Source organism: Rhinolophus hipposideros, assembly GCF_964194185.1.
Source record: "Rhinolophus hipposideros genome assembly, chromosome: 1".
Classification (NCBI taxonomy): domain Eukaryota; kingdom Metazoa; phylum Chordata; class Mammalia; order Chiroptera; family Rhinolophidae; genus Rhinolophus; species Rhinolophus hipposideros.
In genome coordinates, this window is record NC_138047.1 from 34235646 (window position 1) to 34307734 (window position 72089).

Sequence of the window (72089 nt, forward strand, 5' to 3'; positions counted from 1 at the left end):
TAGTAAAATATTGTTAAAAAACAAAATTAAGCGGAGTAAATCTAAAGAGTCACTGATTCATGAATCGGGAACATCACATGTAGTAAACAGGAAAGAGCTCTGCTGAGGTGTAAATTAAAAAAAAAGTGTTCATAGATGAGAAAAGGGCTGAAAAAGGAAATTCTTAGCAAAGAATGCATTGTTTCAGGCAAAGTCCCCCTCCTCAACGAGATGGAAGGGGTTTTTCTAGTGGATTACCTCACTAATGCTGAACAGATAATTCCAGGAGACTGAGTAAAGGCTATGGGTACATTCCAGGGAGAGGCTGAAGCTATAATTAGGGTGGGTATTAACTCTTGATTTGCTGACATGGGGCTTAGCATAAGTGATTCTATTTCAGACCTGTTGTCCCCTTCCTAACAATTTAACAATTGTATCTTTCCATATATATATATGTTTCTATCTCTATCTTTAAAAGAACTAGAAGTGAAAATACAGATAAAAGGATATACACAATTTTACACTTTACTATTTACTTCCAATTTGCCTTTAAGAAAAATGTGTGTACTGGTTTAAATTCCTTTTAATAGCTAACTTGTTTTTTTTTGAGAAACCAATTATTTGTTTTATAATACACTGATCAGTTATTCCAGCCACTCTTGATAAAATAGTATACTAGACACAATCCCTGCCTATAAACCAAGTGTACTAGACAGCTGATGATATTCTCTAAGGTAAGTAAAGCACGGAGGTGGGCAATTTTGTGATAAATGTGCTGGAGCTGGGGCTGTAGGTTGCCAGGGGGCAGGGATTTATAGGTAGAAGAAGCTGATAAATTCATCTTGAACAAATGAACTCAGAATTGCCTCTAGGAATTAAAATAGAATTACTTAGTGGGTAATTGGGTCTGTTGTTCATGGAGTCAAGTCTCAGATATAAATTTGGAAGTTAAGGATTCCTGACACAAATTTTCATCTGTTCAGTCAATTCATTTGTATTTTTAAATTTCTGGTATATAATTATAAATAATACTCATAAAAGGATATACATGTTTATTCCTAACATCTAAGTAATTTGTTTTTCTCGTTTTTATTTCAATATTAAAATTCAAGAAAATAATTATAGTGTATGGATCTTTGGTAATATTAAATAGTTTTTAGAGTTATCTATTATCTATAATTTATTATTTATTTATTTATCTATAGATAATATATTTTATATATATGTTATATATATATTATATATATTATATATAGATAATATAATACAATTCATTATTTATTTATCTATAGATAATAGAGTTATTATTTATTTGTCTATAGATAATAGTTATCTATTATCTATAATTTATTATTATCTATAATTTATCTATTATTTATTAGTTTCTGCTTTTAATTTTATCTATTATTTCCTTTCTCAAGTTTCCTTTATGTATTTTGTTTTTTTCTCCTGTCTTATTTTGATTCCTTAGTCTATTTATATTTATTACCTATTATATCTTAAAATAATGTTACCAACCTTGCTTGTGTGACCATATGCTTGATAGCTATGTTCCTGTGAATTTATTCATTATTTAGCATTCTACAACACTTTGTTTTAGGTTAACCTTGTATTCAGTATAAAATTAGATTTTATTTGTTAACCCATTGTGATATTTTAGCATATTTGAATGTTTTTTTCTAAGTTGATGTATTCAGGCTTACTTCTGTCATTTTCTTTTATGCTTCCTGTTTTCTTGCCAACATGTTTTATATTTGTGCAACATGTTTCATATTTTCTTATTCCATTAGAACTACATACTATTGTGATAATGGACATGATAAAGCTCGAGAATACCAGACCTTCTACTGATTGGCTTCTCCATTTTAATTTCTAGTCACTCTGCCCTTTACCATTTAGAATCAACAATCTGCTTTTGTTTGCTCTACCATGCTCTTTCTTGCCTCTCTCTCTATTTTTTCTATTGTATATTTTACCTTTCAGAAAAGAGATCCCCTTACTCTGTTCCTTACTGACGTTGGCTTGGCTAATGTTTACTTTGTCAATGATTCTTCAATTCCATTTACTGCAATCTCAATTCCCTGACCATCCTCAAACAAGGCTTTATGCTCTTGTGTTCCCCAGTATGCTGTGTGTATTTATACCCTGCTTTATAAGTAAGTGTTTATGTCAGTTTTCCTCACTGAATTGTGATAGTCTCAAGTGCATAATATTTATGTTGGTCTTTCTAGCAACTGGACATTATTAGGCATTTACTAAAAACATAATAAATATGCATTAGCATTGGTTGATTGAATAGATTAATGGACAATTTTATCAATTTAATTACAGGTTATTTTTAAGATTTCCAAAGTATTTTTCAAACTATATTTTCCTGAAAATTAGCAAGGATCCAAATCAGGCAACTTGCATTTTCTCCCACTTCTACATTCTGGGCTTTGATACCATATACTTTGTAACTATGAAAATGTCTTACATATAAATGCATGTTCAAAATAGCCTATAATTTCTGGCCATGCATTCACATATTATGACCTTAGCTTAGTTTTCTTTTTTTGGCACTCTTGATTGCTTCTTTACATACCTTTTCCAAGAAAGTTACATAGGTGTCAGCTGTATCATACCTGAATGTTCTTGAAATGGCCTTTGCACATGAAGTACAGACCTGGCTACTTATAAAATTCTTAAGTCAAACCTTCATTTTTTTCCTTCATAATTATGCAGTCGCTGCTCTATCGTATTCCGACATCTAGTATTACAAAGAAATTTTATGCCATCTTGATGCTTACCTTGAAGACAATTTTATTTCTCCCTATTTAGTTCAAAAGCATTTATAGAAAACTCATAGATATATTAAATGAATAAATAATTTTAAAGTGAGAAAAACCTTTCCTTTGCATATTTTAGTTCAAAATATTTTGTAGAAACTTTAGCATTATTTTTCTTGTTCTGAGTTGTGACTTTCTGTTTAGGTGCATGTCTATACTTCTTAGATGAGATTGACACTTTTCTTTCTTCTCTTTTCCAGTTAGCCAGATAAAAATTGGGGTTTATAATACTATAGAAGAATAGAACAACAGATACTAGGGGGAAAACTATTAATAGCACTCCTTGTCTCACCTTCCAAATATAGGAAGAAAATAAATGTACTACAGAAAACTTTATCAATCCAACCAGATGTGGGAAAAGGGAAAACAAATAGGCAAATAAATAGCATATTTAAAAAGCACACGTTACTAGGTATGAATTACTCTTCATACATTAGTAGCACATGCAGTTTGTGTCTTCTAAAAAGCTGATGCCAAGATAACATTAGACACACGAGGTTTACTGATGGATTGCTTGCGAAGAATAAAGAGATTTGCACAGTCTGAAGACCATGGGAAAGGACAGAGGAAAGGGGGGAGTGGGTTAGAAGAGAGACAGACTGTAGCTCACTTCTGAGAAAGTCTTGGCTAGGCCCCTGGTGACACCTCAAGCAAGAGTTGTCCATTGGAGGAGTCCTGTGCTGGGTGTGGATGCCCCACTCACATGCCAATGCAGTCATTGGCTGGGAACAGTCCAGGGGAGAATGAGTGACCTTGAAGTAACTCGCATGGTAGATACTGATGCGCGGCACTTTGAAACTGTCAGTCAGCTGTGTTGCTCACAGCAACTTTTCCTCTACTAAGTCCACACAGTGACTGCTGTGACTGCCACACACACAGTCAACATAAGCAGAATAAAATAATCAATTAAAAAGCACAGGTTATAAATTAGGCTGAATAAGTCTACTTACTTACAAGTTCGGACAATCAAATTTGCAAACTCATCCTACAAAAAATGCTACATACCTTATTGCTGAATCACTAGGGTCACCTTCGAAGTACTCCGTTTAGGAAGCTATGCACTGATGCCAGTGCCTAGTTCACCCTTCAAGCAGTTTTGGAACTCTTTTTCTGGAATGGCCATTAGAGTTGTCATAGTATTACCCTTGAGGTCCTGAATGTCATCAAAATGTCTTCCTTTTAATATTTCCTTTATCTTCGGGTAAAGAAAGAAGTCGCTGGGGGCCAGATCAAGTGAGTAGAGAGGGTGTTCCAATACAGCTATTTGTTTATTGGCTAAAAACTCCCTCACAGACAGTGCCCTGTGAGCTGGTGCATTGTCATGAGACAAGAGCCATGAATTGTTGGCGACAAGTTCAGGTCATCTAACTTTTTCATGTAGCCTTTTCAGCACTTCCAAATAGTAAACTTGGTTAACTGTTTGTCCAGTTGGTACAAATTCATAATGAATAATCCCTCTGATATCAAAAAAGATTAGCAACATCGTTGCAACAAGTTCACCAACGTAATTGTCAGATCTCATGTGTACTATTAAAATAGGTAGACCTAATAAATGACATTAAATTATTCACATAAAGGGTTTTAAGTACACCATGTAAACTCAGTAAATAAGATAAGTTAGGAATGAAATATTATGTAACATATAATGAGCATAAATATACGTAAAAAGAGTACATAGCAATAAAAAGATACATGAGGAAATGGTATTTATAAATAAATATTCTGCATGCATTTTTTACAAAGCTTCAAAATTTTAAAATATATAGAAGCATGAAGTGACAGAATGACATATGCGATGAAGAATACCATATAATGAGATATTTTAACACATTCTTATCAGAAATGTATGTTTCATGTCATGTAGCAAACACTAGCAAAACTATAAACTAGGTATATAGGAATATATATCTATATGTGTATGTATAAATATATAAATACATACATACCTTACCAACACATAGAGACTATATACATGATGTTCAAGTAGAAACAGATTCTTTAAAAACAGATTAAAATTCAATAAATTTTAAGTAATTTCGTCATACTGCTGCGTTTTTCTGACTATAGTACAATTAAATTAAAAAAGTCATAAAAGTATATTTTTAATTATATATAACATAAACATTAAATGTTCTTAAATATATATTTTATCATAATGGAAAAATTACACTTTAAAATGACTATAGGGTTTGAGGAAATAACTACAAAAATGCAAAATATTTTGAAGTAAAATATAATGGAAGTATTACTGATCAAAACTCGTTGAGTGCAGCTATATTAGTAAATAGAGATAAATTTTGATGGCAAATGCATTTAAAAAAGCAAGTGGATAGCACATTAAAATGAAAAATATATAAAAACAGTAGCAAATTACACCTAAAGGAAATTGAAGGATATATATATATATATATATATATATATATATATATATATATATATAAAGATGGGTGGAAATTAATGAAATGGCCAACAAAAGAAATATTTATAAGGGATCCACAAAACATAAAATAAGATGTTTCTATTTGTTTTATAAAATTTTGACTTCATGAAGAGTTTTATAAAATGATGTAAGTCTGAAGTATAGATCATTTTTTTAAATTTTTAAGAAATATTTTTTTATTCCACTTACTTGTAATGCAGCTGAGTAGAGCAATTAAGAATAATCACCTGATTGATGTAGATGTCTGATCACTGCACTGTACACCTGAAGCTGAACAATAATGAATGCCAACTATAATTTTACATATGTATATATATATATATGTATGTATATGTATATGCTTACAAGAAGCGGACTACAGCATTAGGAATAGAGACAGTGGAAATGTAATGGCTCTGTGCTATGTCAGAGGGATAGTGGATGGGGGAGGGGGGTTCACACAGTGTGAGGGATATAAATGATAAATGTCTAAGTATTACTTTGTCTTGTGCACCTGAATCTAATAAAAAAAAGAATAATCACCTGATTATCTATGCAATTATTTAGTTAGCACATGTTGCATTATATCATCTTATATTATATTTGTTAGTTTCTATTAGTGAGCATTGGAAAAATTTTCATTACTTTGTAGATTTTTGTGCTTGTGTTTATTTTTTTCTTTTAAATTTTCCAAATTATGTATTATATGAATGCTATGTTAGGTACTTAAGAAAACAGTCATCGGGTTTTTGCTTTAGAAGATTTACCCTATGAAAGCTTTATCAGGAAACAATTATATTCATGAACAGGTACAGACTATAGATACCTGGAAACTGGATTGCTTGGGTCTTTTGGGATAATCATTTCTTACTTTACTAAATTGCCCATTTTCTCCAAAGTAGTTGTAAAATTTTATACTTTAATTTAGAACGATTTCGTATGAAATATCTTCAAACATTATTAAATTTCAAATATGGATTGATATTTTGCTAAATAGGAGCCATAAAGAAAATAATTCTGTGGCTAATTTAAGTATCTTATAATTCCACAATCTGCCTATGAATGTCTAGATTCTGCTTTAATTTAGACCTGTCCTTTGAAATTGTCTCAGAGTTTCTAGGCTTATAACAAAGGAATCATGGCGACAATAATAATAATGTTAATTTAGAGTTTCTATTCTTTATGTAAAGCAAAATTTTAGTGTTTCAGGTATTGACTGTGTCATGATAGGCCATGTACACTGTACTCAAAAACATCTCCAAAATCTTGGTGGCTTATCACAAGAATGATTTATCACTCATGTTGTATACATATCCTTTGCAGACCAACAAGGAGACCATTTTTACTATGTTAGAGACCAAAAATAATGGAGCAGCCATCATTTCAAATATTGTCAAGTTTCTATGCTGGAAATAGAATTTGAAACACTCAGAGTTTAGTAGAACTAGTCAAATGGCTTACAAAATCATTAAGAGGGCTAAGAAATTGTCCAAACTTGTGACTACAAGAGGAGAGAGCAAGGAATATTTGGTGAACAGCACTGATAATTACCAAACATGCATTATCTCATTTAATTCTCATACAATCCCATGGGGCAGGTATTAATTTCACTATTTAAAAGATGAAGATACTAAGCAGAGAAAGGTTAAGTAACCTGCTTAATGTCACAAGGACAGTAAGTAATGAGGCAAGGACCAAACCCCTGCCAGTCACACTATAGCTTTTTAAAACATTACTCTGTGGTACCTGACAATGGTGAGAGAAAGAGAGAAAAGTGCCTGAAATTCTATTACATTAAAAACAAAGTAGCGAGTATGCTACTATTGCAGACTTGCTTCTTTTTACTCATTACTTCTCTAATCTCTTTTTATAACTATTCCAAGAAGTAATCTCTAGAAACCTTTTTGACCTTAGCCCTGCTAAAACTGCTTCCAAAATGTTTAGTTTATGCCTTGTGCTTTCTGATTATTGTTAATGAGTCGAAAGTGAGTGTTAAGAGATACTTGCTTAGGAATCACACTCTTCCAAGTAATCATCATTTGTACTCTTGTATCTCATCATGAAAAAGAGCTTTTATTACTATGAAGTTGATGTGTTTAGCTCAAATAAAAGAGCTTCATAGGCACTAATCTTTATTTGATTTCCTTTCTAGTATGTCTTTGAATTAGATATTTAAAGAAACTAGAGTGGCTTAAATCAGGAAAGGATACTTATTATGCTAAACAAAAATATTTATAAAATATGGAAACTGAACCAGAAGGGTGAAACAAATTAGGATAATAAAATATATCAAACATTTATGTGGAAAGCATAGAAACAGAATAGACATAGAAGAGCATAGACTGTAATACAAACTTCATGAGACAAAAATTTACTGAGTACTGAAAAGAAATTTAAATGAAGCTCAAGTATAATTATCTAACTAACAAAATATCTGTGAACTACTAAATTGCTACTAAATTTGCCTGAACAAAGTGTATCCGGTAGCTTCAGAAACTTTAAATTTTTATTCTTCCTATGTATTTTTAAAGGTTTTATTTTTTTCTATGTAAAATGTCATCAAAATTAAGGCTCACAGCTTTCGTATTTAGCTGTCCAACTGAATCAAGGCATTCAAGGGTCTTCATGCCAAGTTTCTTGAGGTGTTCAATAAATCTGTCATAAAGAAGATGATCTAAAACTTGCAGCAGATACATTGATCTAATCAGTTGCAGGAAAATGCCCCATTTAGTGTCATAAACCTTTCAATATTCCAAAGTATTGGCATTTAGTAGACCAGAAAGCTGACTCTTAGGAATATTCTTTTAATGTAGCAGAAACAGCAAACAATAATCAACTTTCAGTATATAGCAGTTACTGTGGACATGGTGTAAATTATTTCCTACTGAAGACATAAGTATTGCACAAATAAAATTAGATGCTAAGCTCTCAGATAAGGAGCCAATCTTCTATATAGTAGCATTAGAAAACATCACATTACAGAATAATCATATTGGAAGGTAACTAAAAATAACAGTCTTATGGTTTCAGATAAATCCAGAATCACTATTTTAAAAAAACTTATAATGACTGTATGGTTGAATGGAAATCAGAAAACCAGGGCTCTGTTTATAACTCCAGCACTACTTACTTGGGGGATCTTAAACACCACACTTCAAAGCCAGCAAAAGTAGTGAGCTGGGCTCATCTTCTGTATGGTTCTTCTCATTTTTAATTCTTTCTGATAGGAACACTTAATGTTTGTCAATAAACTATTGTAGTATTAACAAGAGGGAACAAAACCATGCACAAAAGTCTATCAAAATGACAAGGTGGAATTGAGGTAAATCAAAGACTATTCTAAAATAAAAAATAGGTAAGGCACAGGCAATAAAAGAAAAAAAAGGACCTCTGCCCATTTTTCAATTGTATTGTTGTCTGTTGTTGTTGATTTGTATGAGTTTTTAATATATTTTTTGATATCAGCCCTTATCGGAAGTGTTGTTTGCAAAAATCTTCTCCAGTTCAGTTGGTTGCCTCTTTGTTTTGTTGATCGTGCAGAAGCTGTGCACTATCTTTTCTTTTTTTTTTTATAAAGAAAAGAAGCTTTTGCTGTGCAGAAGCTTTTCAGTTTGATATAGTCCCATTCATTTATTTTTGCTTTTACTTCCCTTGCCTTTGAGGTGAAATTCTGAAACCCTCTCCACAGCAAGGTCCATAAGTTTAGTACATATATTTTCATCTATACATTTTATTGTTTCAGGTCTTATATTTAGGTCTTTGTCCATTTTGAGTTAATTTCTGTGTATGGTGACAAATAGCAGTCTGGTTTCATTCTTTTGCACATGGCTTTCCAGTTTCCCAACACCATTTATTGAAGAGGTTTTCTTTCCTGCATTGTATGTTTTTGGCCCCCTTGTCAAAAATTATTTGCCTATGTATAAGTGGGTTTATTTCTGGGTTCTCAATTCTATTCCATTCGTCTGTGTGTGTGTTTTTCTGCCAATGCAATGCTGTTTTGATTATTGACATTTTGTAGTATAATTTGAAGTCAGAGAGTGTGATAACTCCAGCCTTGTTCTTCTTGTCAGGATTATTTTGGCTATGTGATGTCTTTTGTGGTTCCATACAAATATGATAATTTTTTGTTCTATAAACAGTGGGATTTCGATGGGGATTATGTATATTGCTTTCGGTAATATGACCATTTTAACTACATTGATTTTTATAAACCATGAACATGGACAATCTTTCCATTTCTTTGTGTCTTCTTCAATTTCCTTTAATAATGTGGTGTAGTTTTCATTGCATACATCTTTCACATCCTTTGATGTGTTTATTCATAGATTTTTTTTTTCTTTTTGTTGCAATTGCAAAAGGAATTTTTTGGTTTCATTTATTTTTCTGAAAACATGCTCAACTTTACTAACTATTAGGGAAATGCAAATCAAACCACAATGAGATATGATCTCACCCCTGTTAGAATGGCTATTATCAACAAGACAAATACTAACAAGTGCTGGAGAGGCTGTAGAGTAAAAGGAACCCTCATACACTGCTGGTGGGAATGCAGATTGGTACAGCCACTATAAGAACACTATGGAGGTTTCTTAAAAAACTAAGAATATAATTACTGTGTGATCTAGCATTGCCTCTTCTGGGTATCTACCCAAAATATTTACCATATCTGTAAAGATATATGTACCCCTATGTTAAATGCAGCATTATTCATGGTGGCCAAGACATGGAAATAAATGAAGTGTCCTTAGATAAATGAATAGATAAAGATGTGGTACATATACACAATGGAATATTACTCAGACATAAAAAAATTGAAATACTGCCATTTGCTATAATATGGATGAATCTTGAGAATATTGTGGTAAGCGAAGTAAGTCAGATGAGAAAATGTCAAGAACCACATGATTTCACTCATATGTTGAATATAAAACATAAATCAACAAATGAACAAAACATATAACAAACAAAAACACATAGACACAGACAACAGTTTTGTGGTTAACAGAGGGGGATGCATACAAAAGGAAAGAGGGTCAAATATATGGTGAGAAAAGAGATTTGACTTTGAGTGGTGAACACAATGCAACATACAGCCGATGTATTATGGAATTGTACACTTACACTTAAAACTCACATAGTTTTATTAACCAATGTCAAGCCAATAAATTTAATAAAAATATAAATTAAATTAAATTAAATAAATAAAAACTTATTCAAGGAAAAGAAAAAGGAAACAACAAACTATGTAATCAATTTCAAAAAATACACAGAAGGCAGGTAGACAAGACAAAGATGCTACATTAAGTGCTACATTAAAATATCTACCAACAATCTAAAATTCTATAACATGGTAAACTTTATTCTATAATGAGTGTCAAATCAAACAGGTACACATAAACAAAAATTAAGAAACTTTACTACCAATTCATTACACTAAAGTGTGTATTTGAAGAAGAAACATAACTACAAAAGGAAAAATAATCATAACATAAAGTGAATGTTTTCAGTGTTAAGCATACTAGTGAATGTAAACAAACATTGATCATATAGAAATAATGACAATATGTGATTATAAACAAAAAATACAAACAAAAAATTAAATCATGGCTACCTAACATTTATGAGGTAGAAGTGATTTGAGGAAAAGTATTTTAAGAATCTTTATTATTTTGAAAGAGAGTAAAAATTTTAACCAATTTTACAGTTTAATTTGAAAATACACATTAAAATGTTGAGTGTAAATGATGAAACCAATACAAAGTTTGAAAACCAGTAGAGGAAAAAAAATAGAATGAACATAAGATTCATATAAAAGAGTCAAGAAAAGGGTAGGAAGTGGGGAGGAAACATAGGCACCTGGCCAAAGAAAATGCACAGTCCCCTGAAGAGGTGCACATTCATCTAGGACTTAGCAACCACTAAAAGTAATATCCTTACATATATAATGTCTTCATAGACCATTCTCTATATATCTGGGCTTAACTCGGATCCCTCAATTAGATCCTGCTCTTTCTCTTCAGCATCCAAACTGAGAAATTACATCATTTTTTTCAGAGATTTCTAAGCTCTCTAGGGTCACAGTGCCTTTAGTGCCTCAGTAAATTTTTTCACAATACTCCTAAGCCAGAAGAGATACCTAAACATTGTATCCCAGAATGATATATCAGCAATTTTAGTGGAGAGGTTTCAGGGGGAAAGTGTCAGTAAAAGATGTGGTCAGTGAAGAGTTGGATTTAGATCAAAGGACAGAAGAAAGTTCTGAACAGATAACTTCCAAGATATGTAAAGTTTTTGGGATGGCTTGGGACTTTCTAAAATGAATTTGCCCCTGCATTACCTCACTGGAGATCCTCTTTCTCAGGATACCAACAGCCAATTAGATTGATTCTTTCTTGAGGGAATCTGAGAAAGACTCTGCTAGGAACAGGATTAGTTGGTTCCCATGATCATCACCAGACTGGGGAGAATGTTATGTCTTCAGTCTCTCTGGAACAGCTTAATTGTGTTTTGAAAACAGTCCCTTTCCAGATAAATGAACTCTAGATAATGTATATCTAGAGGGGAAAAATTCTCCCACCAAATAGTATAAGAAGAAAAATACAATTTCATTATCTGTTAGAAGTTTACTCAACATTAAATAGCACCTCGTCCCATTTTAACATTTTTTTCCAGAAATCTACTTTTAAATCATTTACATTTAAATTACTAAATCGTTTAAATTATTTGTGCAGTCAGTATGATTCAGTGACCACAATTCTGAAGATGGGTGTAATTTTACAAAGCTCTGATGAATGGTTACTCAGCCTACATTGTAAGAATGGAGATAAATTTTGATAGGCAAATTAAGACATAATCACTAATGCTGCTCCTTATTTAAAAATGTAAGTGAAACTCCCCCTAGATTTATTCTAGATATCACTGTTTAAATTATGAAATTATAATAATAAATGGCTTTAACTAGAGAGAATTCTTTTTGATTTTTAAAAATAGCACTGGAGAATTGGCCTGTCAGAAAACAATTTTCACAGTACATATTTTCTATGCATTAACTCTTGGCAAAATTATCATCAAACTTAATATGTATGTCTCTTAATTATATGAAGCATAATACATATTTTGTGTATATAAAATTCAGAAGACTGTCATTTTTTTTCAGTATGAGTCATATGCAGACAGTTTATTAGGATTTTTATATTAAGGGGACAGATTTGCCTTGCCAAGAATCCACATCATGCTTGAAGAGGAATATGTTGTCTTTACATGTATCAAATAATTCAGAGATTAATACATCCATTCATTTATTGATTGACTTGCTTATTTATTTGGCAAATAATTCAAAATAATGGATTCTCATAAGCCATTGTAAGGAGACTGGACTTTATTCTTTACACTGAGTCACTGAAAGAGCCCAAACTAGACAATGGCATGGTCAGATTCTTATTTTATGAAATTTGTCTTACATTTGGATAGATTACAAGACAGAGAGAGAAGACCAGAATCATGGAAACCACTTACAAACATATTTCAAAGTCTGAATGTGAGATGTGAAGGTCTAACACTGAGCTGGGACTGAGGTCCCAAAAAATATGGAGGAAGAAATCTCTCTAGAAAATATTCAGTTGGTAAAATCCACAGGAATTGATGATTGTTTGAATGTAGAGGGGATAGGGTGAGGTAGAGGAAATACACATAAGTGTTTAGAACTTATTGGAGGTGGCCAATGGGTAGAGTTTATTGGAGGTAGCTAATGAAATGGAGAACACAAAAAAATAAGTTATAGAATAAATATTCCTTAAATCCAACTACTTCTCTCTATTCTCCTTGCTACTCAGTCTTCCTTTTTAAAAACATTTTTATGCTTTTTCTAATTACAAGGTAATACTAAAACCAAGTGTTACAAAAATAATTCAAAATGTTAACAATAATGTAGAAAGCTCAAATTAATGTTTCTCCCATAAGTTCTACCAACTGCTTGGAGCAGATTTTTGTAGATTTCCTCCTTCCAAAATGTACATAACTTGTGGGATAAGGAAAATGCAACTCTATTTTTCCCCAGTGTTCCTTTTAAAATGTATAATGGAGAAAGTTTTTCCTCTGATATCAGATAAATCCCAGTAGGACCTATAAATTTATTAGTGATGCTGAAGGAAAAGAAAATCCTACGGTCACTCACAATTTTAAAATATAGTCTAAATTAACTCTTTCACTGAGTTAATTGATTTCAAGCTTTTTTCCCAAAAAATGTGTCAGAAATCAACAAAAATCAAAAAGTTGATATTTTGACTGTTTTATACATTTAATAATAACAATTTGAGCTGCTTTGTATATAAAGTACATTATATTTATGTATAAAAATTTGAGTTATATTAATTCAGACATATCCGACCATCATGGCAAAGGGTTAAGATATTAGAGTATCTACTTTCCATCTCAATTCAAAAGTAAGGATCCTTTTTACTACGCTTCTTGGGCCCAACTGTGGCCTACAGGAGACATGTAGTGCTTTTAGGGATGGAACTGTGTCTGATTTCTTCTCTGTCTCACTTTTCTCTTTTTCCACTCACCAGCTGTAGTTACTAACCACTCCCAGGGTGCACTGTGGAAAGTGAAAAAAAGATTGAGTAGCAGAAAGTTCAAACTTGACAAGAATGATAAGAAGCTGGCTTCATGTTTTTTGAGTCTGACTGAGGACAAAATCTGCCTCTTTCTCTCATGAGAGGCTTGCATGGTTTCTCCAAGGGCTCCCTTGCTGGCCCTTCTGACTATAACTCCTAGGAGCAAAGTGGTGTTTCCTTTCCGTTGACTGCTACTCTTCTTTGTTTGCCAATAGTCAACTTCATTCAGATATATTTTTCACCCATTGCCCAACCAAGTAGTTTGCACAAGCAGAAATCAAATCACCCCAGCTGGCAATCTTCCTTCATATCTGAGATGAAGAAAAAAATATATGCATCCTTTCCCAAAAAAATTCCAGGTAGTCTTATTGAAGATGCCATCAGTAGATTTGAAGTGAGGAGAGAAGCACCCACCCCCCAATTTTCCTTGATTGTGTGTATGAAACTCACAGAAGAACTGCAATTATTTGTGCAAAAACAAACAAACAAACAAAAACATAGAAACCCTCTCTCATTCACCCTTCTTAAAATTGTTCTAACTCTTTTCAAAGCTTTACACCTTCTGATGCAGTCTGGCAGAAGCATCAACTGAAGTTTGGGTTCCATTGTCCTTATTTCCATCAGCTATTTAAACACAGGATAGAGAATTATCTGCCTGGTTCATCAAAAACTTAGAACAAGAGTCTTTAGAAATATTTTGTTAACCATTTTGGCTTTTAGTTATAGTTAATATATTATGTGGTATAACTAGAGAGAAAAAGGACAATTCAGAATGAATCTATATATACATATACAGGAAATATATATATATATATATATATATATATATATATATATATACAGGAAATATATATTCACAGGAAATATATATACATATACATATATATATATATTTCCTGTGAATATATATATATATGTATATATATGTATATATATATATATATATATATATATATATATATATATATATATTTCCTGTGAATATTAGGTTGGAGATTACATAAAAATGAGATAATAATATTTTCAATTCTATAATATCTTATTTGAAATATTCTATCTTAAGTTTTCAGTGTTTGGGAAATTTTAGCATATTCATAGTATATTAAAAATCAATTTTGAATTTAATGAAATTGAACTGGAAAATAACAGAGAATTAAGGCTTTTGTACTCAGAGAAAGCATTACATGCAAATTAGTTATTGTAGAATCACTGGGCACTGGAGGTTGCTAAGTTACAGCTTTAATAGAAGCACAACTTCAGCTTTACAAATGTAAAGCCACACTGTTGAAAGATAAGACCTAAGAGTTGTAGCAAAATTTTTCATAGATTAAAAAGCAAATAAAAGAGTTAATCCAACACTTAAAAGTTTATTTTTTTCCCTTGAAAAAGAACTTTCTAGTCATGAGATTTTAGTTGCATTCTCATTTTTAAGAGTAGATTTAAACTATATTCTTAATACAATATGAATAGGAAGAGAGACAATGTTGCCTTTGACAAAATGTCATTCTTATTTACTCATTAATCAAATATTGTTTGAGTCCTACCATATGTGGGGCAACATGGATATGGATGTGATAGATTGGAATGGGGCAAGGCTGTGGTATCAATAGGAATCTATAACAACTGACTAGGAAAGCAGTTATGATGGAAATAGAGATGATCTGTGGGAAGAAGAAAAGGATGGTGGAAATATTTTTAGACGGTCATTTTCATGAGGAAATCTATTGTACTCTCTGCTTTAAATATCAGCTCTTATTTCACAGAATACAACAAGGACAATATAAGTAAAATTTCAAAAGATACATCCTGAGTCAGCCTTTGACCAAACTACACCATAAACTGATGTCTTCTTTCAATTTGCCAATTTATTGAGCTTTAATGACTTTCTGAATGTTTTTTATTCTCTTGACTATGCAGCTTATTTTTCTTTATCTTATTTTTCTTTAATTGCCATCCTAAACGTGAACTTTTTCTTGGCACTGGGGCTCCTTCCTTTGAATTATACTTCCCTGGGTTATCTGGCTGAGTACAGCTATCACCAAATGTCTCCATTGTTCTATAAGATCTCATCCAATCAAATCTCTGAGTACTCAAAATGAGTGGAATGGAAGATTTCATAGGAACCACAAGAGGAGGTGATGATTCTTGAACTGATCAGTGTTCTGTTACAAACACAAAATCTACTCTAGCTAATTTGAGTAGGAAAAGGTCTTATAACAGTGTGATAAAGGATGTGCAGAATTTTTAGGAGAGTTGAAAAATTGGATTTTAGTCTTGGCTGATGGGAGTGACTCTCCAAGTGATACCATAAACTGGATCTCCAAGGAATCTGTTCTTACTATCACGGCAGGAAGCTGCTTAGAGTCCCACATACATGCCTTGCCTGCTGTTGTCCATATCTGCAAGACGGATGCATTGCAGCCTGTGTTACTTCAAATTTCATGGGAGTGAGTCTGATTGGCAAGTCTTAAATCAAATCCACAATTACAGTTGAAAGAGTATTAGGGATCTGGGATATGTATTCTTATCTTTCCAGTCTTTGGAAATTTAGATAGGTAGTCTATGAGAAGACTGAAATAGTTATTTTCATCCAATTACAGCACCATCTATAATGTGGTTAATTTATAGATTAAAGATATAACTAATGCACATGGGGGTTCATATTATCTCTATGTATGAATAAAAGTTTTCATAATAAAAAAGAGTAAGTACAAATTTTAAGATGCTATTTCAGTCAGGTAGCTGAGAACAAGCAAGAAGGTATTGCTGGTCTGAGAAGAACACAGGTTGTCTAGTTAGCCAGGCAATACTAAGTTTTTTCCCTGACAGATGCAATGGGTGGGCAATACTAGAGACAGGATGGATTTATACACCACATGGTGATATCAGCTAACTTACTAGTAAGGAAGGCAGATACTGACTCAGCAATTACAAACATTAGGAACATCACATAAAAGAATACTCTTTTCCATGAAAGTATACAAAAATATTCTAAATAACCTTATTTCAGATGTGGTGATGTCAAGGAGAGCTTCCTGAAGAGCTATGTTAAAAATAAGGCATTGTTAGAAGACTTGAAGGATGAATAGGAGATACAGAAGTGGTGTAAGTTTAGTGATTGAGACAGCTAGAATTTTGGAACTAGTAATGTGAGATTAATCTGGACTCTTGAAAAGAAACAAGAGTCAGATCATGCAATACATTGTAGCCATGTTAAGGATTTGCTCCTTATACCCTGTGTAATGGGAAGCCATCAATGGATTTTTAAATAAGAGAAAATGAACATAATTTGTGTCTTCAAGATTTTATTTTGTGGATTGTATAGAAAACTGTTTATATGCATAAATAAAGAGATCTTTAGGAATTCATTGTAACAATCCAAGTAATCCCAGTGGTCTGGCTAGGGGTAGAAAATATATGGGATGAAGAGGGTTTTGGAGACAGAATCAGCAGTCTTAATGTTTGTTGGTTATTAAGAGATGAGTCAAGGATGAATCCTGTGTTTGAGGCTATCCCAGTTTGATAGAGAGAAGTCAGACCTCAGAAAATCTGGGGCAAAAGCAAATCTGATAGAGAAATCATGAATTCAGATTAGAATCTGTTGAGCTTGAGAGGCCTGGGTATAAAAATTCACTTGTAAACATAAAATGAAATAATATATATTCAGTACTGGGCATGAGTTCTAGCTGTGCAAAAACTCAGTAACCCACGTAATCTAATTTACATGGGTTAGATTAGCAGATTAGGGAGATATATTTGGGTTATTAGGGTCAACAGATGGTTATTGAAGTCATGGGAGTAAATAATATTACCCATAGAAAGGATACAGAATAAGAAGAAAATAACACCTAGGACCGAGCTTCAAGGTTTGCATAATGTCTTCTCCAGAAGCTCAAGGTGTGCAAGAAATCTTCTACACTGGTCCTTGACCCAGATGACAACTGGCTCCTTCACTTAACCCATATGCTGTTGACCGTTGTACCAGGACCTTTACTGAACAATGATCGAGTATGAGACTCCACTGGGCATGTCACCACATCTAGGCCCTCATCCCATTTTTATCAATTCAGTCTCAGAGTTGTAAACCCTAGTTGGGGTGGGGGGGTGGGGGTTCCTATATGAATGTCCTAAATCTGACTGGGATATTTTGGGAGTAAAGTACAACACCTGTTGATGCGTTGTTAGAAGACATATTTGAATAGGACATTTTATTCCTTCTCCTTTCTTCTTTCTTTAACTGCTTCCCTCTTGTCATTCCCTACCTCCTTTACTGTCTTCAGCCTCATACTTGTTAATTCTTTCTAGCAATAAATAATCTGGTTCTTTGTGTTCTTCCTTTTTTCAAAAAGCTCCCCAGTACCTAGAAGAATTTCTATTTGTCTTCAGTGTATACATTTATGTGCACTTCACATAAATGTTTATTTCTTTTATAGCTATAGATATTATATATCTGTATTATTTGCAATTTTTCCCATTGGAAAGAAATACTGAATCAGAAATCTGCATATAATGGGAAGAACACTAAAAAACTCATAGTATTCATGAAAGCAATAAGAGAGCATATGAATTTACTCATAATGGATAAAGTAGTAATTTATAGAAGAGATTTGGCCCAGAAAATACAGATCTAAATATTATTTTTCATTAAGATAGCAAGCTTTCCTTACCAAGAGTTTTATTTTTCATGTCATACCCCATCTATAAAAACACCTAGGTATCCTTATTGAGGTAGACCTAATTTCTGATGTAGCAAAGCTACACATTTCTTCCAACATAAATTTGTTGATGCTCAATAAAAGCTCCTTTGAATGGAAAAAATAGAGCAAAATCATTTGAATTAGTAATTTAGATTTTTTATTTGAAAGCCATTTTAGCTGCTTCTTATTTCCCATCATACTGACTTAAAGCTTAAAGCTTTATACTAAAAAAGGCTAAGGGTAAATAAATATTTACCATCCCAAATTCAATGAAGATTATGAGTACAATAAAGGTTCTTTCTTTTATGGAAAAGACAATACGTAGTCCTTAAAGTTCCAAATGCAACTTATTGGAGGGGAAAAAAGAAAAAGAAATAGCAGATTAGTTGGAATTAAAGCCTTTTATTAATAGTTGGATAAACTAACATTATCAGTTACATCCAAAATTACAAAAGAGAAACATATAGGTAGAAAAGTGGGTATATAATTCTGGCTGATTAGTCTTTAAGTACTCCAAACACTTTGAGTTAGCTGTGATTAAAAAAAAAAAAAAAAAGAACTCAAATTATTGAATCCAAAAGTTACTATTTAGAAATCTATTGTAGGCCTTCAAGTTACTAAGAAAATATAGTCCTGAAGATACTGCATATACTACTTATTTTTGCCAAGGCTTTGGTCCCATTTCCCTACATGTCTAGTGTTTTATTTTGTTTTTGTTTTTTCTTTCCCCCGGTAATTTGAGTTGGTAAATAAAGAAAATTAAATACATGTATGACTCCTACAGATTAATACCTAGAGTTGAGTCAGGCCTTAACATCTAAGCCAATTGACACTTCTCTAATAAAAGAGACTCTATGGGGTTTTGCCCTTCTGATTCTTATATAGCATTTCTTATTATACTCTTCTTTCAAGTAGGATGGACACAAAAAAAATGAGTAGAACATTTTCCAAAAGGATTATCGTTTCTCTGAAGATTATTTTCTCCACATGCAGGGTAGCTTTCTAATTTCCTACTCACCTTAGAATCAAGTGCTTGAATTATGTGACTAATAGAAAGGAGGATATTATATGTGGAAAATGTTGATTATTCAATAATTGGACAAAAAAATCTCCAAGCAGAATAGCACAAATGAAAGACAGTAACTACTAAACAAATCCTGAATGTTACAGCTTCAAAACAAACAAAAACAGAAATAACAACAAGAGAAAGACAAAGTTCTGATTTCTGAGTTTCAGCATGAGAGCCTCAGCATATGTGTATGCTAAAACTCTGGTTAATGGTTTATATTTTTCATAATTCTTCTCAGTCTGAAAGCTGGGAAAGTGTTTAGAAATAATTTGGCACGAATATTTTGAAAGTCAACATAATCGTAGAATGATAGACTAGTTGCCCTCCCTCTTCGGCTTATGACCATGACTGAAGGCCTATTTACAGAAATTTAACCACTTGAACATGACTGGTTACCTACCAAAAACAAAAACAAAAACAAAAACAACAACAAAAAAAAAACAAGTAAAAGAAACACACACACATATACACACAGAGACAATTTGAAGAGACAGAACAAGCATCACAACCAGACCTGATAGGCATATTGGAATTATCAGACAACTGATCTAAAATGACTATGATTAAAATGCTAAACACTCTAATGGATAAAGTAGAGAGAATTCAAGAATAAATGGGCTTTGGATTTCTCCGGGTAGATGCCTAGGAGTGGAATTACTGGATCATAGGGTAGTTCTATCTTCAGATTCCTGAGATACCTCCATACTGTTTTCCACAGTGGCTGCACTAATCTGCAATCCCACCAACAGTGCACTAGCGTTCCCTTTTCTCCACATCCCTGCCAGCATTTGTTGTTTGTTGATTTATTGATGATAGCCATTTTGACTGGGGTAAGGTGGTATCTCATTGTGGTTTTTATTTGCATTTCTCTGATGGTTAGTGAGGTTGAGCATTTCTTCATATGTCTTCTTGCCTTCTGTATGTCCTTTTTAGAAAAATGTCTCCTCAAGTCCTCTGCCCATTTTTTAATTGGGTTGTTTGTTTTTTTGGAGTTGAGTTGAGTAAGTTTTTTATAGATTTGTGATATTAATCCCTTATCAGATATATCATTGGCAAATATTTTTTCCCATTCAGTAGGATTCCTTTTTGTTTTATTGATGGTTTCCTTTGCTGTGAAAAAACTTTTTAGTTTGATGTAGTCCCACATGTTTATTTTTTCTCTTACTTCCCTCGCGCGAGGGGATATATCAGTGAAAATCTTGCTCCGGGTAATGTCCATGAAGTTTCTTCCTATATTTTCTTCAAGATGTTTTATGGTTTCAGATCTTACATTTAAGTGTTTAAGCCATTTTGAATTTATTTTTGTATATGGTGTGAGGAGGTGGTCCAGCTTCATTTTCTTGCATGTGTCTCTCCAGGTTTCCCAACAGCACTTATTGAACAGACTGTCCTGTTTGGGAGACCACCTCAGGGATGCTGTGGATGCCTGGTCATGGCATTGTACACCAGAGGCTGGACATTAATGAATGCCAACTATAATTTTATGTGTATAATGTGATGGCTCGGTGTGAGGTCGGGGTGGTGGTGGATGGGGGGAAGGGGGTTCACGGTGTGAGGGATGTAAAAATAAAATAAAATTAAATTAAATTAAAAAAAAAGTGAAGGAGAAATCGATTTCCTCAGACAAACAGAAATTGAGGGAATTTGTTACCAATTTTGCAAGAAATGTTAAAAGAGGCTCTTTAGAGAAAAGGAAAATAACATATGTCAAGAGCCCAAAACTATATAAAGAAAGGAAGAAACTTGCAAAAGAAATAAGGAAAAGTAAAATAAAAACTTGTTTTTCTTATTCTTAATTGCTCTAACGGATTACAGTTTCTTCAAAATAATAGCAACAATGTATTCAATTATGTATATTTATGCATATATCTTGTGTATATATCTTATGTATATACTTGTATATGCTTATATATGGTTATATATAAGTCAAATAAATGACACTAAGATATGAGGGATGAGAGAGAAGAAACAGAATTATTTTTTATTATAAGGTGCTTACACTACTCACGAAGTGGTACAGTGTTATTTGAAAGTGGATTTGGATTAGTTGTAAATGTGTAATATAAACTTTAAGGCAATTTCCAAAAAATAAAAAGACACAAGTATAACTGATACGAAAATGTAAACATAAAATACTCAATTAAAACCACAAAAGGAAGAAAAAGAGTGGAAGACAAAAATAAGAACAAAAAACAAGGGCAACAAATAAAAAAACAGTAACAAGTATGGTAGATAGTCCAACTGTATCAATAATCAATTTGAACAGCAATGGTCAAATGCACCAAGTAAAAAATAAATAGAGTGGATTAAAAAACAATGTTCAACTATATGTGGTCTATAAGAAACCCACTTTAAAAATGAAGACATATATAGATTAAAAGCAACTGGATAGAAAAAAACTATACCATTCTAACACTAATCAAAAGAAAGTAGGAGTAGCTACATTAGTTTCAGACAAGGTAGACTTTAAAGCAAGAAAAGTCATAAGGGTAAGGGGGATCAAATACATGGTGATGGAAGGAGAACTGACTCTGGGTGGTGAACACACAATGGGATTTATAGATGATGTAATACAGAATTATACACCTGAAATCTATGTAATTTCACTAACAATTGTCACCCCAATAAATTGAAAAAAAAAAACAAAAAAACCTCTGGCTCAAAAAAAATCCAAAACAAAATTCTGGCTCAGAGTGAGAATGCAATACATTTTAAAATAAATTCTATGCCAAAAAAAAAGGAAAAAAAAAAAAAGAAAAAAAAAGTCATAAGGGATAAAGAAAGGCATTATATAATAATAAAAGGGCAAATTCTCAAAAAAAAAAAAAAAGCAACACATAATACTCCTTAATGTGTATGCACCTAACAATAGAATGCCAAAGCACATGAGACAAAAACTAATAGAATTGCAAGGAAAATTAGGTAAATCTACCATAACATTTATCAAAAATGGACAGATCCAGCAGGCAGGTAATCAGTAAGAAAACAGTTTAACTCAACACACCTTCAATCAGCTGGATATAATTGACATCTATACAACAGCAGACTGTACAGTCTTCCAGGTCCAAGATAAACCAAGATTCACCAAGATAAACCACACAATGGGCCACAAAACACACCTTAACAAATTTAAAATAATAGAAACCATACAACGTCTTCTCTAACACCACAATGGAGTTGAAGTAGAAATCAATAACATAAAAATATTGGAAAAATCCTCACATATGTGGAGATCAAACAACACACTACTAAATAACATATGAATATAACATAAAGAAGCATGCCTTAGCATGGTGTGTAGACTTAGTCTGGGATGTCAAGGTAGCATTATATTGTAGAGAAGAAATTTTCTATCTTTCAATGATGGGAAAATGATCATTGTTGGCCATTATTAATCTTAGCCAAGCTATAAGAATGTGCCATGTTTTCTTGGTCCAACATTTCAGTTTTCCTCTTAACCCAGCTATATTGTAAATGTATAATGTAACCAGATGGATTGTTTTTTTCAATTCTGACCCATGCCACATTTACTTTAAAATTTAGAGCCCATATATTTTTATTTTGGTTGCAGCCTGATTGTCACACTGTACACCAAGTTAGCATATCAACTTATATAATGCATGGATCTCCCTCTAGTAATGTTTGATAAGGGACCAATATCACCTCTTTTTAATCACCTCCAGTGACAAAGGAATTAATAAAGTAATTTCTTCTACTTTTATATAGTTTTAATGAATAGTAGTTATTTCAATACCTATGTCATAAAAATAATCTGAAACTTGGAAATAGGCAAAAAAAAGATTATTGGGTGTTCTTGCAGTTCTGTGCTGGGTGTGAATTTCTACTCTCTAGAATATTTTAAAACTCTCTAGGGACATAGGTTAATTGTTAAATTTTTGTCTAGTAGAAATGCAAATTAATTTCTGCCTCCAAAGGTTAAACTTCATGGTTCTGTTAAATATTAACCAATTATTATTTTTTTAATGTAACTCAGTAGTTTTATCCTAACTTGTCTATAAATAGCTAGCTTTGCAAATGTTTTTTGGACAAGGTTTTACCTCTTATTGTTTCCTTTAATTAATATGTTGAATAACATCTTTGACACATGTTCATTTTATATTTATAGTTGACCCTTGAACAACATGAGGTTGAATTGCACAAGTTTACTCATACGGTATGTGGATGTTCTCAATAAATACCTGTATTGGTTTTGACCTATGGTTGGGAATTTGTGGATGTGAAGGAATTACTATACTCATTGATTTATGTCATTCTATACAAGGGGACTTGAATATCTGTGGCTTTGGTATCTCTGGAAGGGTCCTGGAACCAATAATCCACAGATACTGCGGGACAACTTAAGTTTTGGGAGAGGCAAAAGTTATATGCAGATTTTTAACTGCACGTGGGGGGGTTTGGAGCCCCTACTCCCTGCAATGTTTACGAGTCAACTGTTTAGGTGTCAACTGTATATGGAAGACATGATTTTATGTCTCGGGAAACTATACTCTAACATCCATTATGGTCCAGATTCACAAAAATGTATTCTAAATAAATGGTTTCAAGTTTATTATTTATTAGAATAACCTGAAGAGCTTGTTAATACACAGATTGCTGGGTCCAAAAATTTCAGAATCGGTAAATTTGGGTAAGGTCCAAGAATTTGCATTTAAACAAGTTCCCAAGTGATAACGTTGTTAATACTGGGACCAGATTTTGAGAATTACTGTTCTAATTTATCATTTACCGTTCAGTTCTCTAATATTCTCTTCAAAATATTAAACATATCTAACAATACTCTTTGGAAAACATTTGGGAAGTTATATGACTATTATACAGAAACATAGGATCTTGTGAGTTACGTACATAATTTTCCAACCACTTTGCCACATAACAAATTAGAATCAAATCCCCCCCAAGAATTTTGTATCTATGTGTTGAATAATAATAACAATTATTATTTTTACTATACAAAAAATACAAAATATGCAAATTAGCAAGTTTAGTGTTTTCATTTCTTTGTTGTATTTTCAAAATTCTGAGGACCTTTTTTGCACTTACATGATTAAAGGGATTCTTTATCTGCTAAACAGCAAGGATATTAGATGCTATTAATTTTTGTATTGCTTTAAAACTTGTATACTCCTGTTTTGAAATTAGGGAGATATAAATTTTTTCTCTCCTTAGTAGGGTCTCCTTTACTGATAGAAGAGTATGAAAAAAATCACCTGTGATTTCTGCCCAAAAGGGGGATTAGTTTCCAATAAATTTTCTGTTACCAATTACTTCTTACCATTTCCTAAACTTCATTGAGCTAAGAATCACTGAGACGTAGTTATCAAAAATACATATTCCTTGGCATCTCCCCCATCCATGCCTTCTAAATCAAAATCTCCAAGAGAAAAGTTGAAGATGATCAGTTGCTTAATTAAGTTCCAGGTAATTCTAATTGTCAGGAAAACTTGAAAGACACTGAGGGTTATCCAGGGTCCACAATGACTAACCACTTCCCCGAGACAGTTCAACTGTTCCCAAACTTGGTGTCACTGTGGATCTTTAAAAATTACTGATTATTCTCACCTCTCAATATTCTGATTCAATTGGTATAGAGCTCCACTGGGGCACTGGAATATTTTTGAGCTCTACCTATTACTCTTATATTCAGCAAAGATTGGAAACCACTGACCCAGTCCATGAGACTTGTTCCAACACATCTCTAGCAGTTTAAGGATAAGAAATTACTCTCGCTTCAGTATCTCTAAGATTTATATTAGAGATTTATATCAGCTTGTGAGAAGAGGAAAGATTAGAAACCTCAAGTCTATCCATTTCCTTAGAGCAAAAGAAGATGGTGAATTTGAATATTTACACTGACCTTTAGGTTGGTTAGTTTGTTCTGTCTTTTCATTATGGGAACTATGAATTATTCAACACACTGCTAATTAGTGGACTGTTTCACAAAAGAACCAGTGTAACACTGGCAGTGAGAAACCACTTTGTTTTTGTCTTGACTCTATCATTTTGTTGCTTACATGAAGGTAACTCTCTTCTCTGGGCCTCTATATCCTTTTATTTAAGATTATACACTACTTGTGAAGACTTCATAAAACTATGGAGAGTCTGTGAATGTCAGGTATTTTGTGAAGTAAGCAGTGCTAATCATATGAAGTATTATTTTCTTCTTGTGAAAATGATATTACTAAATAATCAATTTTACTACACTCACCACATTCTAATTTATTTTTCTTTTAAAAATATTTCCTGAAGTATACCATTCATGCTCAAGAGTGACAAATTATAAACACAGACATGGATGGATAGTTTTTAAAATGAGTGTTCTCAATAAATTTCATCTCCTAAATATTTTTAATGTTTGTGTGATTGATATTTGTATGATTACATTTACTATTATTTAAAATATTTGATACAAGAAAAAGTAAAATATTTGTCAAAAAGTTTCCTAACATCCTTATTCTATTTGATTGTCCTTTGACAAGTATTCATAATTTTTTAAATTGAATTTCCGCAAGTTTCTTTGAAATATTTTCCCCTTTGGGTTCAGTTTGTTTTCACTAAATGATATTAACAAGTATAGGGTCATTTAGGATTTTTTTTGCATTTGTATATTATATCCTGTTAAATTCTTGAAATGTACCTAAGTAAAATCTAGCAACATACTTTGCTCACTCTAAGTGAAATGAATGAATACATTTAGGACAGTTTCTCTTATCTTCATTTCCAATATTCTTATTCAACTGAAGTTCACTTGAGCCATGCCAGAAATCTTTTTATTTTCATTTTTCAGGCAGACTGTGGGAATTAATAACCCTCTTAGGCCTATGAATTATTTCCCAGGCTCTGCTTCAGATCAATATAGTACTCTTCATCAGTACTGTGGTTTAAGGCTAGCTAAGTATAAGCCATTATTGTGTTTTTTCTTTGCCATTTTCCGATATGCCTTATTGAAGAGGATAGTTGTTATCTGGATCAAGATTCCCTTATTCACAAGAGTACTGATTTAGTATTCCTTTTGAATATATCCATCTCACGAATATTTTATACATGTATGATAAATGTCCTTGTGAGAAATTATAGAAAACAAACAAACAAACAAACAAAGCAAAACACGGTAGGGGCTGCTGACCCTGGATGATGTCCATAGGAAAGATTTGTGGATGAAGTGACATTTGAGAATGAATTTTTGTTAAGGATTTTTCCTAAAATGTGAAGATGGATTTTTTACTTTAGTGTGTCAGAATTAATTATCTCTTGGACAATATGGAATATTTTATGTACCACAAAATACCTCTAAGTTTCTAAGTTTGAGAATTTCATTTTTCTTTTGTAATATAACTTTCCTATAATCAAAAATAAAATTTAACAACCAAGATGAAAATGAAATCATAGTGATTTGACTAAGAAATATTAGTACAAAATTGTTGCCTGGTTTGATATATACATATAAAAATCACTAAAAATCACTGTTAATATTGGTAGATTTACAGAAGAATATCAAATGATTCTGCTTTATCTAGTGCTATATAATAAAGAAGTTTACTCATTTCGGTATGAAAAGTATATCAAATTAGTTAAGATTTTATCATTAATATCTTAGTCTAAATATCCGAATAAGATTATGAAGAGTCATTGATGTGAGAGCACACAGAGCTAGATAAATTGAATAATTTGAGCCTCTGGAAAACAGGAAGTGCAATTTTAAAAGCTATTCAAGTTATTTAGAATTATGAACTTATGAAGGCATCATACTAAAGACAGCTTGCCCCTCCTTTGATCATTAGAACATCCAATGGACAGCCATGAATGCCTTCTGAAGGATTTCAAGGGGAGTAGTAATATGGATCATTGCGAGCTGGTTGGACATGTCAAAGGTGTCAGACAGCAAATACATATCCACGCTATATCTAACAAAAAACTGAAAGTACTTTGAGCATTGAAGAGGAGTGAGTAATAAGTTTGATGCTTTTTCAGAAAAGCAAATCCAAATATAAGTCTACTTAGGGATGATTACAAATATATAGATGATTAGTTCCACTGTCTGAAGTCACTAGATGTCTGACCAGATAGCTGATTATGGCTCCTGCTGTTTTGACTCACCTGCTCTCTGCCTCAGTTCCTAAAGAGTACGTATGAAATACTAATGAAGAAAGTGGAAAAAAATATGCCCTAGTTTGCTTTAGTTGGCTGGAGATACACAAAAAAAGCAATGATGAGAAAGGGATATTTTAGTTGCTATTGAGAAATACTTGGCCAGATGAAAGGTTTGGCAGAAGGGAGAGTAGGAGAGTAAGGATAAAAAAAATGACAACAGTCCTGAAGTAAAAGAGAGAATGGTCCATTGAAGTAAAGAAAGTGCAGAAACGCTGAAAAGCAGAAGCAAAGGAAAAATAATACAAGGTACGGTTGACATAGGTGGAGCCAGGTAAAGCAATGCTTCTCAAACTACCTGATATGAAAAAGAATCCTCCTCCCTCTACACACACACACACACAACACACACACTCACACACACACACACACACACACCTATCTTTCAGGAACTAATTCTTTTTCAATATAATAACAATGAATAAATAAAAATATATTAAAAATAAAAGCTTAAGTTATTACTATTTATTAAATTATTAGATTCAATAAACATGAAAATATTCCATCAAATTAGTATTAAAGTCTCTAGATCTGTTCTCTCAATTTTTGTTTTTATCTTATCACAGTTCATGAACTGGCATGAGGCTTAAAGTGTAGGCCATACTTTCAGTATTAGAGGATAGCAAACATTTTCTACAAAAAGCCACAATGCTGTTTTTTTGTGTGTTTTTTTTGTTTTTGTTTTTTGGTTTGTTTTTACAAATCCCTAACTCCACCACTTTAGCTCGAAAGCTTAGATAATATATAAATGAATGATGTGGTTGTGTAACAATAAAACTTTATTTACAAAATCAACCTGGCTGGATTTAATTTGCCAATACTTGTTATTGTCTTAGAAAATGAAGAGGCTTTTGGATACTATCTTATAGCCAACATGAAGAGAATGAAGAATACTACAATGAAAGAAAGTTAAAATTTGATTTGACCTTTACCTTGCTCACTCTGCATAACGAAACAAAAAAAGAAAAACTTTCTAGAAGACAGGTAAGATATTATGAGACACAGGGATTCATGTGATAGCACTTGCTGCAAGATAACTATTTAAATTCAAGGGATATTTAGTAAGTGTAAATTGATATAATGTGATCAAATGTCTCAATTTTCCTGAGACTGAGGGTTTCTCAGGACACAAGATTTTCAGTGCCAATGTGTGGAGTAAGAAATTACTCCAATATTTCTGTCTTTAAAAAAAATTGGTGGACCATAATAATGGATATATGTCATTATATATTTGTCCAAACCCATAGAATGTACAACACTATGAGTGAAGCCTAATATTAACTATGGACTTTGGGTTCAATCAATGGTAAAAAATGTAACACTCTGGTGGGTAAGGGGACAGGCTCTGCATGTTGTGGGGGGAAAGGGTATATGGTAAATCTCTGTACCTTGCCCTCAATATTTTTTTTTTTTTTTGAGAGCCCACTGGCCCATGTGGGAATCGAACCGGCAGCCTTCGGAGTTAGGAGCATGGAGCTCTAACCGCCTGCGCCACCGGGCCGGCCCTGCCCTCAATATTTTTGTGAATCTAAAACTGCTCTGATAAAATAAAGTCTTAATTTAAAAAAAAATTAATGGGAATAGTGTCATTAATTAAAACAGAAAATAAAGGAAGAAGTGAGGAAGACATATAATGTTTCAGTTCCAGTTTGGAATTCACAAATTATCAACTACTTGAGAAATAAGCCTGGGATGGAGCAGTAGACTGTTGATATATGGTCCTGGATCTCATAAAGGAATACTAAACTAGAGATACATGCTGGGACATTAACAGCCTGTCAATGCCCACCTGCCAAAGACCAAAAGAAACACACCTGTCATCAAATACAGCTAGGTTCCTTGACTTTTTGCAGTAAAGAAAATCATGCACCATGGGGAACTGGGAAGTATGTCAGTTAGAGGATATAAGAAGGGCATGAGTTAGCAACTGAAAATTAACATTATTAAAGATTTAAAGCTTTATTCTGTTTTACATTTAAAATTTTTTGTGTGTGAAGTGATTTTGAACAGGGTACAAAGAAATATGTTCTGGGTTGAGCACTTTTAGAAAACAAGGCAATTCTATGAATGAGTACCCTAAAAAGTCTTATCTAGGAGGTGGAAGGAATGGAGCAGTGCTAGAGCTCATTGGTAAAGAAGCAGCAGTCACTCATATTAAGTGGGGTGGGGAGGGGTGTTTGGTTCTTTTTGTGGTTGCACAGTGTTTTAGCTTTTGTTGGCACTCTAATGTGATTACAAAATGGTCTTATATTTGTCTCATCCCATCAGTCACCCAGTGCCTTCGTTTTATGTTGGTATTCTATGAAATTGTTTATTTTAAATAGGGAACATTGTGGCCTAGTTTTTATGGTCAACAGAAATATCAGCTGATAGATGTCAGGAGTTACTCTTCCCTTTCTCAAAATTAAAGCTGCTATTCAGAACTACGAGTATGAGCACCTCAGAGATTTCCTAAGTACAATGAACAAATTGCAAAAAGAAAAAGATATAAGGTAGACCTCGAATTATATCATCAATGCTTTGAAAACTCTATTTCCCCTCCTTTTTCAATCACTTGCATTCCCAGCCCCTAAAATTGCCTTTAGGTCCTTGTGTAATCTAGAAAAGACCAATCAAGTTTTTCCTCGAGTAAACTGAAAAAATTGGTTGATGTGAAGCCAGGGGACTCCACAGGAGACAGTAATATGACATCTCAAGCTGTTTTCAAAAGCAGTTATGTTGTTTAAAAAAAATCTAAAGATACAAAATCCACTTCTATCAACATTTATAGCATAAGATGAGTCTTTTGATTGTCATTTCTGAGGACATTAAAAGGAGCATGGAGATCATTTGAAATAATGGTTGTGAAGAGTGCAAGAGAAAACTGACTAGAGGAACACAGTAGAACGTCAAGATATTGTAAAGGTTTTAAATGAAATTAATCATCATGCATTGGGCATCACTCAATTTACAGCCTCTTCCGTGGTTTGACAGTTCTCTGGAGGCTCAGAAGTATAGGATCTTAGAAGACAGTACATTTGGCCCTCATTTCAGGTCTAGCTCTGACTCCTAATTCTGGTCTTCTATTTCCAGATTTCATTTCAGACAGGCAGTACAGTATTGTTGTTAAAAGCAGAGATTCAGAGACCATTTCTTAGGGTTCCAATCTTATGTTCACATCCTTCTTGATCTTTGACCTTGGGCAAGTTAACTAACTTGTGCCTCAGTTTCTTCATCTATAATGTGAAGATAATAGCCTCACAGGATTGTAATGAGAAGTGAACAAGTTACTACATGAAAATTTTATTAGTATGTAGTGCCTTTTAATCACTTGCTATCACTATTGTTTTTGTTGTTTGTATTATTATTATCATTATTATTAAGAATTAATCTTACCCAAAGAGAGATGTGGCCTTTGTCCGGGCTCCTGACAGGTCAACTCTGAATCCTTGGAATTTCTTGAGTTACAGGAGTGTCTTTGTTATTCATGGTAGTCCATCAAACCACATCTGATAATTTATGCTAATGACATAACTAAAAATAGGGCCAGCCAATCTGATAATCTTAGGGTGAGGGCTGGCCAGTTTGGAACCACAAAAGACCACTAACCGCCAAAGCAATATTTTAAAAAAAGAACAATACTGGAGGTATCACACTCCCTGATTTTTGCTTGTACTACAGGGCTACAATGATCAAAACAGCTTGGTATTGGCGGAAAAACAGGCACATAGACCAATGGAATAGAATTGAGAACCCAGAAATAAAACCACATAAATATGGACAGATAATTTTTGACAAAGAAGCTAAAAACATACAATGGAGGAAAGACAGCCTCTTCAATAAATGGTACTGGGAGAATTGGATAGCTACGTGCAAAAGAATGAAACTGGACTGTTATCTGTCACCATGTACCAAAATTAATTCAAAATGGATCAAAGACTTAAGCATAAGACCTGACACAATAAGCTGCATTGAAGAAAACATAGGTACTAAACTTATGGACCTTGGGTTCAAAGAGCATTTTATGAATTTCACTCCAAAGGCAATGGAAGTAAAAGCTAAAATAAATGAATGGGATTATATGAAACTGCAAAGCTTCTACACAGCAAAAGAAACTATTGACAAAATAATGAGGCAACCAACTGAATGGGAGAAGATTTTTGCAAACAGTGCCTCTGATAAAAGGCTAATATCCAAATTATACAAGGAACTCATGAAACTCAACAACAAAAAAACAAACAACCCAATTGAAAAATGGACAGAGGACTTGAAGAGACATTTTTCCAAAGAGGATATACAAATTGCAAATAGACATATGAAAAAATGCTCAACATCGCTAATCATCAGAGAAATGCAAATGAAAACCACAATGAGATATCACCTCACCCCAGTCAGAATGGCTATCATCAACAAGACAAATAGTAACAAGTATTGGAGAGGCTGTGGAGAAAAAGGAACCCTCATACACTGTTGGTGGGAATGCAGACTGGTTCACCCGCTATGGAAGGCAGTGTGGAGGTTCCTCAAGAAATTACGAATAGAATTACCATATGACCCAGCAATCGCTCTCCTGGGTATCTACCCAAAAAATCTGAAAACATTTCTCTTTAAAGACACGTGTACTCCAATGTTCATTGCAGCTTTGTTTACGGTGACCAAGACATGGAAACAACCAAAATGTTCTTCGATAGATGAATGGATAAAGAAGTTGTGGTATATATACACAATGGAATACTATTCGGCATTGAGGAAAGATGATATAGGGACATTTGTGACAACATGGATGGATCATGAGAGTATAATGCTAAGTGAAATAAGTCAGACAGAAAAAGCAGAGAACCCTATGATTTCACTGATATGTGGTATATAAACCAAAAACAACAAAAGAACAAGACAAACAAATGAGAAAGAAAAACTCATAGACACATACAATAATTTAGTGCTTACCAGAGGGTAAGGGGGTGGGGGATGGGTGATGAGGGTAAGGGGGATCAAATATATGGTGATGGAAGGACAACTGACTCTGGGTGGTGAACACACAATAGGATTTATAGATGATGTAATACAGAATTGTACACCTGAAATCTATGTAAATTTACTAACAATTGTCACCCCAATAAATTTAAATAAATAAATAAATAAATAAATAAATAAATAAATAAATAAAAGTGGAATTGTAATTGCAGCACTTTCCTAAGTTCTATGAGTTGTAGAGAATTATGGAAACTGAGGGTGGTTGTAGGCACCCCCATCTTTGATCAGAAAGGAGGGTGGTACTAAGGACCCCTCGAATTGTGGCATATGTCTGAAGTTTTTGCCAAACTTAACAGTGTGGAAGGCTGTGGTCTTAATTTTGAATTTGGTTAACTCTTTTTAACAAATTATTATTTTACTATGTAGTAAGTACTACTTAACTGTTAGCTGTTACCATAATTTTTGCTGTTGCTTGTATGATTATTATTTTCATATCCATACCCTCTTTTGCCTAGCGAAACAATGATTTGCACTTGAATTTGCTTGTGTTAAAACCATCGCTCTTGTGCCCATTTTCTGTGATGCCTTGGCTGCCTAAGGTAAGGTGTTCTTGATGTGACATTCTGGGCTCTACCTATTTCTACTGTTATTCTTGCATCCTACAGTATGTTCTCCACTTAGCATTCAGAGTTATCCTTTAAAAATATGGGCTAGACAATGATTATATTCTAAACAAAACTTTTTAATAATTTCTCGTATAACTCAGTACTGTATTCACACTTTTCACCAAGGTCTGCAAGATCCTTGGTAATATGGCTTTCACTTCCTGTCAGTGCTCATAATGTATCATTTCCCACTTTCACACTTTACTCGAACAAGCTGAATTTCTTACTCTTACTCAAACACATCTCCTGATTTCTGCCTCAGTGCCTGTATACGTATAATACCTTCTGCCAGAAATACTGTTTTCCCCAGAACATTTCTATGATCCTCCTTTACATAATTTCAACTTCCATTACTGTCATTTTCTCAGAAAAAGCTCATAAAGTTTGTGTTGAAGTAATAAATTAATGGGTAAATGTGTAAATGAAGAAGATGAAAAAGAATTGAGTGAATGAATAAATGAATGCATTTCAGACTTGGTGATGAAAGTGGCTTATGAAAATCACGCTCTTTGGAATGAGAACACTGACATTAATTTGTGTACACATATACTGCCTGTTTATTTATGTTAAAAAACTCAGGAAACATTACAACCTGAGGCAAAAAAAAAAAAGATGGATTTGTCACTGAAGTAAGAAAACTATCAGTGAAGAAAATTAAAGCACAAGGATAAAACTTTGATTTTGTAAGAGGCATCAGTTGCAAGTTGTGGATAAAATAATAGCTCTCAGGTCACATTAGTTCTAAGTGTGGTGTGATAGAATACATAACTACATACATATGAAATTTTGCATGAAATTGTGTTTTAAGTTGTCTTAATGTACATTACATAATAAACCACATTAAAATTTTAAATATAAAAATGCAGCTTTGCATCTTTAATGATGTTAATTTCTTCATATTATATTTTATTTTTTACACAGTTCCTTAAGATGACCTTAATTAGAATTAAGTCAACACAATTTCTAATTTACATAAAGAGTATTTAACTATCACTCCTCTACAATTGTGATTGCTTTCATGCCATTACTTTATATAAGATTGCTTTAACATTACCTTATATAAATATCAAATGTAATAAAGTATTTTATTGCAAACATTATGCATTTCCACAATTCATATTGATAACACACTTATAAGAAAAAACTCATTGCTGCTGTCCTACTTTTGCAATTTTATGTATTTTTTCATAAATATAACTAAAGTTAAGTAATTGCATTTATTCATTTTCCTTATGAAAACAAAGATAGAAATATGCCACTTAAGAACAATTTCAGTCCTTGTGAATAGTTGCTATAAGATTATGTTTTGAAATAATAAAACTCCTTCCTTTTAGGATGATAAAAAAAGTTAATTCAGAGCCGGTCTGGTGGCTCAGGTGGTTGGAGCTCCGTGCTCCTAATTCCAAAGGCCATCGGCTCAATTCCCACATGGGGCTCTCAACCACAAGGTTGCCAGTTCAACTCGCCAAGTCCCACAAGGGATGGTGGGCTCCGCCCCTTGCAATTTAGATTGAACACAGCACCTTGAGCTGAGCTGCCTCCCGGATGGCTCAGTTGGTTGGAGAGCGAGCTCTCAACCACAAAAGGCAACCAGTTTGACTCCCACAAGGGATGGTGGGCTGCACCCTATGCAACTAGCAACGGCAACTGGACCTGGAGCTGAGCTGCACCCTCCACAACTAGATTGAAGGACAACAACTTGGAGCTGATGAGCCCTGGAGAAACACACTGTTCCCCAATATTCCCCAATAAATTTTTTTAAAAACAGGTTCATTTAGAAAAACAATAGTATTTTAATGTTACATTTTATATTTTTTCAATTAAAACAGCCCTATTTTGTTTCACTGAATAGCAAATGTTCATATAATTAATATTTTCTTACCACCAAATTAAAAAAAATGCCAATTGTAAAAATATGAATCGACCTTGAGGATGTTATGCTAAGTGAGATATATCAGAAAAAGAAAGATAAATACTGATGATATTACTTATATGTATAACCCAAAAGCCAAACTGGGACTTCTGGTAAAAACCAAATGCTGTGGTTGCCTCCTCTCACGATCACATCAAAATCATAACTAAACTAAAGAACAAACATCATTGAAAATTGCCTGAAATCTAGCTGAACAGAATTCCTATAACTAAGGACCTACAGAAGAAGTCATGTTGAGATTGGTAGGAGGGGCAGAGACATGAAATAACTGGTCCCACAACTGTGTGTGGCAGTTAAAAATCTGCAGTGATATCTTAGCTACAGAGGTCCACCCTGAGGAGTGAGGGGTTCCAGCCCCACACAAGCTCCCCAGTCCAGGGTTCCAGTGCCAGAAAGAGAAGTCCCCACAACTTTTGGCTGTAAAAACCAGCAGAGATTGTGGCTGAGTAATACTGAAGGCTACTGGAGTTGCAGGTATTCCTCTTAAAGGACCCCAGCATGGACTTCCTCAGTGATTAACTCACTTGCTCAGAGTTTCAGCTTTGAAGCAGCAGCTTGAATAGCACCAGGGACACATGAGACAAGAACTGAATTGTCTGGCTTCAGAATGAGGGCTGGAGAGGCAGATTACTTCCAGATAGAAGAGCTAGCAGAAGGCATTGTTCCTTTGTTGAGAGCCCCAACCATCTGTGTCTTCATCAGTCTAGCTGACAGGGTTAGTCCCAACGTGGCAATTCCAGGCCCCACCTCACCCCACTTAGAGGCTCACCCAAGATGCTTCCTTAGCTTTTCCATACAAATGACCAGTCTAGGCTCATGCTTAAAATCTCTCAAAGGTTACAAACCCCAAAAAGCAGCATTAATGTCACATGCCCCATACTTCTTGGTAACCAGCTCCAAGCCTAGCACTAGTGTCAGCTGGCCTCAGTCCACAGTATTGCCTCTCCCAGATACCTCTAAGGCCAGCACAGTGGTGGCCATCTGCAGATTGCTTTGTGGCTAATTCCATGTGGCCCGTAGCAGGGAATGGGCTGTGGCTGAACTTCAGTTGAGACGGGCCTCTCTCAGGAAGCTCCAGAGCCAACTCATCTAGCAGCCAGATTCAGACTGAGGTGGATCATCACCCAGCTGCCTCTGTGGACAACACACTCAAAGGCTAGATTAGGAAGGCACCAGAGCCCTGCTAAAGCTGATCCTGCTCTATAGGGTCAGCCCCTACACAACAGCTACTCTACTGTAGTTATGACCAGTCCTCACAATCAATCAGCCCAAGAGTCAATCCCTCCCACTGACATGCACACAGAAACCAAGGGTCAACTACAACAGGAGGGCACACAAAACCCACAAAAGGGACACAGCTGGAACGCCCAGATCAGGTGATCAGGGAGACTGTGCCACTGGGCCGCACAGGACACATTCTACATAAGGTTACTCTACTAACACTGGGGGACATAGAAGCTCTAACTAACACAGAAAAACAAATACAGGGAGGCAGCCAAAATGAAAAGACAAATAAACATGTACCAAAAAAGAAGAACAGAACAAAACTCCAGAAAAATAATTAAACAAAATGGAAACAAGCAAATTACCAGATACAGAGTTCCAAACACTGGTTATAAGAATACTCAATGACCTCAGTGAAAACTTTAACAATGAGATAGGAAACATAAAAATGAAGATAGAAAACATAAAAAAAGACCAATCAGAAATAAGAATACAATGACTGCAATGAAGAATACTTTATAGGAAACCAATAGTAGATTAGATAAAGCAGAGGATCAAATCAGTGATTTAGAAGATAAGGTAGCAGAAAGCAGCCATTTAGAATAGCAAAAAGAAATAATTAAAAAAAAAGAGAGAGCGAATAGTTTAAGGGGCCTCGGGGACAACATCAAGCTTACCAACATTTACATCATGGGGTACCAGAAGGAGAAGAGAGAAAACAAAGAATTTAAATTAAAAAAAAAAAAAAACTATTTGAAGAAATAATGACAAAAAACTTCCCTAACCTGGTGAAGGAAATAGATATACAAGCCCAGGAAGTACAGAGCCCCAAACAAGATGAACCCCCAAGAGGCCCCACACAAAAACACATCATAAAACTGTCAAAACTGCAAAACAAAGAGAGAATCTTAAAAGCAGCAAGAGAAAAGCAGTTGGTTATTTATAAGGGAGTTCACATAAGACTGTAATCTGATTTTTCAACAGAAACTTACAGGCCAGAAAGGATTGGTATGAAATATCCAAAGTGATAAAATGTAAGGACCTACAACCAAGGTTACTCTAACCCAGTAAAGCTATCATTTATAAGCGAAGGACAGGTAAATAGAGTTTCTTAGACAAGAAAAAGCTAAAGGAGTTCATCACCACCAAACCAGTATTACAAGAAATGTTAAAGGGACTTCTTTAAGAAGAAAAAGAAAATTAGTCAAAGGTAAAAAAATATGAAAATAAAATGGCAATAACTACATTTCTATCAACAATTACTTTAAGTGTAAATAGATTAAACGCTCTAATCAAAAGATACTGGGTGGCTGAATGGATAAGAAACAAGACCCTACATATGCTGCCTGTGTGTATCTTTTAATCTGCTCACTTCAGATCAAAAGACACACACAGACTGAAAGGAAAAGCATGGAAAGAGATATTTCATGAAAGGGGAAACAAACAAACAAACAAACAAACAGAAAAGTTGTGGTAGCAATACTTATACCGGATAAAATAGACTTTAAAACAAAAGCTATAACAAGAGACAAAGAAGGACCCAGTAATCCACTTCTGGGTATTTATCCAAAGAAACACCAAAACTACTTTGAAGGGATGTGTGCATACATATGTTCATAGCAGCATTATTTATAACCACCAAGATATGGAGGCAGCCTGGGTGTCCATCAGCAGATGAATGGATAAAGAAGAGATGGTACATATATACAATGCAATATTACTTATCCATAAAAAAATGAAATCTCGTCATCTGCAACAACATAGATGGACAGAGAGGGTATTATGCTGAGTGGACAAATTCAGACAGATAAAGACAAATGTCATATGATTTTACTTATATGTGGACTCTAAATGACAACATAAATGAATAAACAACACAGAAACAAACTCATAGATACAGAGAACATTTTTTATTGTTGCCAGATGGAAGGAGGGCTTGGGGGATGTGTGAAAAAGTAGAAGGGATTAAGAAGTACAAAGTAGTAATTAAAAAATAGTCCTGGGGACGTAGGGTATAGCATAAGAAACATAGTCAATAATATTGTAATAACTATTTATGGTGTCAGGTGGTTACTAGATTCACTGACGTGAACATATCGTAAGTTATACAAATGCCTAATCACAATGTGGTACACCTGAAACTAACGTAATAGTGTATGTCTATTGTAATTGAAAAATTTAAAAATAAATAAATAAATAAAAGTATAATGTAAAAAAAAAAAAATGTCATACTTTAAAAACAGGAAGTAAAATGGTGGTTACCAAAGGATGGAAGTTGGTGGAATATGAGAGATGTTTCAGGTTACAAATTTGCAACTGATAGATAAATAAGTCATAGAGATCCGGTGCACAGTATAGTGAATAAAGACAAAAATACCGTATTATAATATTCAAACTTGCTAAGAGAATACACTTAATTATTTCCAGCACAAAAATAGAAATGATAAATTATGTGACATGATAAAGGTCTTAACAATTACCACAATAGCAATTGTATTACAATATATACATGTATCAAATCCACATGTTGTACACCTTCAATTTATATAATGTTATATAGAAATATATGTCAATATGAAAAAAAAATTGAAAAAGAAAATTGGTCCAGCTTTATAAAATGTATATTTGAAAAGTGACAACATGGAGGCAGGTGTACTGATGTGTGAGTACTCATGTATTTAATAATCTAAAATTTATGAAGTTTATCTATTATATCTTCAGTCTATGAGAGGCATGACTATTTTACAAAACAAAATTTGTAAATAGGTTTTTGGGTAAACATTTTATTTCAATATTGACAATATCTAATGTATACCAGTAGAAATACATATTTTATTTGCAGAGACCTCACAAAATTTTACTTTGAAATAGAAAGTAATTATAAATGTAACACTGTTTAACTAAAAACAAAAATGTCAATATATACTTTTCCAAAATCCTAATAAGAGATTTAAAAGAGGAAAACTGGTTTCACTTTTCCCTTTATTTTTAATCTATCCAGTCTGTCTCTCTAGAATTAACCATTGTTATGAGTTCTCTGTGATTCTTCCAGATTTTCATTCCATCCATCCATGCATTCATTCATTAATCATTCATTAAATAAATATGTATTGAGCAATTACTATGTTTCCAGCCACTGAGCATATAGAAGTGAACAAAACAAAGTATGTCATAACTTTTACATTGCAGACAATGAGGCAGCGTTAACAAATTAAACTAATGAAAATGAATGTCGTTAAAAGAATAAAGCAAATTAAGGGATCAAAATGTGTTGGAAAGCTGATTTTCAGTGAGATCTAGAGTGCTTTCAAGGCCTCTCTGAAGGAGGTGCCATGTGAATACGTACCTGAATGAAATGAGGTCCATGAAATGTAAGGGAAGAGTATCCTATACAGAAGGAACATCAATTTATACATTCTGTAAGGGTGAATAGATGTTTTACTTTATGCCAGGTACTGAGAGGTAATAGAAGCAAAGGTGAGAGAAACATCTAAATCCAGCCCTCGGTAAGCTCACCAGGAAAACACCTAGTAATGCCATGTTAGCGTTACCACGATAGATCTGCAAGGTGCACAGGGCAGGCTAACCAGATTAGGGCAGGTTTTCTGGAGGCAGTCAACTGTGGCAGCTAAAAGGAAGGGTGTTAGGGCTCAAGAGGCAGGGTTTGAATTCTGGCTCTGCTACTAATGAGCTAGGTCTCCTCACATAAATTATTTAACTTCTTGGTGCTTCTGTTTTCTTATATGAAAATGGGTTAATGCCAATACCTACCTCATTAAACTGTCATGATGATTAAGTGAGTTACTTTATGTACACCATTTAGGACTGTATTGGTACATATCAAGTACTCCGTAAATGTTAGCTAGTAGTTGTAGTAAGAGTAGTAGTAGCAGCAGTAGTAGTAGTATTGTTTTTATATCCTGCCTCTTAGAATCTGTAACTGGAAAACTTGTCAGATTAATCCCCCCCACCCCACCAAGGACACCTCCTAAGGAAATAATATGTTAAAAATCAGAATCAGTGAAAGACAGGTGAATAGTGGATAGTTTATTCAGTTAACTTTGCCCTCAATTAACAAAATTATAATGGCTGAAATTATAGAAAAATAGAAGACAAAAAAATCGATGGGTATGTTGGCTGTGTCATCTTGTCTTTCCTGTTTGTGGCAGCAATGTCACTTCTCACCTTTTAGTCAATGGGATGAAATTCAATGAAAATTATATTTTAAAAAGTGAAATTATTTATTTGATAAAATAATGCTCTACAAACCTTTTGATGTGTCAGGGTGATGTAAAATAAATTAAATATTGGCACTGATTTTTGTAAAGACTGGACTTTAACCTCCTGTTTTTCCTTACTTGATTGTCTCTTTCATTTAATTTCTTTGCAGGGTTGCTATGAAGTTGTAGAGTGTGAAATGAAAAGAGAGCTATACATTTTTTTAGACTTCCATGGGTATAAAACTTGGATGGATTAACATCCTTTTGAAAAGACCTAAAAGTGTTGCCTGGCATGACGAATTGACCTCAGTCACAGCATTCTGTCAAGGGCAGAGATAACTACCATAAACTTGTAGGTTTAGTAGTAGAAGCTGTGCAACTACAGCCATCGTAATAGAATGATTTAGAGGTTGGGTCCCATTGGCAAAGGGCCTACAGCTCATAACATGAATATCGGCATGACATGAAGTCATAAAAAGGGTTTTCACTCAGGTTCATGTCTGAGTACCTCACAGTGTTCTCCTCCATCAAATCCCTCTTTCTTTTATCGTAGTCACAAATCGTAAACCTTACCTTTCTGTTCATCTACCATATTGCTTCTGTTCAGTTTCTCCTTTCCCAAACCTGCCCTGAGCTCTGTCTTCATTTCATTTACAGATATTTCAGATTTCTCAGGGAAAATAAAAAGACATAAATAGAAACACTATTAACAATTAACTTATTTTTGTGCAAGTACCATATCATTGAATTTTTCAACTTCATTTGGAATACCATTTAAACTAATTTTGTTCATAAGACATACATAACATGGCTAGAAAGGAAGGTTGGGTTACACTTACTTATAGTATATATGTATGCACATTCATATGTGCATACACATGCAGGAGCGGTATTCTAGCACATCCGTGAAGTGCATTTGTGTTTTCTGGCTGTATAACTTTGGAGGCTGACTCTCTGACTGACTCTCTGTTCCAAGATTCTACAGTCTATGTGATATCCTTCACTACAATCCTATTTTTCTAATGAGACAGGACCTTAATCTATTGTTTGCAACTAAGAATATCTATTGATGCTTTGAATAATAAAATAAAAATTAAAATAAAAAACACAAGCTATTTCAGCTTTTCGGCACCAGAATGAATCAACTAACAACCCATGATCACTTTTAATAACTATTATTGTCCTCTTTATAATCACTTGTCATTCTGGAATGGAAAAAAAAATTACAGGTATAAGAGAATTTTTTTTCAATCTTTTTAACAAGATGTCATGGCAATTATTGAAGGAAATAGTATTGTGCCACCCAATACACAGAATAACTTTCATAAGCAGGAAAAGTATGAATCTATAAAGAATAAACATAGTGATGAAACAAAAGGTCAGTGAGGAAAGAAAGAAGACGTAATGTAGGCAGAGCAAGCCCTTTCATAGTGGAAATTGAGTGACAGCAACTGAAAAAGCAATGAAATAGTGCCCTGTTAGGTCAGCCAGAGTACTTGTTATTGAGGCTGCAAAGGTCTTATTTCACTATCAGTATAAATGTTTCACAAGGTCAGGACTTTTTACCTTTCATATAGTTGGGGGCTAAAACCAATTATTTAAGACAAAAACAAAAACAAAACATTTCAAAATAGAAATCTTTTTTTTAAATCAAAGAAGTTAACGAGCAGGCAGAGTGGATGGGAATCTGAGATGGCAGAAAGGTTTCAAAATCAATAAGAAAAAAGGGACTTTTTTTTTTTGACCTTTAAATAATACTTGGCATAAGTTCACCTTGAACAAAGACAAAAAGTTGGTTTCAGAAACAGTTCTCAATCACTGATTCACTCATCAAACATTTATTCAACGCTGAATATTTCCCTGGCAGTAACGCAAAGCTCTGAGGCTTAAAAACAAATGAATCTCTATCTTCAAATAGTTACAGTTAAGGGAGAAGACAAAATGCCCACCAGTGAATTTAGTGAGACACTTAAAATGCTCTAGCAGAGGAGTGTGATGGATGAAGTAGGGGCCCCAGGGATATGGATGTCTGAATGAGACTGGCTGGATGGTGGCTAGCCTGGAGAAGAGAGCTAAGCATCGTGTGAATATTTCCCCTTTCTCAGGATCTTTCTTTTTCTTTTCCTTTATCGTTATATTTCATTTATGTTAGATAATAAACGAGTTAACAAAATGGAAGGAATGATAAAAGAAATGTATCAAAGTAGAATCATAACTAGGTATTCATTAGTATTTAGAATATGTAATAGAAGTGTTATTACAATTATAACAGAATATAGAATAAAATTAGCATTTGCAGCCAGATAAAAATAAAGTATTTTTCAAGAAGTGATATTTAACAACTGCTAAACATTTGGGAAACTTTTTAGCTACATTTCTAAAACATGTCATGCACCAAAATATATTACAAAAATTAAAACGCTAAATTCTTAGTAAAACAGCAGGGATAGAGGTGAGCAAGGGAAAGAGTAAGTCTATTCTCTCATTTATTGTACCAAGAAAAATACAAGCGTACATCTCATTCTATTTTTCTTTTTCCAGTACTTTTTTTGCTTAAGAGATCAAATAAGCTAATATTATTCCCACATAATGTTTAACATTATGAAAAAATCAGAAATTTTGTTTTTGTAGTATGTTTTGTGGTTTTGTAGCATATCAGCTTAAAGATAACTTTTAATATCTTTAGGTAACTTAAAATACCGATATTAAATTGAGTAAATAAGTCTATAATTCTAGTTAATTCCTAAGATACTATACTGGAACATTCATTACTAAGCATAATTTTAAGTTTACATTGCTTTTGTTCCTTATCTTTATGTGATACAGAGAGGCTTTTTTGGGTCATGTTCATGAAAGTCTGCTTTTGCCATTTTAAGATGTAAAAGGGATGTGAATGGCCGTAGAAAGTTGCGTCATATGTATTGGCGCGCTCTGCTCCTCTGCAAAATTGTTTGAGCATGACAGACAGTTCTCGATTTTCCACTCCCCAGGTTTCTCAGTAAAGGAGAAATCAGTTCTTTTGATTTAATTTATAATTAATATAAGTAATAGAGACTACGCTAGGAGCAATAGTAACAGAGAAACACAACTGTATGCATTTTGTCTTAAGGCAGAGGTTCTCATACTTTATGGTCTCCAGAACTCCTTATATTCTAAAACTTAGTAAGCATCCCAAAGAGCTGATTTTTTAAAAAAATAACTTATAAGTATTGATATTTATTACATTAAAAACTAAAATTGAGAAAACTTCAGTATATTTATTTATCGATTCATTAAAAATAGTAACGTTGAATAGTAACATTGAATACAACATTTTCATAATGTTTTATGTTATTCATACGCATATACTCTTATAACATAAAATATTGTTACGAAAATAGTTTTAACCTCATTAACTGACTGAGAAAGTATCACTGTCCTACATGCCAATTTGTTCTAGAATGTGGAAGAGCACAACTAAGAACAAAACTTATAAATGGTATTTTATTTGTCTCTATCCATAATACCTGAGTCTAAAAATGCAATGTGCTAAAATTTTCTCAAAGCTTGATCAATTTTGAGGTTCTTGGTTCCTTAGTTTATCCATTAATGTCCTCACCTACAATATGCAAGATTATTCTTTATCTTCTGAGTCTTGTATATTTGTTCGAGAGTCATGATTTCATAATTTTACCTTTTAAAAATTATCCTTTAAAAGCCTTTAATAATAATACTGTAAAAAAAATTTAGTGATGCAAAGGATATTTCTAATATAACACGTTTTAAAAATGGGTTACAAATAGTATTTATATTAGGATGCCACTTTTAAGCTTTACTCACAACATAAGCACAGGCACATTTGGCCATTCCCACCAAAGGAAATCTCTAACCCGCCATATTTTCTCCGCAGCCTGGGCTATTTCTACTGTGTTATTATGCTTATTCTCTTCCTCCTTTTCTTTTCATCACTGAACTTCCACATTTCCTCTTTCTTGGAGAGATCTCAAAGCTTCTTTTACTTTATAATCTGTGTTTCTTATACTGGCCCATCTTGTTCTTGTCCTGGGATCTTCTTTCACAGCCCAAAAAGCCACCAATGAAAGATGCTGATAATAATGATAATGGTGACAATTATGAGATGAGGATAATGATGATAACTCAGGTGAATTGGAATCGTGAGCCAGTTACTAGCTAAAAAGCTCCTATCGCTCAATTTTAAAATCAACTTTCAGGGACAAAAATTAATATTTTGCCTGTTTTACAAATGAGACCAAATGATTTATTGACATGTCCAAAGGTACAAAGACAATAACATCAATGAGCTGGGATTTGCACCCATGTAGCATGACTCCAAAACCCATCACTAAGGTATTTTTCTAAGGAAAGACAATTGTTTTCCTCAGAGCAGTTCTATCACCAGTTTTCAAAATTTAATTTTTCTTTCATGTTACAAATTTTTGCATCTATATTAGGAAGCAATCAAATAATTCCCCATGGAGGACAATCGTGATAATTGATTATGTATTATTTTCTCTTCTCTATACCTTTACAATTTCCTATAGTAAAATATATTGATTTTTAACATAAACAAGAGGAAATCTCTTTAAAAGCTAGATGAAAGAAATTTGACCAAGGCAAATTTTTCCCAATAGAATATCTTGAGTGATGACATATCTAATATTATGGAACTAGGATTTAGACAAAACTTTGAGTACTTTTTGGACTCCTGAGTGTAGTTTTTTCCATTAATGTAAAAAAAACTTTTTTTAAAACAACAACAACAAAAAAAAAAAAGCACTTCAAACTTTGCTCAACTTTTTACATAACAAAGTTGGAAAATCAAAGCCAAAGGAATAATTAAATTTTGATCAATGCATCCAATTTTAAAATCCTTCCTATTGCCATTGCTAAAATGGTTCAGGAGCTCCACACATAAATGTCTGCTTTTTATCCACAAGAGATCATTATACTACATTTTCACTTGTGGAACCTCAAAAAATTGTCTAGTATTCAGCTTAATTTTCCTCCCCATCCATGGAAAAGCAAATTATTTTAAAGTGAAAAGAAATACCTTTAACAAATGTGTGTGTGTGTGTGTGTGTGTGTGTGTGCGCGCGTGTGCGCGTGCACGCGCGTCTCAAAGGTGAAAAGAAAAGTTTATCTAAGGTGTCACTGCTGTAAAATCCCATTCTGAACTGCTGCAGACTGTAACAGGCAGCACGTACCCTCCTCCCCTAATGGGTGAACATTAGCCTCTTGCCTGTGAATTTATTTTTCCATGTTTCTATATAATTGCTCAAAGCTTGTGCTTGTGATACCATTTCCACTTCAAATTAAAGATACTAATACAGTGGTGGTTTGAGGTTTATCTAAAATAATACAGAAATACACCATATACACAGCCTGAAATTGAATAAACATCATTCAGATAAACTTAATTGTTCAGATAATTCTTGTTGCACAACTCTTGATGTTACGAAAATCTACTAATGGTAATCAATTGCAGTTTTAAATCAAGGAGCCAGGGCTTGTTTGTGAATTATATCTACTCATATTTTTTCACATAAGCTATTACCCTCAATAATTGAGACCTAAATATGTACATTATAGGCCTATATTCAGAATATTTTTGTTTTATTATTTTAATCTGCTAGGAAACTGAAACAACATAAAAATTAATAACATAATTTATGTGAACACTGAATCCCTGCTCAGTAGAAAAGTCTGGAAAGGGAATACTAATAATCTAGAAACTGAGGTCAACAGCAAGAATTTATTAAGAACAGTGTACGAGTCAGTCAATCTGAGAGAGGAGAGAAAACCTCAGATATCAGGGTAGATGCTGCAAAGAGAAGTGTTGATGTTTTCAGCGTAACATTGAAGCTCTCCTGCTTCTCAGGAAAACATCTGTATTAAATTCAAGACTGCACTGATGCTAACCTGAATTTATTTAAAAAGATACAAAATTTTATGGGTCATATGGGAAAAACTAACACTAACAGAAAAAAAGAATTGATATCTAACTGAGAGTTGGAAAATGACAGCAAAGAAATGGCTCCACAAATTTACAGATCTGAGAAAACATCTCCCTTGGGTTCACCCTTAGACTGAATCAATGGTGGAGAAAATGTCCACCTGAACACTGGGAAGAAAGAACAAGATCTGAGAGATTGAGGTGAGAGGGAGGGAGATAGACAGATTGGGTGGATAAAAACCACCCTGAGAAAGGATTGCACTGAAGTCTGACAAAAAAATGTGTAATCCAGAAATTTTTTTCTCTTCCCCTATTGTAGTAACAAGAGTAAAACAGGCATTGAGAAATTAAATAGCCCCTTCTGACATGAAAAAATAAGTAGTTAAAAAATTTAGAAGAATCAGAAGCCTAAACAAATATTCTAATAAGAAAATCCCCTTGCAACAGATTTCTATTTGAAAGATCATACAATCTGAAAAAAAAAATATTTTTTAAAAAGTACTTCTATTTTATGTTACTAGTGAGCTCACAAATATTCTCATTTTCTATAAAATTACTTTGGTCTTTAAAATGCATTAATATGCGTTGAAGAATAGAAAACTATACGTTACACATAAAGTAAAATACATTATTTTCTGGCTTGAAATGGAAATTAATTTTTCCACACGATATAACATTTCTCCCAAACTACCAATGGTTAATTGGTATTTATTTTCTGTTTTCTAATAATTTAAATGGTGTTTAAAATTTTAGTAGCTGATAATTCTTTCTCTCATTCCCTTATTTAGTTAGGTGAGCAAGTTCTTCAACATTAACAAACGATCTTTTAATAGTAATTATTTATCTCTCTAAAAATACTCTAAAAAATACCCTACTGAAAAAAAATGAGTTATATTACAGAAAAAAATGAGATAACTACTTTTGCTTTCTAGCCTAACTTTACAAGTTATAAACACAATGATATTTATGAGAGGCCGATTATCAGTTTTGAACTAATCTGCACCAATACTGTGACCCTCCAGCCTTAGGACTGGCTAGGCAACTCTCTGATGATAATTGCAAAAGTTGTTCTAATAAACAATTCTTTAATATTACTTAATGTTTAATTATCTGAAATGAACTTAAAATAGCATTTATTGGTAAGCTTTCATTATCTATTAAGAATAATCTTCTTAAATAATCACATTTTCTTTTGGCTCCCCCGAAGGATAACATAATTAACCTGAGTTCTCGTGAGTATTCCCTGGAGTTTCTCCGGAAATATAATTTGAATTTAGATTCTTAGTTTCTGTTTGTCCAAATTTTCAGTGGACTTATGAACTTGGGGTGAGATGTGTGTGGGTGTCTACGAATTCATTTATTCTCCCTTTAGATATCACCCTTGGTGCTGCCCTTACTGTAGCATTCTTTTCTCAAAATCAGGCTACCTTGCTTTTATCTTGTGCATGAGATGAACCTTTAGTCTCAAGATATACTTAATTCTTCATCTTTCACAAAGAGAGTATCTCTTTTCCATCACAAATCACAAATCCATTGTTGGAGTACAGATTTTGACGAAGGCAGGAACAATCTCCATAAAATATCCTAAGATATTAAATACAAAATAAACTTTAGAAAAAATGTCATATTCAATTAAGTGTCTATGCTTAAACTAAGAAAAGAATTCTATCTTTCATACGTTGTGTGGTCCACAAAGGTTTTTTTCCTCTGAATCATTTGTCTAGACTAAGAAAGTTAGGATGGATTTCAAAAGCCAAGCTCCATTTGGAAATGTCTACAATGCACGATTTAATTAGATTAAGTCTATTTATTTGTGCTGGATACTATGAAAGTTACTAATGAAGTAAAAACACTCTCAAGGAGTTTACAGTCAATGATCAGGTGATAAGCAACTGCATAAATAATAGAATAAAATAAGATTGACACAGGGAAAGTAGAGGCATTAGTTCTATATGTGGAGCCTTATAAATCCTTTGCAAACAAGAAGCTATTTGAGCTGTATTTTGAAATAAGGAGTTATCTAGGTCGGCAAGATCAGTAGTAGGGAAAGACCATGACAACTAGACTGTATATTTTGAGTTAAAAAAATATTGATGTATAAAAATTATGATTTTAATTTAAGAAATGTAATTTAGTTAGGTTTGGCTGCAGCACAGGTTGTGAAGGAATAGGAGAAAGGTGGAAGATTGTAAAAGCTGAAGAAGTTAGCTCTCAGCAAGTGACATAACATAGAGGGTCCCATCTACCACACCAAAGAGTTTGAACTTTGTCCTGAGCAATGAATGTCAGGAAACATCTTTATTCATGAGAGGAAATTGTTAAGTTTGTATTTCAGATAGAACTTTTGTCTGCATTGTAGAGGATGAATCGGGAAAGGCAGCGTTATTGACAGAGAGACCATTAGTACACACAGTCCTGGTGAGAGGTAATGAGAGCATAATTTATAGCAGCAGTGATGAAGGTAGAGAGGAGTTAGATAAGAAATGTGTAAAGGAGAATTACTAGGACTTGGTGATTGATTGCCTGTGGGGTTAAGGGCAAGGTGGCTATCTAAATTACATCCCTGAAATAGAATTTGGAAGACTGGGTGAAATATTGTAGATATTTGGGAGAAAGTAATGGTATTCTTATGCCCATTTTGTGTATGAGGTGTTCTGAGACTATTTATACATATCTGTATATGCTTGTGTATACGAGTCTAGAGTTTAGAGGACACATGTACAGTAAATATTGGATGGTTTAATAAACATTTATTGAGCACCTAGTATGTAGCAGGTAGTTGCCTGGGAATGCAATGATGAACAAACTTCCCTAAAAGGAGTACTTGGCCTATTCCATAAGACTAAATATGGTGGGTGGTCATCAGTAGAAGTTCTCCTAATAGGGATAGATGATCATTTTTTTTTAAAGTTAATAAAGAGAGAGAGAGAGAGAGAGAGAGAGAGAGAGAGAGAGAGAGAGAGAGAGAGAGCGCGCGCAGGGAGAGAAAGAGAAAGGAAAAAAAGAAGTGATGAGCAGAGGAAAATTGTAAGTGAAATCTTGGCAATCATTAATCTTTAAGGGGCATCACAAGAAGAAACATGCAAAAGTGAATAAAAATATTTAGAGAAGTAAAAAAGAGAAGTAAAAATGTATACTATTTAGGATCTTAGAATCCAAAGAAACAGAGACAATGATGTTAAATTGTTAAATGTAAAACAGATTCAAATGTTAAATAGATATTAAAGACAGAAATAACCTGTTGGAATTTAGCAGGCCCATGAGTAATCTTTTAGAGGGAAATTTCAGTAAAATAATATAGGGAGAAGCATGATGGAGAAGAGGAAGTAGTGACAGGGATATGTGAGGTCTCCCATTTTGAAATAAAGGCAGTAAACACTCTCTTTTGTGCAAGAATTTTGCACTGGAAGAATGGAAAAAGTATTACAGAGACAAAGGTGTTTCATTTTTAAGTTTGTAAAGGCAAGCATTTTATTGCTTTGTAAAAGCAGTAAGGAGAGACAGAAAGAAAAGTTCAAAATACAACAAGGTAAGGACTGGTAAATGGTGACCTATTTTATGAGTAAAGGAGAAAAAGCACACATTTAAAAAAAAAAAAACACAAGTTGAGGGATTTGCTTTGAGCATGTGGAAAGGAGAACACTTTTTTCAGACTGGATTAAATGGAGTGACAGGCAGAGAGAGACAGATAAATGATGAATAGGAAGAGAGAGGGGGGGGAGAAGAAGAGGGAGAGGGCAAGAGAGGGAGAGGGAGAGGGAGAGGGAGAGGGAGAGGGAGAGGGAGAGGGAGAGGGAGAGGGAGAGGGAGAGGGAGAGGGAGAGGGAGAATTATCTTAAATACACAGAATTAAAATTCTACATTACGGTAAGTAAGTAGCTTTTGTTTCCAGGTTGAGAAAATATCCCCACCTTATTTCACTAGTTAAAATTCACCCCTTTCCTAAATGTTTATTTGTTGTAGGATCCTTTAGATTTCTAAAACGAGTAACTGTTATAAATTGAATGACGTAGCAAGCAGCACACTATATTGCTCAACTGCACATGACGAAAGGGTGACTGCATTTAATACACCAGCATAATTGCAAATCTGTTCTTAATAAATTATTGCTGACACCCTTCTTATTGAATTACTTTATGCTTGTTTTTTCAAAGAAACTCAATCAAGTTTTATTAATAAGACAACTCTCCTGTTGTATTTTAAATATAGTGTCATTTTTGTTTTTAAATGCAATTTATATTCATCAGGATAGCATGAATATTTATAATTCTACCAGGTTAACTAAAAGGGATCTCAAACACAAATACATTTCTTAAACAAAACTATTACTATCCCCTCTTTCTACTTATCTCAGAATATTTGCTTAAGCCACAAAGCAAACCAAACAACTCTTGTAATAATTGTTTTTTTTTTATTTTAATTTATTAGTTTCAGGTGTACAAGACAAGGTAATACTTAGACGTTCATCATTTATATCCCTCACACTGTGAACCCCCTCCCCCCATCCACTATCCCTCCGACCTCGCACCGAGCCATCACATTATATATATAAAATTCTTGTAATAATTCTTAATGCCTCTCTTTCTCCCACATTTACATAAATCCATTAGCAAACCTTGCATTCCACAGCTTCTCACCAGCTTCAACACTGTTAGTAAAGGCCAAGTTACTAACCTAGGCTATTAACCTAGGTGACTAACCAAGTTACTCACCTAGGCTACTGTAATAACTTCCTTACTTATCCTCGTCCTACCAATCTTGACCCCAGTTGATAATTCACATTTCAGCTGGTAATTCTTTTTAAACCGATGTTACATCATATACTTTCTTCCTCCGAATCCTCCAATGGATTCTCATAATATAGAAAAAATACAAAGCCCTTATCATAAGCTGTGAGGCCCAGTAGGAACTGATCCTTGGCTATCGCTTGAAATCATCTCCTGCACTCCTTCTCCTTGGTGACTGACTATCCCTACCTACTACTACACCAAGCACTACTACTCTCCAATCACTGGTTTCTCTGCCTGGAACAATCCTTCCTTACTTCACTAACTTTCATTCAGTTGTCATCTATTAATGGAGATTTTTCCTGACAGGTTTTAAAAAATAGTTTCCCATTAGCTTCCATCCTCTTATCAACTTGTAGTTTGTCTTCTAAGCACTTACCACCAACTGACACTATTTCCTCCATTAGACTACAAGATCCATTAGAGTAGGGGTTCTATTAGTTTTGTTGACTGTTGAATCACCAGTATGTGCCAGTGGTAGGTACTCAATATTTGTCAAACGAATGAAGAAATCTCATTCTCTGTTTGGAAATCTGCTGATTTTTTTTTGTTTTACTTTATTATTATTATTATTATTATTATTATTATTATTATTATTACTGTCAATTTGAGCATATATTGAAGAGAGATGGTAGAGTAGACAGCGGAAATAACATTGGGATAGCTAGGTCACCCACATCTGTGATAACTGACATTTTGAACTTGATTGCATTAGTTTAAATAACTGAAAGTGTCCAGAAAGCTGTGGGGTTTGCTTAAAATGTAATTAAGTAATGTGAAAGCAAGATAGTAGAGAGTTATTAAAGACACATAAAACTATGTCATGGATGTATTAGATTCAGACTGTTCAATAACCTTTTCATGTATTGATAAAAATATGAGGACCAAAATGAATGTCAGGACTCATAAGCTGGAATTTAATATATTTATACTTATTTCCTAATATTGTAATGTCATATACTGAATACACTATGATGTGAAATACAAAGTAAACATTTCAGTGTACCTGCATTTTATTTATTTGTTTGATTGTTGTTTTATTCATAACTATTCAAAACCTGCTTCAATTCATAAAAATCACAGATAAATTGATTGCTTGCCTACTGGATATTTAGGATAATGAAATTGTCCAAGTGTTATGAATAATTTCACTTCAGGTCCAATCCCAGCTATACCACTTATAAATTGTGTGACCAGAAACAAGTTATTTAGACTTTTCTCATCTATTACAATGGGATATTAATATACTTATTCCATCGGTTGCTATGATGATAACATAAAAAAAAAAAGACATCTAAAGTGCTTAGACCAATGCTTAGTATAGAAAAATCCTTAAATAAGTTTTATCTGTTTTGAAAAGCATTGTGTGATAGGCGTTTGCATTATCTAAATATCATGAGATTGGAGCCCTAATAAATGGAATTAGTTCCCTTATAAGAAAAGGCCAGAGAGCTAGCTTGCTCTCTTTCCACCAATTATGGACAGACAAGAAGTTAGCAGTTTGCAACTTGGAAGAAGGCTCTTACCAGAACCTGAGTCTGATGGTACCCTGATTTTGGACTTCTAACCTCCAGAACTGGAAGATGTAGATTTCTGCTATTCATAAGCTACACAGTCTATTTCGCTTTGTTATAGCAGCCTGAATCAGGACAGGATCCTTTCATATAAAACACAAGTTTGTAAAGATCACATAGGTAAAGATCACAAATGTGAGAGCCAGAATGAAAATTGAAGTGTACTTACTTGAGAGTCCACATTCTTGGTTTCTAGGTCACCTCTAGACATTATAATTCAGTTTGAAATATATGTGTATTTTCCCTAAAATTAGACTAAGAAATCATTGATTGCTATGAAACATATGTAATATAGGAAAACAGAACAAAATAAACAAAAAACACTGAATATGAGCACATAACCATTTGAAAAACAAACTAAATTCATGTTGCCTGTAAATAATATAATTTCAACATTTGAATGATATTTAAATGCAGATTTAGGGAATTCTTACTTTCAAAATCAAGTTTTGTAACCACTTTTTAAGATTTAGATTTTTCTGCAAACTTGATTCTGATTTAATGTTGAAGCTTATGGTGAGAATTATTTTTTTAATATTTTAAAAATATCTTCCAATTACTGCTATGGCTAATGATCCCAAAGTCACATACAGTGCCATTGACCTCTGGCCTGAAGTCAGTGCTGACCAAAGTTGAATGCCAAGCTCATGGGAAAGACATATTCACCAGAATTGCAGATCCAAGAAACTAGACAGGAGAAATAACATCAATTAAAAAACATGATTCAAATAATTTGAAGAAAGGCATTCTTGTGTAAAACTGGGATAATGTAGTTTAATGAGAATAAATTGAAAACGTTGCCTTTAATTTCAAAGAATTAATTGTACAGTATAAGATTAGGGATTCCTGGCATAAAGGTTGTTCAAAAGAAAACATTCTGACATTTTAGTTGAACTTGAAGTCTGATATCACATAGTCTCCACAGGCTTCCATCACTTTTCCACTATCATTGTGATTGTTAATTTTATGAGTCAACTTGACTGGGCCATGATTTACCCAGATATGTGCTTAAACGTTATTCCTGGGTGCGTTTGTGAGGGTGTTTCTAAATGAGATTAACAGTGGAATAGATAGACTAACTAAAATAAACTAATCTTTCTCTGAGAATAATGGACCATTAGCTCACTCTCCCTTAAACCAACTAAGAAATGTTTTTGCCTCATCATCAAATAAATGACCCCCTCAATCAGAGGCTAATTTCTTCTCTTTTGCTTCAGAGATCATCGCCTCTTAGGAGCTCTATTCCTGCGGTTTCTTCTTTTTCCACCATCATCAATCTCTTTTTCCATTGCTTATAACCTCATCAGCCTACAAATTTCCTTTGGAACGTTCCCGTGGATCGCTACTGCAACAACAAAACATGCTTCACTTATTTCCTTTTATCAATTTTACTTCATGACCAAACATTCTGACAGATTTCTTTTCCCTAAACCTTATAGTCACAGTTCCTCAAACCTTATGTTCTCTTTAGCTTCTTTCTCCCAGCACTCAAAGAAAACTCCTTTCAAGGTTTCCAAGGACCTCCACATTGTCAAACTTATTTTAAAGTTACTGTTTTCAAATGCTCAAACTTTTAGTACCACTCCACACAGTTCACAATATTTTTTTCTTCATGAAATATCATATCAGTTTCCAGAACACACTACCCTTTCAGTTTTCCTTTTATCACTTCTCTGTCTCCTTAGCAGGTTCATCAATCCCTCCCTAAATGTTTCCTACCTTTATAATGTCTTTTTCTCTCTCCCTCTGCAGTTTCTCCCTTTGTATTAAGTACCTTCATTCCTTTGGATTTAAATATATTTTTTGTATATAGTCTTTTTAGCTATAAATAGCACAATCCCCAAGTTGTATGTTTAAATAATAAAAGATTAGCTGAGTGAATCAGTGAAGTTAGAAAGCCATGTTGTAACTGATGTTGTTTTGGTCTTTACCTCATGGTTGCAAAATGGCTGCCACATCTCAAAGCATTCTATCCTTATATAATAGCATTCTGAGCTGAAAGCAAGGGGAAGCCTGAAAAAAAAAAGAAAAAAATATTTCCTGATGTTTCCATGTAACAGGAAAGATAACATTGACAGAAACTTTCAGAAATATTGCTCATATTTTATTGGCTAGAATTGGATCACATGCTCATTTATACACTACTTGTCAATGTGGAAAAGTTTGCCATAATTTGATTAAAATTAAATTTAATTTATTCCCTGGGTTTAAATCAGTTCCTATATAAGTTTGGAGTTCTATTGGATGCATACTCTGAGGTCATTTCCTCTCTTTTTTTTGTTGCTGTTTTTTTTTTTTTTTGTTTACAAATGCAACTTTTTGTCTTTTCATGTATCAAATAAGGATCCTTAGATCTATGAGAAAATAGATCTAGCCCTTAGAATAAGGTGAAGTTATAGTTGACTTTTCACCAATGAGAAGAAACAGGAAATTTTCTGAAGGACTTTGGGCAATACTTTTTGTGTCTCTTATAAGAGGGAGGCATGTGCTAAAAATGTCTCCACCCCATAGTACTCCCTTTTTTCCCATGTTAGAACATGATGTGATAGTTGGAACTACTATAGTGAACTTGCAACTATGAGGGGAAGATTAAACACACGTGCACAAATTCTTAATATTGTTGAGTCCCTGAACCAATGTTTTTACCTTTACCTTGACATAGTAAGACTTTACCTTCAGAATTCTTGCTATATGAGAAAAACAAACTTACTATTTAGGTCACTATTTGTCAGGCATTTTGTTACTTAAATGGATAGCATCTCTAATTGATACACCATCTATACGCTGTTGACTTTCTAATCTACACTTCGCAGACCTCTGTGAGCTGCTACATCTTTGGCACGAGATGAATATTTATTTAATTAATGAATAAAAAAACTTGATCTCTAAATTCCTCCTAGACATTGGCAACTGGATGTTTCAAATCGAATATATTATGATCAAAGCTGAATTCTTAATCCCCCCCGTTTTAGAACTTATTCACTCCTTCATCACCTTTAAATAAATGGAACAACATACATTGTGTTAGAGTTCTCCAGAGAAACAGAATCAATAGGATGTATAATCTATTTATAGAGAGATTATAAGAAATTGGCTCATATGATGGTGCAGACTGAGAAGTCCCAAGATCAGCAGTCAGCAAGCTGGAGAACCAGGAAAGCTGATGGAATAGTTCCAGTCCAAGCCTAAAGACTTAAGAAACAGGAGAGTTGATGATGTAAATTCTAGTCCAAGTCCAACTCTTAAGGCAGAAGACCAATGTCCTAGCTCAAAAACAGTCAGATAGCAAATTCTCCCTTCATCAGTCTTTTTGTTCTTTTCAGGCCTTCTATGAATTGTATGAGGCCCACCCACATTGGGGAGGGCAATAGGCTTTACTCAATCTATGGATTCAAATGTTAATCACATCCAGAAACACCCTCACAGACACACAGAATAATGTTTAACCAAATATCTGGGCACCCAGTTGTGTAGTCAAATTGATACATAAAATTAGCCATCGCATCCATGAAGGTACTCAAATTGAAATCAGGATTCATCATTGATTATTGTCTCTGGACTATCCCATTGCACCAAATTTAAAATTCATTTTTTATCATGATGTTCCAAGCCATTCATTTGGATTAATTTTCTGTCTTCACTTTCATCTTTTACTACTTATCCATTATTTATGTCCAAACACAAATGGAAAGCATTTTTGTTTTGTTTGTTTAGACTTTGTATTAATATCTGAAGATCATCCTCATTCCCACTTCTAAAAATTTAAGCATGATCATTTACTCTGTCGGAAATACTCTCTTTGCTCTTCGCTGTGATTGTCCCTTCTTTTCCTTTAGTTCCTTAATATCCACAGAGAGACTTTCCCAAATTTTTATTTATGTTTAATTCATATTTCCCAGTTTGCTGCCATGGGACACTATTTTTTCACTTTACTGTATGTATTGTGAATTACTCTTTTTAATTAATTTAGTTAATGTTTTTAAAATACACTAAAGCAACTGAATAATTGTTATCTAACATGTATTTATTATGGTGTAAACTATGTGTGATTTCCAGAGTACTTGCCCTTTTCAATAACATTCAAATTCTCAAGTTTAAATCAAAATGGAATTAAGTATCTATTGCTGCATAACAAAGGGCCCTAGAATTTAGTGACTTAAAACACCAAACTTTTATTATCTCACAGTTTCCATGACTTAGGGATCTGGTTACAGCTTAGCTGGATACCTCTAGCTCAGGGTCCCTCACAAGGCTACAACTGGAAAGGATCCTTATAAGCACACTGGTGACTGTTGACAAGATTTAGTTCCTTCTGTATTGTTAGATTAAGGCCCTTGGTTTCTGACTGATTGTTGGCCAGAGGCTTCCTTCAGTTTCTCGCCACGCAGTCTTCTCCACTGGGAAGCTCACAATATGTCAGCTGGCTTCCCATAACAAGCCAGTGATTGAGTAAACATGGGTAACAAGATGGAAGCCAGAATCTTTTTGTAACATACTCTAGAAAATGACATTCTATCACTGTTGTCTTATCCTTTTCTTAAAAGGTGAGTCTCTAGTTCTGGCTCATACTCAGTTGGAGGGGATTACATAAAAGCATGAATATTGGGAGGTAGGGGTCTTCTGGGATCATTTTAGAGGCTTCCTTCACCAAACATAACACTTCAGTGTTTTAAATGCAGCCATTATGCAGTGATTTCTACCTAACACTTTTTATTCTCTAGAATGTAAGGCCCATAAATATATTCAAATGTTTGTTTAACACTGTATCTCCGGCTTCCTGACTATTGTAGGTCTATATTATATACTTGTGATAAGCCGAACAGTGCCCTCCCTCCCCCTGTAAAGATGTCTACATTCTAGTCCCGTGAATCTGTGAATATGTTACGTTACATGGTAAAAAGGGACTTTGAGAATGTGAATATCTTAAGGCTTTTTGAATGGGAATTTATCCTGGATTATGTGGGTTGATCCAAAGTAATCACAATAGTCATTGTAAGAAGGAGGCAAGAATATCAGAGTGAAGAGGAGATACGTGATAATAAAGAAGAGGTTGGAAAGATACAAGAGGTGGCCACTAGCCATGGAATGCAGGCAGTCTCTAGATGCTAAAAAAATGTGACTTATACCTGTACTATTAATTAATTATAAAATAACATGTAATAATTGAGGAAACTAAAATTGATTAGCTTGAAAAAAAACAACGAGGGCACAAAACACTATTGTCATCATATGCTCATCCAGCATGAGTTAAAACATGAGCTTTGAGCTTTCTAGTGATTGAATGACTTAGTAGGTACTGAGATAAATAAATTTTAAAGTCCCTTTCAAATCCCAGAGTCAATGATCTCATGACTCTAAATCAATAATTTGTAAATTTAATTATTTTATTTCTAAAATGCCTTTTAAAGTTGTGTGTATTAGTGTCACCTGAACATGTATCTAAATTTAAAAACATTCATATACATTCTACAGAATTATTTGCTATGAACAAATCAATTCAATGAAGTAACTTCAATAATCAAATTCACCTTAGAGAAAGGTAAAATATCTTGTAGCATGTCCTGTTATTGTGTGATTCAATAAAGATAAAATGAGATTGAATGAAGTATATGTTTGAAATTTACCCATATGTAAATGTAACTTAATACATTTTAGAAAATCTAATGAAAATACCCATACACCTTTATGTAAACCCTTCAATGTTCTTGAAGCACACATTTCATATATTCCTCTTATAATTTTATCCTAAGAGACAGTGGTGACTATTTTCAATGTTCAGAGCTCCATATTAGTTATTCTGTTCTTCAGAAGCAAATTGTATGTATTTAAAGAACTGTAATGTGACTATTACAAAGGTTTATGTTCTAAAAGAATTCAGATATTAATAGAACTTTACTTTCAACATATTCCAAGGATTCATAAGAGTATGTATTTCTTTGGAACAATACTGAAAGGATATCCAAAGGAAATTAGAAAAAAAGCAAACTATCTGTCAATTTTTCTAATATTAGGCTTTCTATCAAGAGTCAACCGTGAAATGGCTTTGTAAATGTAAAATGTTTACAATAGTAGTGCATCAGATATGATGTTTGTTTGATTATGGCTTGCATTTAGTAAATAATCCTTGTTCTTTAATTTACAGGAATAAATAAATCATGGATATTTCCAAAAAAACCTATCTTTAGAACTCTAAGTTTATTTATAGTGGACTGGCAGCTTACAATTAAATAGAGAAAAAAGCTCATAATTTTTTGCTCTCTTTGAAATACACAGATAATGAGGTGAATGGATGCCTTTCCTCCATATGCATTTTGATCCATGTTTTGAATTTTTATAAGAGAGTCATTGGTAGTTGGGATTCATGAAATAAGACAGAATTCCATCAAGAAGAAATAGATTTTGAAAACTACACAGAAGAATTCTTGAGAAAAATGTGTATGCATGGAGTGTGTGTGTGTGTGTGTGTGTGTGTGTGTGTGTGTGTGTGTACTTTAAAGTTACAGAGGATAAGGATGGGTATAGGGGAGGAAGATGGTGATAATTATAACAAGTTAAAACAGTTGACTGTAGGTCCTCATAGATCTTACAAAATAATGGTTAATCTGTTTTTTATTCTAATTTACCCCCACCATTTGCTTCCTTTAACGTTCATTAAGCTGAGGCGTTCTGAAGCAAATGGTGAAGTAGGAGGACACTTGGAGACACCTTGCTTGAATTTGAATCCCAACTCCATCCCATTTAGCTGTGTGAGAATGGACAACTTAACCTATCTGTGCCTCCATTACCTCATCTCTAAAATGGGATGAATACTTGAGAATTATATATACATAATAATGAACACGTGGGAGATAAGACGATTTTAAATGTGAAGTAAAAATACATTAAATACTTATATGCCTGTGCATAGTAACTACTTGATAAATGTTAGCTACTATTATTTTTATTGTCCAAATGTTAATGAACTTAATTCTTAGAACTATCTTAACATTTTTTCTCTTTGTTATTGTACTACATTCTTATTCTGATAATTTCCCCTCATCTGTCTTATAAAGCCTTTTCTCTTTATATTCTATTGTTGGATTTATTTTGTTTATTTCATTTTACAATAACTAGTTTCAAGATTTAGTCCTTTTTTAGAAATCTTACTTGTGGGATAATACACAAAGCATGATACTTAGAGCAAGGCAATACCACACCTCCCATTACATATGCAGAAGTAGATGAGAAAATGCCTCTTTCTGTATCTTGGAAAGCAGCATGTTGGAATACAACCTAGGCCTAATTATATATATATATATATTTATATCTGAAGGGAGAGATACAAAGATATAGATAGATCTAAGAGATTTTTACAGCAAATGGTAGAAGAATTCAGAGGCTATCAACTACAGTCGTAAGAAATAGAGTGGCTACAATGCCAGGAGTGTTAACCTTGTCAATTGGGTTCATGAAAAGAGTCGTTGCTTATGCTCTCTGCTGCCAATATATCCTTAGTTTCTTTGTTTCCAAGTTTCCTTCTATATCTTCAAAATGTTTGATACATTTCCAATAAATTAATTTTCTGTTTATGTGAGTCAGAGTCAATTTCTATTGTTTATAATCAAGGATGTTACCTAAATTTAAAATTAGTGCCAAAAAATGAATGACAGATAACAAATCCTCAGGGATATGTGAGAAATATATGGTTCGTGTGGAACTTATAACGGGTGTAAAGACAGTGAAAACTCTATTAGTATTCTGGTGAAAACTTGATAACAAATGGCATACAGTAATTTTTAGCTAATTAAAGTCCCATCTGCATTACCTGGAGTCAGGCAGCCATTTGAAGAGGACGCTTAGTTCTAATGAACTCTAGTTTCTCTAAGACAGAAGAAAGGTATGATGATTCAAGACTGTAGGGTAATATGATTCCTTGTAATGGGATTTTAAAAAATAAATGAAAACTATTAAGATCAAATCTTTAAATTCTTAGTTCAAAGTATGGTAGATTACAAAGATGGACACAACAAGCATAAATATGGATAATTTGTGAAAACCAAAACATAAAAGGGGGGAGAGTAAAGGCCTGAACTGGAATATGGGAAAGGAGAAAGTAAGTGTGCTGAAGAAAATGGAATACTCTAAATATGAAACTTTGTTCTACATAAACTTAATGGTAACCACTCAAAAGAAATCCAGAACTAAAATATATAACATAATAAAAGAAGAAACAAAGGGAAAAATCATTGAAAACCACCAAACAGAAATAATAGACAACAACAATGAGACAAAGAAACAATGGAGACACAGACTTACCAGAACACTAAAGATAGAATGATAGGAAATCCTCACATATCAATAATCACCTTAAATGTAAGTAGACTGAACTCACCAATAAAAAGCCACAGAGTAGCAGATTGCATTAAAAAACTAAACCTAAGCATATGCTGCCTCCAAGAAAAACATCTCAGCTACAAGGACAAATATAGACTTAAACTGAAAGGGTGGAAATTGACACTCCAAACAAATGGTATCCAGAGAAAATCAGGTGCAGCTATACTGATATCAAATGAAACAGACTTCAGGATAAAAAAAGGTAACAGGAGACAAAGATGGACATTTCATAATGATAAAGGAGACTAACAACAAGAAGACATAACAGTCATCAATGCTTATTCCCCCAATCAGGGAGGACCAAAATATATCAAGCAACTACTATCAGAACTAAAGGGAGAAATTGACCAAAATACAATTATAGTAGGGGATATAAATACATCATTGATAGCTATAGCTATATCATGCAAACAAAAAATAAAGAAAGAAACAGCAGCCCTAAATGACACAGCAGATGAAATGGACATAATTGACATTTATAGAGCACTTCATTCTAGAACATCAGATGATACTTTTTTTTTCTTCTAGCATACATAGAACATTCTCAAGGATAGACCATATATTGGGACATAAAACTAGCCTCAGCAAATTTAAGAAGACTGAAATCTTACCAAGCATATTCTCTGATCACAAGGATTTGAAATTAGATATCAACTGCAAAAAAAAAAAAAAAAAATCAGGAAAACCCACAAATATGTGGAGATTAAAAAACATACTTTTAAAGAATGACCAGGTCAAAGAAAAATTAAGAGGTGAGATCAAAAGAGATAGAGAAACAAATTAGAATGGAAATACATCCTACCAAAATTTGGGGGATGCAGCAAAAGCAGTTTTAAGAGGGAAATTTATATCATTGCAGGACTATCTCAAGAAACAAGAAAACTTCCAGATAATTAACTTCATGTTATACCTTAAAGACCTAGAAAAAGAAGAAAAAATGAAACCCAAAGTCGGCAGAAGAAAGGAAATAATAAAAATCAGAGCAGAACTAAATGAAATAGAAAACAAAAAGACAACAGAAAAAATTAATATGACAAAGAGCTGGTTCTTCAAAAGATTAATAAAATTGACAAACCTTTGGCTAGACTCACTAAGACAAAAAGAAAAAAGAAACTAATAAACAAAATCAGAAATGAAAGAGGGAAAGTTATCACAGTAAGTTTCCGAACAGAATATTCAGAAACAGAATTCTGTTTCTTCAGAAATAAAAATACAAAGGATAATCCAAGAATATTATGAAGGACTACATGCCACCAAATTCAATAACCTAGAAGAAAAGGACAAGTTCTTAGAAACATATAGCCTACCTAGGCTAAATCATGAATATTGGAAAATCTAAATAGACCAATCACCAGTAAGGAAATTGAATCACTCATTTGGGACCTTCCCAAAAGCAAAATACCAGGACCAGATGGCTTCATTAGTGAATTCTACTAAACCTTCAAAGAGGATTTAATACAATCCTACTCAAACTCTTCCAAAAAATTGAAGAAGAGACAGTACTCCCTAACTCATTTTATGAGGCCAACATTACCTTGATACCAAAACTGGGTAAGGACAACGCAAAAAAGGAAAACTACAGACCAATATCTCTGATGAATACAGACCAATATCTCTGATGAATACAGATGCAATAATCCTAAACAAAATTCTAGTAAATCCAATACAACAATTCTTTCATAATTCATTATAAAAGATTATTCACCACAACCAAGTGGGGTTCATCCCAGGGGCACAAGGATGGTTCACCATATACAAATCCATCAATGTGATAAATCACATAAACAAAATAAAGGACAAAAATCATATGATTATATCAATTGATGCAAAAAAAGCATTTGACAAAATACAACATCCATTTAGGATTAAAACACTTATTAAAATATTTATAGAAGGAAAATACCTTAACATGGTAAAGGCCATATATGACAAACCCTCAGCTAATATCATAATTAGTGGTGAAAAACTGAAGCCCTTTTTTCTACGTTCAGGAACACGACAGGGCTGTCCCCTATCACCTCTCCTTTCAACACAGTGTTGGAAGTCCTAGTCAGAGCAATCAAGCAAGAGAAAGAAATAAAAGGCATCCAAATTGGGAATGAAGAAGTTAAATTGTCACTCTTTGAAGATGACATGATGCTATATATAGAAAACACTAAAGACTCTAACAACAAAAAGTTATTAGAAACAATAAACGAATACAGTAAAGTTGCCAGCTACAAAATCAACACACAAAGTTCATTGCATTCCTATATACTAAAACTGAAATCTCAGAAAAAGAAATTAAAAAAAAAATCCATTTGCAATTGCAACAAAAAGAATAAAATACCTAGGAATAAACTTAACCAAGGATGTGAAAGTCCTATATGCTGAAAACTACAAGACACGTTTTAAAGAAATTGAAGAAGACACCAAGAAATGGAAAGACATTCCGTTATCATGGTTTGGAAGAATAAACATAGTTAAAATGACTGTATGACCCAAAGCAATATACAGATTTAATGCAATATCCATAAAAATCCCAAAGGCATTTTTTTGAATATTTCTTTTTTTCTTAATTTATTGGGGTGACATTTGTTAGTAACATTACACAGATTTCAGGTGTACAATTCTGTATTACATCATCTATAAATTCCATTGTGTGTTCACCACCCAGAATCAGTTCTCCTTCCATCACCATATATTTGATCCCTTTTACCCTCATCTTCCACCCCCCACTCCCCTTTTACCCTCTGATAACCACTAAACTTTTCTCTGTGTCTATGAGTTTTTCTTTCTCATTTGTTTGTCTTGTTCTTTTGTTGTTTTGGGTTTATATACCACATATCAGTGACATCATACAGTTGGTTCTCTGCTTTTTCTGTCTGACTTATTTCACTTAGCATTATACTCTCAAGATCCATCCATGTTGTCACAAATGTCCCTATATCATCTTTTCTTACCGCCAAATAGTATTCCATTGTGAATATATACCAAAACTGCTTTATCCATTCATCTATCAAAGGACATTTTGGTTGTTTCCATGTCTTGGCCACTGTAAACAAAGCTGCAATGAACATTGGAGCACACGTGTCTTTATGGATAAATGTTTTCAATTTTTTGGAGTAGACATCCAGCAGAGGGATTGCTGGGTCATATGGTAATTCTATTCGTAATTTTTTGAGGAACCTCCACACTGCCTTGCATAACGGCTGCACCAGTCTGCATTCCCACCAACAGTGCATGAGGGTTCCTTTTACTCCACAACCTCTCCAACACTTGTTACTATTTGTCTTGTTGATGATAGCCATTCTGACTGGGGTGAGGTGATATCTCATTGTGTTTTTTATTTGTTTTTATTTACATTTCTCTGATGATTAGTGATGTTGAGCATTTTTTCATATGTTCATTTGCCATTTGTATGTCCTCTTGGAGCAATGTCTCTTCAGGTCCTCTGCCCACTTTTCAATTGGGTTGTTTGTTTTGTTGTTGTTGAGTTTCATGAGTTCCTTGTATATTTTGGATATTAGCCCCTTATTGGAGGCACTGTTTGCAAAAATCTTCTCCCATTCAGTTGGTGGCTTCTTTATTTTGTCGATGGTTTCTTTAGCTGTGCAGAAGCTTTTAAGTTTCATATGGTCCCATTCGTTTATTTTAGCTTTTACTTCCATTGCTTTGGAGTAAAATTCATAAAATGCTCTTTGAACCTAAGGTCCATAAGTTTAGAACCTATGTTTTCTTCAATGCAGTTTATTGTGTCAGGTCTTATGCTTAAGTCTTTGATCCATTTTGAATTAATTTTGTTACATGGTGACAGATAACAGTCCAGTTTCATTCTTTTGCACGTGGCTATCCAATTCTGCCAGCACCATTTATTGAAGAGGCTGTCTTTCCTCCATTGTATGTTTTCAGCTTCTTTGTCAACAATTATCTGTCCATATTTATGTGTTTTTATTTCTGGGTTCTCTATTCTGTTCCATTGTTCTGTGTGTCTGTTCTTTTGCCAATACCATACTGTTTTGATTATTATTGCCCTGTAGTACAAGCTAAAGTCAGGTAGTGTGATACATCCAGCATTTTTCTTTTTCCATAAGATCCCTTTGGCTATTTGGGGTCTTTTGTGGTTCCAAACAAATCTGGTGATTTTTTGTTCTATTTCTTTAAAAAACGTCACTGGGATTTTGATAGGGATTGAATTAAATCTGTATATTGCTTTGGGTAATATGGCCATTTTAACTATGTTGATTCTTCCAATCCATGAGCACGGAATGTCTTTCAATTTCTTTGTCTTCTTCAATTTCTTTCAAAAATGTCTTATAGTTTTCAGCATAAAAGTCCTTCGCATCCTTGGTTAAGTTTATTCCTAGGTATTTTATTCTTTTTGCTTCAATTTCAAAGGGAATTGTTTTTTGTATTTCTTTTTCTGAGATTTCATTGTTAGTATATAGGAATGCAATGGACTTTTGTACGTTGATTTTGTAGCCAGCAACTGTACTGTATTCATTGATTGTTTCTAGTAGGTTTTTGGTGGAGTCTTTAGGGTTTTCCACATATAGCATCATGTCATGTGCAAAGAGTGATAATTTAACTTCTTCATTCCCAATTCGGATGCCTTTTATTTCTTTCTCTTGCCTGACTGCTCTGGCAAGGACTTCCAACACTATGTTGAAAATCAGAGTTGATAGGGGACAGCCCTTTTGTGTTCCTGAACACAGAGCAAAGGGCTTCAGTTTTTCACCATTAATCATGAGATTAGCTGAAGGCTTATCATATATGGCCTTTATTATGTTAAGGTATTTTCCTTCTATACCTATTTTATTAAGTGTTTTAATCATAAATGGATGTTGTATCTTGCCAAACGCTTTTTCTGCATCAATTGATATAAACATATGGTTTTTGTCCTTTATTTTGTTTATGTGATGTATCACATTGATGGATTTGCAGATGTTAAATCATCCTTGTGCCCTGGGGATGAACCCCACTTGGTCATGATGAATAATCTTTTTAATGCATTGTTGTATTCAATTTGATAGAATTTTTGCATCAGTATTCATCAGAGATATTGGTCTGTAGTTTTCTTTTTTTGTGTTGTCCATACCAGGTTTTGGTATCAGGGTAATGTTGACCTCATAAAATGAGTTAGGGAGTACTGTCTCTTCTTCAATTTTTTGGAAGAGCTTGAGCAGGATTGGTATTAGATCCTCTTTGAAGTTTTGATAGAATTCACTAGTGAAACCATCTGGTCCCGGACTTTTGCTTTTGGGTAGGTTTTGGATGACTGATTCAATTTCGTTACTGGTGATTGGTCGGTTTGGATTTTCCACTTCTTCATGGTTCAGACTTGGAAGGCTATATGTTTCTAAGAATTTGTCCATTTCTTCTAGGTTATCGAATTTGGTGGCATATAGTCCTTCATAATATTTTTGGATGATCCTTTGTATTTCTGTCATGTTAGTGATAACTTCCCCTTTTTCATTTCTGATTTTGTTATTTAGTGTCTTCTCTCTTCTTATCTTAGTGAGTCTAACCAAGGGTTTGTCGATTTTGTTAATCTTTTCAAAGAACCAGCTCTTTGTCAAATTATTTTTTCTATTGTCTTTTTGTTCTCTATTTCATTTGGTTCTGCTCTGATTTTTGTTATTTCCTTTCTTCTGCTGACCTTGGGTTTCACTTGTTCTTTTTCTAGTTCTTTAAGGTGTAACACGAGGTTATTTATTTGGGATTTGTCTTGTTTCTTGAGATAGGCCTGTAATGATATAAATTTCCCTCTTAAAACTGCTTTCGCTGCATCCCAAAAATTTTGGTAGGATGTATTTTCATTGTCATTTGTTTCTATGTATATTTGATCCCTCCTCTAATTTCTTCTTTGACCTGGTCGCTCTTTAAAAGTATGTTGTTTAATCTCCATGTATTTGTGTTTATTCCTGCTTTCTTTTTGCAGTTGATATTCAATTTCAATGCCTTGTGATCAGAGAATATGCTTGGTATGATTTCAATCTTCTTAAATTTACTGAGGCTGATTTTATGTCCCAATATATGGTCTATCCTTGAGAATGTTCCATGTACAATAGAAAAGAATGTACAGTGTAATTTTTTTTTCATTTTTTTTTAATTTATTGGGGTGACAATTGTTAGTGAAATTATATAGATTTCAGTTGTACACATCTGTATTACATCATCTATAAATTCCACTGTGTGTTCACCACCCAGAGTCAGTTCTCCTTCCGTCACCATATATTTGATCCCCCTTACCCTCATTACCCTCCCCCCAGCCCCTTACCCTCTAGTAACCACTAAACTATTGTCTGTGTCTATGACTTCTTGTTTCTCATTTGTTTGTCTTGTTCTTTTGTTGTTTTGGTTTATATTCCACATGTCAGTGAAATCATAGGGTTCTCTGCTTTTTCTGTCTGACTTATTTCGCTTAGCATAATACATCTCAAGATCCATCCATGTTGTCACAAATCTTCCCATATCATCTTTTCTTACCGCCAAATAGTATTCCATTGTGTGTATATACCAAACTTCTTTATCCATTCGTCTATCGAAGGACATTTTGGTTGTTTCCAAGTCTTGGCCACCATAAACAAAGCTGCAATGAACATTGGAGCACACGTGTCTTTATGGATAAATGTTTTCAAAATTTTGGGTAGATACCCAGGAGAGGGATTGCTGGGTCATATGGTAATTCTATTCGTAACTTTTTGAGGAACCTCCACACTGCCTTCCATAGAGGCTGCACCAGTCTGCATCCCCACTAACAGTGGATGAGGGTTCTTATTTCTCCACAGCCTCTCCAACACTTGTTACTATTTGTCTTGTTGATGACAGCCATTCTGACTGGGGTGAGGAGATATCTCATTGTGGTTTTTATTTGCATTTCTCTGATGATTACTGATGTTGAGCATTCTTTCATATGAGTCTGATGTTTTAGGATGAAGTGCTCTATATATGTCAACTATGTCCATTTCATCTAGTGTGTCATTTAGGGCTGCTATTTCATTATTTATTTTCTGTTTGGATGATGTATCCATAGCTGTCAGTGATGTATTTAAGTCCCCTAGTATAATTGTGTTTTGTTCAATTTCTCCCTTTAGTTTTGTTAGTAGTTGCTTGGTATATTTTGTTGCTCCCTGTTTGGGGCATAAATATTGATGACTGTTATGTCTTCTTGTAGTATTGTCCCCTTTACCATTATGAAATGTTCATCTTTGTCTCTTGTTATCTTTTTCACCCTGAAGTCTGTTTCATCTGATATCATTATCTCTACATGTGATTTTCTCTGGGTACTATTTGCTTGAAGTGTCAATTTCTACCCTATCACTTTGAGTCTATGCTTGTCCTTGTAGCTGAGATGTGTCTCTTGGAGACAGCATATGGTTGGGTTTAGTTTTTTCATCGAATCTGCTACTCTGTGCCTTTTCATTGGTGAGTTCAGTCCATTTACATTTAGGGTGATTATTGATATGTGAGGATTTCCTGTCATTCTATCTTTAGTTTTCTGGTAAGGCTGTGTCTCCATTGTTTCTTTGTCTTTTTGTTGTTGTCTATTATTTCTGTGTGGTGGTATTCTATGATGTTTCCCTCTGTTTCTTCTTTCATTACTGTATATATTTCAGTTCTGGGTGTTTTTTGTTTTTTTTTTTTGAGTGGTTACCCTTAAGTTTATGTAAAAGAAAGTTTAATATTTAGAGTATTCCATTTTCTTCAGCACGCTTACTTTCTCCATTCCTATATTCCGGTTCAGGGCTTTACTCTCCCCCTTTTTATGTTGCCACAAATTGTCCCTGTTGATGGTGGCCGAATAGCCTCCTTCAGTATTTCTTGTAGTGCAGGGTGTGTATTAGAAAATTCCCTCAGCTTCTGTATGTCTGGAAATGTCTTTATTCCTCCTTCATATCTAAAGAATATTTTGCTGGATATATTATTCTTGGCTCATAATTTCTCTCTTTCAATAGTTTGAATATTTGGTTCCACTCCCCTCCTGGCTTGTAGAGGTTATGCTGAAAAATCTGATGATAATCTAATGGGCTGTCCTTTGTAGGTTACCGTCTTCTTTAACCTGGCTGCCTTGAGGATTCTTTCTTTGTCGTTGATTTTAGACAGCTTCAATACAATGTGCCGTTGAGAAGGCTTGTTGGGATTGAGGTAATTAGGTGTTGTATTTGTTTCTTGGATTCGAGGATCCAGTTCTGTCCACAAGTTTGGGAAGTTCTCATCAACAATTTGTTTGAATATATTCTCTGTTCCCTTCTCTCTTTCTTCTCCTTCTGGTATGCCCATTATTCTTATATTGCTCTTTCTGATGGAGTCAGAAAGTTCTTGTAGAGTTCTCTCATTTCTTTTCAGTCTCAAGTCTCTTTTTTCTTCCATCTGTGTCATTTGCAGGTTTCTATCTTCGATGTCACTGATTCTTTCTTCCATCTGGTCAACTCTACTCTATAAGCTGGTTATTTCATTCTTAATTTCTTCTATTGAAGTCTTAATCTCTAGAAATTTCATTTGGTTCTTTTTTTGAAATTTCAATCTCTTTTGTAAAATACTCATGTTGTTCTTTGATTGCATTTCTGAGTTCATGAAATTGCCTTTCTGTGTTTTCTTGCATCTCGCTGAGTTTTTTCAGAACTGCAATTTTGAATTCTCTGCCATTTAAGTCATATATTTCAATATCTTTAAATTCCTTTTATGGAGACTTTTCACTTTCTTTCTGAGCAGTCTTGTTGCCTTGGTTATTCATGGCAATTATTGATTTATTATTTCTCTTCCTAGACATCTACAGGAGTGGCTTCTGCAAAAGGTTTATAGGAAGAGGTCTTTCTTTTGTTTTCCAATACTTGTTGGAAGAATGTTTTATTTGCTCTCCGACTGCAGCTTTTTTTTTTTTCCCTCACACAGTAGTGCTATGTTTTCTCTGCACTATTCCAGCTTCTCACACAATGGGGGGATTCCCTGGGAGACGGGCTTCTCCTCTGTTAACAGTTTGCGTGGGTCCCTGTGAGGATGTGGAGAGCTTTTGAAGTTCCAAAGCTCTTTCTCCACCAGATTCAGAGCCCTTATGTTTCAGCAGTTCTCTTGACTCCCGCAGGGATCCGCCCAGATAGGTGGGGCCAGGGGCAGGGTGAGTTGTGAGAGATGGCCCAGAGCAATGGCAGTGACCACCACCACAGCGGGTCCCGCTTCCACAGCTCCCTCCCCTTTGCCGGAACTAGTTGGGCTGCAAATCTGTGTCTGCGGTTCACAGTTCTCAGAACAGCAAATATTCTGTTCTTTTGATCTGACACTGCTACTGTTCCACTTCTAGCACCGGGCAGGTGGGGACGGGGCAAGCTCTGGGAGGGTAGGGAGGGGGCGGCTAGTCTCAGTGCCCAAGGCTTCCATTCTCTGCTTGGCAGTGAGGGCTTAAACCAGTGTTTTCAGCCTTCTTCCCTCAATCTTTTCTCCAAGGTCTCTGCCATGAGCGTTGGGTTCAGCCGTGTTATATGCTGCCCCCTCAGCCCTGTGGGCCATATCGGAGCCCTAGCAGTTCTAATTCTTCCCTCTCCCACAGCTGCGGTAGTTCCGGGATGCAGCGAGCTAGGTCTGCGTCCTGCGCCCACGCCTCTGCATTTCTCCCTTTCCTTGCTCCCCTCTCACATGATTCTCCCACCTTTAGGTGAATTCAATAGTGGGCCTATTCGTCTTGCCTGTCTGCTGTGCAGGGAGTCCTTTGTGGAGTTATTTTTGTTCAATTAGTTGTAAATTCCAGGGGAGCTTTACAGAGACTCACCTCACGCCGCCATTTTGATGACGTCTACTGAGATCTTCTTATCAGCAGACCTTGAAGATACTTTCCTCCACTCTGACTCAGTACTCAGTGCTTTTCCATTTCTAGATCTTCCCCCTTTTACTCTCCAGCCTCTGAGTCCATGGAATGGCAAGAACTTCATGTTTGGGACTCCCTCAGCAGTGAGACAATCCCCTGCCTCTATCTGTGCCGATACAGCTGACCCTGGTCCAGTGCCATTTCATGGGCTTTAGTGGAACATTAAGAGAGCCAGTGCCTTTCCTATGTGGCTACTTGCTTGTACTATCGCAGTAAAGGAAAAAAGCCTTAACTGTTACTTCTGTTGGTTCAGTGTCTTCATTGACCACCTTAACACCCAGCAACTCAATTCACTTGACATCAGAAAGTCCTCTTAAATTTCTTTTGAAATACAAATATGAGAATTAAGTGAATAATGTAGATAATTTTGTAAACTATAATTGGACAGTTCAAATATTTTTGACTTCTCATCATCTGATTCTTTATTGGAAGTTAATCATTCAATTTGTATGTATTGGTGGTGCTATAGCCCTTTCCCTTTACAGAATGGGTCATTTCTGTTGATCTATCTTCCAGTTCAATGACTCTTTCCTCTCTCATCTCCATTCTGCAGTTAAACTCATGTAATCAATTTTTAATTTTAATATTCTAATTTTTCAGTTCTAAAATTTCTATTTGGTTCATATTATATATTTTCCATTTATCTTTTGAGATTTCCTTTTTTATGCATTATAAACATTTATGTACTTGAGCATAGTTTATGTACTTTATGTACTTGAGCATAGTTAAAACATCTGCCTTAAAATCCTTGTCTCCCATTTTCAAAGTCTTAGTCATTTGTCCATTTGTTTCT